Source organism: Berghia stephanieae, chromosome 3, assembly GCF_034508935.2.
Source record: "Berghia stephanieae isolate SIO BIC M18660-M18661 chromosome 3, UCSD_Bste_1.3, whole genome shotgun sequence".
Taxonomy (NCBI): Eukaryota; Metazoa; Mollusca; class Gastropoda; order Nudibranchia; family Aeolidiidae; genus Berghia; species Berghia stephanieae.
Genome location: NC_088362.1, coordinates 101,731,800 through 101,799,919, shown reverse-complemented (window position 1 = coordinate 101,799,919; position 68,120 = coordinate 101,731,800). Strand labels below are relative to the sequence as shown.

Sequence of the window (68,120 nt, the reverse complement as noted above, 5' to 3'; positions counted from 1 at the left end):
ATCGATATCATGTAAATTGGTGACTTACTAATTTAAATATTCCACCAATAACTTACCTTTATGCTTTTTCTTTTGTCGTCCACGTCTGCTTGGACAGAGGAACGCCATTTTGGATTAAATATGTTGGTATTCTAGTATATGTAGCATTAGGTGTTAGTGGTGGTAGTGGTCGTGTTGTGAAAGTGGTAGGCTTAAGTTGGTTGTGATCATAGTAATGGTTGCGTATTATTGTTATAATTCCAGTGCTAAAAGGATTACGCACCACGCGACACGCCCGCACCCATTGTTATTTATTATCTAGTACTTTGACAAAATACCTTTTTTTTATTTTTCATTTTGGCCAGGAAAAAAGAAAAAAGAAGAAACGTTTACTTTAAAATATAGATCCTCAACTTGTTATAAAGTCTCAACGCTGAGACTTATTTGGAAGTGAATATATGCCTTTTGTACAGATATGTGTGTGTGTGTGTGTGTGTGAGAGAGAGAGAGAGAGAGAGAGAGAGAGAGAGAGAGAGAGAGAGAAAACACATAAATATATGATGATGTAAACCGTCTAGAGGTTTTGACACAACGCGCTAAAGAAGAAATAGCATAGTGTTATTATTATGATTGTCATCATCATCATCATCATCATCATCATTGTCACAGTAAAGGTTGTTCACAATTATCTTATTAAATTTTATTTTATTAAGAACTGAATTCATCTCACTCCAGTTATATTTCGGTAGGCTTAGATAAACTTTACCTTCTAATATTAGATCGTCTTTCCTTTTATAGCCTTCCTCGAATTAATTTCTAATTAGTGAATACTTTTCGTTCTACATTCTGTCACGTAGCCACTTATTATAAAAGCTGATAGGTCTAACATTTGACACTCACTTTCTCTCCACAATCTATGCCGGACGACCAGTCGTTCTATTCCTATATATATACTGGAAGATTTTTATCTTTTGGGACTTTGTAGATATTATATCTACATCATTAAGACGCCGGAGCTTTTAACTTTGATTGTATAAACTTCAAGGATCAAACCCGAGCCCGCTGTCAAAGGATTACATATTAACCCATTACCAATTGCCTGGAAGTGGAATTTTACGAGTCCGATCCTGTTATCAGAGGAATAGATCATCCAAGCCCATCAACTGCCTGGAAACGTAAACTTACGAACCTGACATATTATCATAAGTTACGTAAAATATTCATATCTCTATTTGTAACTGCCACGATCACTGTTTATCTCTTTTAATTAAATTTCATCATTATTTTTATTTCATTGTAAACAAATCGTTAATTGTTTTTCATTTATAGTAACTAGTAAATTCTGGGGCCTCATTCTACATATATCTTTATGCATAGTCGAGTAGCTCTTTACTCACTTGAGACCATGACATTTTGGAGGGGACACATATAAAGAATTGAATTTATTTAGTTACTTATATCTATTTCATCTAACTTTAAAGTTTAAATTGTAAAACTCTTAATTGCCCCACTTGATCATATTTTAATTGAACTCCCTATTTACAGGATTAATTTTTTTTTCTTTTTCATTTCTTCATTTAAATGGAATAGCAATTTATCCATTCATTCTTTCATTCAAATTGAATAGCATTTTATTGATTCATTCCTTCATTCATTTATTCATTTATAAATTATTCATTCATTCATCCATTCATTCGTTTATTCACTCATTTATCCAATCATTCATACATTAATTCCTCCCTTCATTCTTTCATTCACTCAGTTTTTCATTCATTCATTCATTCCTTGTCCACTTTGTTATTACATCACTCATTTCATTTTGTTGTTTGCCTCATTCATGAATTGTTTTCAATATGTTTACATTCCATAACGATTCATTCACCTGTCATCCAATCACTCAGTGTTGTGAACACATTTTGTAACTATTGTAAATCTTACGATATTTTATTGTTTTGTATTTCAGACATCACTGTTAAACACTCTTCAATGCCTAATTACAATTGTTGAACAACCATTGAACAAGAGAGAGGTCCCAGCCACGAACTGAGTTGGTAAATATATCCTTCATTATCCTCTTTTACATGAGTTGGGCATCACATAGTAACTATAGACATCGTGATTTGTTTTGCATAGTGATTTGTTTTAAATGCATTTTTGGCATATTACTGTTACCGAAAACCACTTATATATTATGTTCTGAAAAGTGAGTCTTTAAAAACTAAATAATAATAAAAGGAGTCTACTAGCCGTCGTGTTATATTTAGTGATAGATAACTTGGGATTATTTTGGCATCCTATTATTGTTATCACACTCTAGTATATTAGCGTCATTGCGAATAATTGTACACAAACTAACGACGAGTCACACACATTGGTGATACATTTTTCGTAGTAACATAGTTTAGAGTACACGCGATTGACACATTGTTATTGACACAAGTCATAATAACTCCGCATTGTATTGACACATTGCTTTATAAGATATAACGATAAAAGGCATCAAATTCAACATACATAATAAGTTGAAATAAGAGAGAGAGATTTCTAAAAATAGAACAGTTCATTCCAGTAAGTGTAAATAAATAAAACAGTCAGTAACAGTATCCTGTCAATATAATATATATAAAATATCGTAACTAATTTATTGCAAAAATGGAAGCATATAAAAGATACTTAAGTCTCGCAAAGGACTTAGAAATACCCCAGGAAAGAATATTTTCATGGTGCGAAGAGAAAATAAAAGAAGAAAAAGAAGAAAGAATTCGTTGAGAAGAAAATGAAGAAAGAATTCGTAGAGAAGAAAAAGAACACGAAGAAAGAATTCGTAGAGAAGAAAAAGAACACGAAGAAAGAATACGTAGAGAAGAACGAGAAGAAAGAGTCCAAGAAAGGGAACTAAAAAGACAAATAGCTTTAGCAGAAGAAGAAACCAAAAGGACCCAAATGATGCTGGAAATTGAAAAAACAAAAACCGGTCATGTAAGAAATACACAGCATTTCAATCACCATTAGGATTGTTAGAATTTAACTATATGCCATTTGGATTATCGACAGCCGCATCGACATTCCAAAGAATGATGCGTATGTTATTAAAAGACATCCCGTCTACACTCTCATACTTCGACGACGCATGTATTTTCTCAAACTCATGGACTGATCACATGACAACCTTAGAATTAGTGCTTAAAGCATTAAAACGTAATTCTTTAACAACAAAACCGTCAAAAACAAGCATTGCATTTTACAAAATTGATTTTCTCGGTCATACCGTTGGTCATGGGACACAGACACCCGAGACAGAAAAACAAACAAAAATCGCACAATTGCAACCACCTAAGACAAAAAAAAGAAGTACGCAAAGTACTTGAGCTCCTAAATTTTTACAGGAAATACATTTACAACTTCGCGCACATCGCGACACCGCTAACAAATCTGACAAAGAATGGGTCACCGAACAAAATTGTTTGGACAGAAGCGTGTCAGAATAGCTTTAACCAATTAAAGGCATTACTCTGTTCAGAACCAATGCTTAAATTACCCGACATGTCAAAAGAATTTGTTGTAAGAACTGACGCGTCTGATAAGGGCATCGCAGGTGTACTATTACAGGAGCATGAGGGAACTCTAATGCCTTGCTTATATGCAAGCAGAAAATTATTGGACAGAGAATCACCATACTCTGTAATAGAGCGTGAAGGACTGGCCATCGTCTTTGCTTTAAAGACATTCAGCAGATATCTACTGCTAAAAGAGTTTGTGGTCGAAACGGACCATAAACCACTCACGTACATAAGAAATAACAAAATGAATAATAGTAGAGTACTAAGGTGGAGTCTATTTTTGCAAAATTACTCTTTCAGTATCTCTCACATACCAGGCTGTGAAAATATTCACGCCGACCTACTTTCTCGATTAGTGTAAACACGTGAGAAGGGTATAACTTAACCTCCCATGCATACTGTTAGTTACCTCGCAAATTATGCCAAATCAGAACGCACAATTTCGATAATTTTATTTGTAAACATGATGACCCAACTTAATGTAACATTGAGTATTGTTTGGATATATATACCATACCCATTCATGATTTGGGAAATCCTCTCTCTATCTATTATTGTTATGAATTTTCACTCATTTATGATTAATAATTGAAATGTCAATATTTCATTTACATTTTCATTCATTTCATTTAGTAAATTACCTTCATATCATCGACTTAAATCATGCTTCATTGCCATCACTATTGTTTATCACAATGATTTGTAATCACATTGCCATCATGTTGTTTATCACAATGATTTGTAATCACATTGCCATCATGTTGTTCATCACAATGATTTGTAATCACAATCTTTCATTGTTATTGTCACCCATTCATATACCTACGTTAATATAAACATTTCCATGTCTAGTTAATAAATAATTTAATTGTAGCACAAATCATAACAATGGATTAATGCTAGAGTATCATGATAGTAAATTTACTTCCGTTTGTAAAATCTATCTTTCCCATAATGGTTAAAGAGTATATTTTAAACGTGGGTGGGGGGTGTCACAGTAAAGGTTGTTCACAATTATCTTATTAAATTTTATTTTATTAAGAACTGAATTCATCTCACTCCAGTTATATTTCGGTAGGCTTAGATAAACTTTACCTTCTAATATTAGATCGTCTTTCCTTTTATAGCCTTCCCTCGAATTAATTTCTAATTAGTGAATACTTTTCGTTCTACATTCTGTCACGTAGCCACTTATTATAAAAGCTGATAGGTCTAACATTTGACACTCACTTTCTCTCCACAATCTATGCCGGACGACCAGTCGTTCTATTCCTATATATATACTGGAAGATTTTTATCTTTTGGGACTTTGTAGATATTATATCTACACCATTAAGACGCCGGAGCTTTTAACTTTGATTGTATAAACTTCAAGGATCAAACCCGAGCCCGCTGTCAAAGGATTACATATTAACCCATTACCAATTGCCTGGAAGTGGAATTTTACGAGTCCGATCCTGTTATCAGAGGAATAGATCATCCAAGCCCATCAACTGCCTGGAAACGTAAACTTACGAACCTGACATATTATCATAAGTTACGTAAAATATTCATATCTCTATTTGTAACTGCCACGATCACTGTTTATCTCTTTTAATTAAATTTCATCATTATTTTTATTTCATTGTAAACAAATCGTTAATTGTTTTTCATTTATAGTAACTAGTAAATTCTGGGGCCTCATTCTACATATATCTTTATGCATAGTCGAGTAGCTCTTTACTCACTTGAGACTTTGACAATCATCATCATCATCATCATCATCATCATCATCATCATCATCATCATCATTTTAAAGTCTCAGGTTTAAGATTTCCCAACAAGTTGAACGTCATTTTAATGATCCATATTTGAAATACAAGATATTCTGACGTGACCACAATGAAAAAAAAAGTGTCTTGTCGTATGAATACGGATTAGTACCTGCCATTGGAATTGCGTGGAAGTATTGCAGGACAGTAGACCTTTTTATTTACTTACAGGGACCAATGCGGAACCACGCCATGCTTCACCGATCTCATATTATTATTTTATGACCTACCACCTCAGAACGGTTTTTTTTTTCCCCTTTTCTTTTGGTGGGGTAACTCTAGTGAAAAAAAAAAAAATAAATAAAAAAAAAAAATATAAAAAAAATATTAAAAAAAAAAAAATAAATACATGAAGCGAGGGCGGGTGGTTGGATGGGAGCATCACCCTTGAATCATATACCTATGATGTTCGCATGGGTGTACGATCCGATAGTGGCGGGTGGTTGGATAGGAGCATCACCCTTGAATCATATACCTATGATGTTCGCATGGGTGTACGATCCGATAGTGATGTCGTTTCTTCTTCTCTTTACTAGCCTATCCTGCTTCTTTGGTTTGTGATTGTATTTTTGACAGGGATATTTTTTTTTTTTCTGTAAATCTTCTGCCTGTTTGTTCTTGGTTATTTATAATTTAGCTTATGATATCTTTAGGTTATGATTTTGATTTACATTTGTACTATTTTTGTTAGATTGCTTGTTTTTTTGTTTCAGCGGTCTCTCATATAACCTCAATTGTGTTGGAAGAGACCTAAAGCAACAAACAAAAAAAAACATGAAGCGAGGACGAGAGACGCATGCGCACAACCAACATGACGTTCTCTCTCTAATAACTTTTCAGCCGGTGACGTCACAGCCTATAGGTGACGTCCAATCAAGGGACGCTACTCTTCCGCTTATCTCATTCCCTATTGAGGACAATAATAGACAGTTTCGTTTGGAGAGAAAAAGTAAAATCTCACATTTCAGATTGCGTTAGCCAGTTAAGTGTCGTAATCTGGAAAGATATGCTTTTAAGAATTTGGTTAGAAAACTCGTATATATATATATATATATATATATATATATATATATATATATATATATATATATATATATATATATATATATATATATACATATATATTATATAGATAGTTCGAAGATGACGTCACTCAGGTCTTTGTTATTGTTTTTGCCATCCGCGTTTATTAGTACTTCTCACTAAACTGTATTAACCCGACAATAAACGATCATGGTTACACACAGTTTTGTGTGTTGGTCCGTTATACTTCCGGATGGCAATGTTATGAGCTTCTTAGCCAAGCGCATACCATCTATACACGAGTTTTCTGACCAAATTTTTTAATGCATATATATATATATATATATATATATATATATAGAATGCGCTTGGCCAAGGAGTTCACAACATTGCCATCCGGAAGTATAACGGACCAACACACAAACTCTGTGTAACCATGAACTCTTATAGTCTGGTTAATACAGTTTAGTGAGAACAACTCACAAACGCGGATGGCAAAAAACAATAACAAAGGCCTGAGTGACGTCATCCGCATACTATATATATATATATATATATATATATATATATATATATATATATATATATATATATATATAAACAATTTGCCTTCCTTTCTGTAATATTAGGGGAAAAGTTCTCGTGCCACACATCCAGGTAGGAAATAAGCCTCACAGTTAAGTTATGTCTTAATCATGGCTCACTCGGTCACGCAAAAAGATCCCCACACACACACCCAAAAAAAAAAAAAAAAAAAAAAAAAAAAAAAAAAATATATATATATATATATATATATATATATATATATATATATATATATATATATATATATATATATATATATATATATATATATATATAATGATATAATGAATGATTTATGTGTTTGTGTTGGAATGTGTGGTGGAAAATGAAATGGAAAAGTGGAGAGGAGGGGCAGTTTTGCAAATGAGTTGATTACCACGTTGCACGACGCGCAAGCGGGTAGAATAGCTGCCTTTGCGACTCTGCGATTTGTACGAGTCTGTGTGACGTATCCCGCGCATTGACACATTTCTCAATTTGACTAGGAAATGTTTACATCCTATATTGATGCTATTCGTTTAGATAAAATACAACATGCGCCAGCTAAAGTAAACACAACAACACACAAAACTGCGTAACCTTTAACGTGTGTAGTCGGATGGATATAATTTTATCACTCACTTCACTCATTGATAATGGTATCTAACAGACTAAAACACAATAACAAAGAGCAGCGTGACGTCAAACTTCGTTCTTTCTATATCGATGGATTGAGATGACTCCATACTTGTCACACAACCTTGTGCTGCCGTGTGGCCCTGAAGTAGGTAAGTCCTTCGTTCCATTGCCGCTCAGGGCGCCGCAATAATATTATAGAAAGAGAAAAAAATACCATAAGATCCCGTCGCCTAGGCATTCCGTGAAAGAATATAGGTACATAATCCATCAAACAATGTCTGATGTCAACAGGAATCACCTATGTCGACCAAGTGAGCAAATTTGCGGTTAAGAATCTTGCTCAAGGAAAAAAAAAACGAAAGTGCCTGAAGCGGGGCTCGAATCCGGGACCTTCCGGATCACTCGGCCACTTCCCCCCCCCCCCCCCCCCCCCAATAATATTATAGAGTTCGTTGAAAAGACTCCTTACTCACATTATCTCACCGCACTCAAGTGCAAAATGAGTAGCCTACCAGGCGGAAAACAGCGTTGTTTATATTATGTATTACTAATACAAATATGCCAATACTATTAGCAGGCCTGGTCACCGGACACATAGTTGTAATGGACGATTTGGTTTGAGAATATATCTACTACAGCAATGAGCCCATTACATTATGTAAAGTGGGCGTATCTTCGCAGAAAACGGGAGAGGGGGGGGGGGGAATACTCTTTTCAACTGCTACTGAGAGTTCTTGTTCTTACCGGAACCGGATACAATTTATTTCTATCGCATAGTTTACCTTGGATATGAGGACTAGAAAGTGGTTTCATTTTGAGAGCATTTTGTCAACAACTCATTTTATTGAGAAATAAATATTGCAAAGAGTGGCAAAAAAATATAGAGGGAGATGAATTTCTATTGTCATCGAGCAATGGCATGAATAGATGCAGTTGAGAAACAATTCAAAAGATAGAGTAAGGAGAGAAAGGCCACTCTTTCTTCACATCAGCAGTCAGTTGAGTTCATCAGTCACAGGTCTTCAGGCGGCACCAATCACAGTCTCAGTTTTATTTATTATTAGCTATCTAGCATATTAGTCTGAATTCATTAGGCCAATGGACGTGATGAGTTGAAATCTCTGTTGTTTATTTCTCGATAAATAAAGAAAAGTGAGCAACATATTAAATTGGTTATATTTTTTTTACAAATATTTTAGTTTCTTAATCTAGGCACTTTGATAACTCCAGTCCAGTGGCCGCCGATAGGCTCACTGTAAGGTGAAACTCGTTTTTTGGAACTTTATTTTTGACCCTTTACCGTGTTGGTCACCATGGCGTTATTTGTGAACCTATGTGACTAATTTTGGTATCATTATAAAGGGCACAAAACAAGCTTTCTAACGGTGTATTTCATTCTCAATTCCTGATTGTATTTCTCAGAAAACTTATGTAATAAAAATTTATACATTTTTGAATTATAAGAACTTTTTAAATTATGGATACATTTTAATTATACTTCATACATCGATAGACAATTAATTGAAGAGCATCTCTGCCAAATTTCATCAAAATTGATACACTCGCTCATTATTTTATTTTTCCCGCCACCAACCCCACTTTTTAGGACAAAAACCTCATATTTTTTCCCCATTTTCATTTATCATTAATTTTTTCCATACTTTCCATACATGAAAATGATTTATATGAAAATAAAGCTTATTTTCTGACCTTTAAAATGATATCTAACACTTGCCATTTATTTTTTAATTGAAACAAAATTACTGAAAACAATAAGTGGGCCATGTTGACTGCAAGACTCAAAATTTCCCGATCGCCGCGAGATGCTGGTTTTGAGGCAGCAGTGAGATCACAGATTCTCTCTGTAAAGTTGACAACAAATTTCAGTAGAAAAATATAAATAACTCTGGAACCGTAGGTCGTAGAGAAACAAATAAGGTATCAAATTTTATGTTTTTTCAAGTCCCATCCCCCTGACTGAGTCAAATCAAGATATTTTGAGTTTGAAAATTTTATCAAAGTGCCTACTTAATCTTAACGGACTTGACTTAACGCCCGGTCTTTCGAAAATCGAAGTGGCAATTCAGAATCAAGTCTGAATAGTCTCCAGTGGATATACGGACTCAACTCCAGTAGGTGTGCGCAAACACAGACGGATACAGTAGGGGTAGTGGGCAAAGTGTGTGACTGATAGAAGCAGAATCAGAAGTAAGTCAGAAGTCAGAAGAAGAGTTCAGAAAAAAATTCTGCTTTGCCCATTTCAGACTGACTCAGCTGATTGATATCCTTACCTCAGATTTTAGACTTTAGAAGGAATGTTGTCTCTAATTCCTGATTTTATTTGGACATCGTGTAAAGTTGTTAGAAAGGCTTTTCCTTTAAACCAGTTACTTTGACTGACTTTTGCTCCTTTTGAAGTGTATTATAAATTATAACTCATATATCTAGCTGGTTTAAACTAGATACCTGTTGATAGCACAGTCCACTCCAGATAATTGCAACTCAGTTTATTGCAACTTTTGGTTAATCGCAACATTTCCCAAGAAAGGGAATTGATTCTATACAAAAGTCATTAGTTAATTGCAACAATCTTCAGTTAATCGCAACAAATTTTCGACCTCAAAAAGTTGCAAATTCAAAAATTCAAACAAACAACATCTCATGATTTATTTTCATCATCGGTGAAATCATGGCAGTTGAAGAATAGAGAGAGGATGGTGTTTAATGCTACAGTAGTGTATCACTATCCTAATAGAGACAAGAGAGGGCTGGGCTTCGTAGGATGGGTTTGTGGGGTCATCTGTGACTAATCTTTTCCAGTAAATCGATGCATTATTGTGTTACTCTTCTTATCATTTCAGTAAAAAAAAAGAAAAAAGAGCTATTGGAAAACAAAGACAAAATGGAATTTGGCGTGACAGGGAAGGCAACTCCCAGAGCTTACAACAGACACATCCCAGGCAGCAGTGCTAGAGGCAGGCCTCAAAGTGGGAAACAGTCATTTAATCCTATCACGGTATAGTTTTCAAAATATTTTCAAATTTTTTGATAAATAGTATTGGAATGTTGAAAAAATGTATACACACAATGCTGTATTAAAAAAGGATGCAGCATATAGTCTATACATCTTAAGTTGTTCTAATGGGATTTTCTCTTGAATGAAAATCAATTTGTTCATAGTTAGTCTTGAAATTTTTCATTATTATAACCAGTTAGTTCAAAGTTTGATGTATTTAGCTACAATCAGTGATAATATAAAAACATATATTTACATGGCTTAATGCATAAATGATATAAATATCCAATTTCAAATAACCATAGGAATAATGTGTAAAAGCAATTCATGTGTGTGTGTGTGTGTGTGTGTGTGTGTGTGTGTGTGTGTTATAATATGTGATATGATAAACTTGGACGCAATACGAAATTGAAGTCATGTTGTTTGTCTCAAACCACCGAATAGATAGCAAGACACGTCTGCAGGTGGTGGAGTGTGCTTGGGACCCATAATACTCAATTTCAGCTGTTGTTTTTTTTTAAAAAAACAAATTATCTCCAGACACAGACCTTTTTCGGCTCTTTTGGTTTATGACCAGTTTATGGTAGAAAAGATTCACACATTCAACTACAAACTTGGAATCGAGGGATACTTATATCGACCTAGAGTCAAGCAATACTGATATTTTCAGGATGATTTTCTTCTGTTGTCAAGACAATTCTCTGTTAGATGATTTCAGAGATCAAGATTTACCAAGTGTTTTATTATCTTGTTTATTTCGGTCAGCTTGATGCGACAAAACTTTTCATCTCACTTAAAAGTTTGATGCTACCTACTACCAACTAGCTGATTGATTATTGTTTGTTGTGATTCAGATTTGGTATCATTTGGTGTTTGATTATAATTCCATTAATGACATGTAGCCAAATCTGTCAGCCTCTCAGTTAATAAATACTTATCACAATATTTTGACTCATTGAATTGCATTGGATTGACGGCACTATGCATTTTTTCAATCTCTGTTGAAATTGTGAGTGATGCTTAGGATATGTGGGGTTGATTTCTTTAAATGATAGACGAATACAAAGTGGCTATATGCTTGAATGTTGGGTTAAAAAAAACAAAACAAAAATTTATAATTGAGAGCCTTTTCGATAGATGCATTGATATTATAATTGTGTTGTACACTTTGACTTATTTTATAGCTTTTTGTCCAATGTTTCAGCTCACAGAGGTTTCAGTCATATTCATTTCCTTATTATTTTATTAGATTTCTTTATTTTCCTATATGCTATGATTTTAGAAAAAGAAGCAACTTCAAATATATTATTTTTTGTCCTAAGGGTGAGGAAATGAGAACACCGACACCAGTACAACAGTATACAAAAGTGGAACCATCACAGAATGGAAAAAACAAGTGAGATTTATCCATTGATAGTAGCTTAGAAATTTTGTCTTTCCATCTGATTAGAGATTTATGACCTATGAGATTAGAATGGATAAGATAGACAGGATTTGAAGTAAAGATTTGAAATACTTGGTCACGATCCTAAATGCAATTGAAAGTAACACCAGCTGTTTTATAGTCAATTAACGTTTTCCCTTGCCTGCCAAAATTGTTCTTACACATTACAGGATTCATTCACTGGTATGAGATTGGTAAATTGTTTAACTGCATGTATGTATATTTAGTGTGTACGTGTATACGATATGTTTGTGTGTATATATGTATGTGTATTGTGTATATGTATGCGTCTATATATATATATATATATATGTGTGTGTGTGTGTGTGTGTAATTGGATGCGTGTGAGCTTTTGTTCGTATGTCCGAATCTGCAGTGTGTAATGTTTTTTACTGATGGTCAATGTGAAGTGCTTCGAAGCTTCGGCATAAGCGCTATATAAATGTACATTTACTATTATTATTATTATTATTATTTATTATTATTATTATTATTATTATTATTATTATTATTATTATTATTATTATTATTATTATTATCATTATTATTATTATTATTATTAACTAATAAACAGACATATAATACAATTTAATTACAAGTCATTTAATCGTTAATTCTCACTTTTATTCTTTTTAACAAATAGTCTGAGGTAGCAATCACTTGTCTCATTTCATTTCATAATAATTTTTTTTTTATGTATATTGTTTCAGGAGTGATAATATACCCTCTTTAAATCTCAACTACCTCAAGGATGATGATTTAGCAACAGGACCGGCCTTTGATATTGACCTCAATGACTACTCTTTAGACTCCCCTGGCTCAGTCAGCACTGTCAGGTATGAATTATCATAGAGATTTTTGTAAAATAAAGCAACGAAAATGATTAAGGATTAGAATATCATAAGACTCTAAAGCAAATTTAGTTTTTGGTTAAGTTGAGCTTTTTTTTTTAGCGCAATATCCACTAAACGTGCTCAAAGCACTTTACAAGGGGCTTTACAGGGGATCCCTGGCTAACAGCAACACTTAACATGTTGGATGAGACACGATGCCTGTTATGCAATATTACAATTTTTTTTTCCGACAGGAATAAAGCTGTTAACAGCCAGGTACTCATTTTAAACCTGAGTACAATGAGAGAATGTGAGTAAAGAGCCTTTTCCAAGGATTCAACTATGCGCCGAGTGAAGCTGGAACCCAGGTTCTTCAGATCCGAAAGCGAGTGTTATACCACTAGACCACATAGCCACACAAATAGGTTATATTCACTCATTATATGATTGGAATTTATTTTGTTGCTTTACCCAAGTGTGTCTTTGTGGTCTTGTGGTATAACACTCACCTTTGGACTGGCCAGTGCAAAGTTGAGTTCTTGGATAATGATTTTTACTCTCATTCTCTCACCATACTGAAGTGTAAAATGAGTAACTGGCTGGGAATTACATTGTCTCTGCCAAAAAGTTAAAAAATCATTTTTCCATACAGGCGTGATAAATGAATGATTGTCAGATATTTGAAGAATCATAACATTGAATTCAAAGTTTAATCAACAAAGGCATTTTATAGAGGCTGGGTATTTTAAGTTTCCCTTTCATCAAGTGTGGACAAACAATGAATTTTGATTGAATATTTAATGATGAATCCTAGCTGATAGATATCTTAGTGTCATTTTGTTTTCTTGGCTGACTGTCACTGATTTTGTAAAACTTGTCATTCTTTTCTTTTTATGAAAGAGAAATGTTATCACTGAAGCATCATAATTGTCCACAAATATAAGAATGACAACTCTTTCTTTTTCCTCAATGCTTGGTTCGAATATTCATCTTTTTCTTTCCCTCAATTTGACTTTTTTTTCAGCATTATTTTCATTTCCTTTTAACCGGGTCTGACATGAATGTAATGTGTATCTTACGGTCTCAATTCGGAACTGTATCAGAGTTATCAAATTCCTTTAACGGAAGTTAAAGTTTAAACAGTTCTGTTTTCAACATTTTGTGACATGGGTAGTTTTTCAAGCTGCATTCATTCTTCTCAGTATTGCTATTTGTATCTGATGTACCTCTATATAATGCTTCATTTCAGTAAAATTGATTTTATAAAATGCTAGTAGTACAGGTAATTCTCCTTTTGAGTAGTCCTTCAGAATGATACGGCCCATGGAGTCTGAGTTTATTCTAGTTTCTCTAGAGTTAAATAAGACATTTGTCACACTTTGACAGAGCATTCGTCTTTTTCATAAAGTACTTTCCACCCAATCTAACACTCAGCTACCCAATTACTACTGACTCGGTATAGAGGTTTTTAAAAATCTCAACAGCATCCCGTTTTCTTGTGAGGTGAGTTATCAGGATCCCTAGATTATTCTCCTTAGATGATTCAAATTAGATTGTTTCTATAGTTACTTTGCCTTCCCAAATTTTTCAATGTTTGTACTTTTTTAAATTCCAGTTGGGGAACAGCCAGAAGTACTTATGGGATGAAACCTCAGGTAGTTATGTTTAATCAAATATTTATTTTTTATTTTTAATGTTAGCAGCAAATCAAAATGGAATTGTAATCATGTTATCACTTCCAAACAGAGAAGATCTTTTGAAGTGCACTACTCTGTAATAAAAGCAATGTTGCATTCAGAATCTCTTATGACATCATAAATTGTTTTGTTTTGGACAGATCTGGCATTAAAATACATGACTTTGGGTTTGTTTTGTGTTCTATTTACAAGACTTGGTGTTATTTTTGTCATTTCATTAATTAAAGTTGTTAGAAGACAGTGACATTTAGTGAGCTGTTGTGATCATTGTTTAGGACTAGGCCTGTGACTGATGATGGTTTCAATGGTGTGTCATTTCCGACAACCACTGCGGTGTTGTTATAAACATACGTTAATATATCACAGTGGGGTGATGTAAAAATGACAATAAGTAGGACACCTAAAATAACTGACAATGGAACAAACAGTTCTCAATGGTAAAATGGTGTAAAACGAATGGTATCCATTTCGTTCTAAACTTAAAAAGTCAAAAGTTTCTCACAAATTAGATTTAAAAAATCGTTGATATTACACAAGTAGATTCTGGAGACTATCACACATAAGTAGATATAAAATTCCAGTGATAAAAAAACAAATAATAAAGACGTAAAAGTCCAAAATAATCCAGAGCACAAGACACACAGATCAGCGTGCAAGGCGTGTTACAATAACAATGATTGTGCAGTTTTGCAGCAGTGTTGTAGGTTTGTTGACAGATTCTATAATTTTATAATATATTTGAACTCATTTCAGACTCCTGTAAAACCCAATAGACAGCAAACTGGAGTGCCTGGTCTTGAACTTGGCCTTGGCACTAAACCTCCTTCTGCACGTAAACCAACAGTTAAGGTCAGGGACGTATAATATATACGCTGGCTGTATTATGTTGCAATCATTTGTAATTTAAAATTTTTAAAAAATAAATAAGATTCCCTTTATTCATCTTATAGGGAAAATTTGTCTCTAGGGTCTAGTCCAAGAGAAGACTGGAATAACCCAGGCATCAGCCGCAGTGCAGCGAGTAAATTGAGCTTGGGCGAGGTGACTTTCTCAAGGTCACACAACACAGCAGCAGGTAATCGAACCCGGTACCTTTCGGGTATGAAGCAAAGACCGTATCACTGATCCATGTTGCCCCCATTAGCAAAAAAGGCCTTCATTTTGTTTTTTCTTTTTTTTTTTTTTTGTTGAGTTGTAGTATTAAAGCTTCCTGCTTGTTTAAATCTTGAAACCAAGCTCTAGAATTTGAACCGTTGTCTAGGCACATGGTAGCAGCTTCTAATGGCATCACACCACTATGTTTTTGATGTTCTATCCAGGCCGCAAATTCCTTGCTGCATTCATGTACAGTCACAAACCTGCCCGTAAGATTCATCATAGCATTACGCTTGACTAGATGCTCTGCAGTCTCGGGCTCTTTGCCACAATACCTGGTAACTTCTCTCCCAGTTTCGAGGAGTCTACAATCCCCGCACCCTTCGAGGGATTGAATTAGTCGAAAACGACTTCCATTTCATAAGCGCAACCCTGTCCGAAGTCCATGACGCCAACTACAAGGGTTTTTTTTTTACTTATTTCAGCTCAAGGGCACCATCTATTATGGTCTTGAGAGGTGTTTCCCCACTTCCCCTCTTTATTTTGTTAAACCAGCCAGGTATAAATAGGGAATGAGATTAGCGGAAGAGTAGCATCCCTTGATTGGACGCTACCCATAGTCTGTGACGTCACCGGCGGAAAAGTTATTAGAGACAATGTCATGTTGGTTGTGCGCATGGTCTCTCGTCCTCGCGATCCGCGAGGACAAGAGACCATGCGCACAACCAACACGACGTTCTCTCTCTAATAACTTTTCCGCCGGTGACGTCACAGACTATGGGTGACGTCCAATCAAGGGACGCTACTCTTCCGCTAATCTCATTCCCTATAGGCACATGGTTGAAAGCCCTTGGTAGCAGCATTGCACATGGGTGTGTTTTCTACTTCATAATCATGTACTTTTTTTTTGGGGGGGGGGGGGAGCTCATTCGTTTATACTTTCATTTATTATTTCAATCGTTCATTTGTTCAATCCTTTTACTCCCATCATTTGCCAAATTGTCAATAGGATTTTTTATTCATTATTCATATTTACCCTTTTTTTTTTTCCCATCTCTCTCCCTCTATATATATAGATGTTTGCGTTTGTGTCTTTTTGTGCCTATGTATGCACGTCTGTATGAAAATTGATGTTTTACATCTGTGAATTTTTTTTGTGCCTAGAACTGTTTTGACTATGGAATTAGGGTGCTATATTAATAAACTTTATTATTATTATTATAAGGATTCATTTTTTAAAAAGTTTTATTCATGTCATTCGTTTATATCACATACCTGCCTATTATTACGGACCGTCCGTAATAGTTACGCAAGTGTAAGGATAATTACGGACTTACGGAAATAGAAGAAATATTACTGATACAACGTTAAATTAAAAAATAATTTAAAAATTTTCATTATTTACCGCATGCTACAATAAAAAATCCCAATGCCTTGTTGGCTGGTGATGCGTGACGTCATCGACTCGACACGGAAACTTCACCCTCATCGGTAGACACAGTGCAGTGTCGAAAGTATGTCATCAATAAGCATATTATTATCACGGGTGTCATTGGCTATAGTAGGCCTATATAACATGGTAAGTTATTTTACATATAATATAAAAGGGTGTATCTATCATTATTTTTGTTTGCTTTAGTATACTGAAATTTGACCATTAATTACTGATGAATTTTGTATTTCTTACTGAATTTGAAATTTTCAAGTAGGCAGATATGATATCATATGTAAATATATATATATATATATATATATATATATTTTACCATTTCTATCTTCTCTAGCCGATAAGTGCATGGGATAATGAAGCTGTTCCAGAAAATTTACCTGCCCCGTCCGCCAGACACCAACAAATGTATCAACAATATGCTCAGGAGATGAAGGAATCGTATCGTGCACACGCAGACCAAAATCAAAAGGCAAAACCAAAACAGGTAAAAGTTCCTGATTGAAGTGGTCTCCCCTTATTTGCCCTTGGCATTCAAGCTAAATATATAAGTATAAGTGTCCACCCACCGTTCAAACAACAGGAGATGTTGGATGTTTTTTTTTTTTACAAAGAGTGTGAGATATCGACAGTCTTGTCTGCATCAGGGTCAATAATTTAATCTGTAATAAATGTGAGCTTTTATATAGCGCAATATCCACTAAAAATGCTCAAAGTGCTTTACAAAGGGTCCCTGACCAACTGAAACACGTAACATATAGAACGACACATGACGCCTGAAAGCGACAATTTGTTTTCGGACTAAGACAATGCTGTTAATGGCCAGGTACTCATTTTACAACTGAGTACAGTGAGAGAATGTGAGTAAAGAATCTTTTCCAAGGACTCAAGTATGCGTCGAGTGAGGCTCAAACCCAGGACCTTCCAATCCAAAAGCGAGTGTCATACCACAAGACCATATCGCCGCACAATAAATAAGAAATAAACCTTTTGTAGTCTTTTAAGGATAATAAAGCAATTTTGAGATGATAACCTTTATTATTTATAGTATTTTTTAAAAAGATAAATCTTATTGTCTTATTTACAACAAAGTTATTTTTGTTTAGACTTCTTGCAATATCTTATACCGCATTAATTCTGGTGCAAAGTGGCCAAGTGGTGAAGGAATTGCATTGTGACCTGGAGGGTCACTTCAGATACTTTTGTTTGTTTTTTTCATGGGCAAGATTATCAGTCCCGAATTTGCTAACTTTGGACAACACGGGTGATTCCCGTTGACATCAGACATTAGGTTGAGTGATTATCAATATTTCTTCATGTAATACTTAGGCGATGTCATCTCGTGATGCTGTGTGGAAGGGTGTAATTTTTTTTTTAATTTGCATTAATACTTCAGATTTGCTTTTAATATTTGTATTTCTATTCAAAAATGATATTGTATAACTTATATTTATTCATTCCTAACTGTTACAATTACATTTGTAACCCTGATTCCCGTATAGAGGAATAATGCCTATTTTCATTTATATAATTTTAACTTTGTAATGTAACTTCAATAATTTCAGACTCTTTCCACGGCTCATGTCTGTCTCCCTAAAAATTTTGGTATGAAAAATTCAAGTTTGTTTCTGTACCAAATTGTTGAGTATAACTTGCGCGTCTTTATGGTAGTATGTTATGACACTTACCTTTGGACCAGTAGTACCCTAGTTTGAGTCTTGCTTTGTGCAGAGCAAAGTTAAGTCCTTGGAAAAGCCTCTTTGCCCACATTCTCTCATCATATACAGATGTAAAATGAGTACCTGACAAGTAATGTCAAGTGCTGTGTCTTCGTTTTTAAAGAAAATAGTATTACCATCTTGCAGGCATGAAGTCTTGCTCAACTTGTTAAGTGATGATGTTGACATGAGACCCATGTAAAGTGCTTTGAGAACATTTCGTGGATATTACGCTATTTTAATGCTCAAGTTTGAAGCTAATGGTTGACTACTAATACATTTTAAAAATTAAATCCCCGTTGCTAATTTAGAGAGAAGTGAATGAAAGGTTGGATGAATCTACACAAGACACAGTCAAAGACAGCTGGACCAGACAGAAATATACAGGAAAACAACTTATCAAGAAATTAGATGCTGTGAGTATTCGTATGAAGACAATAGATAGAAGAAATTAGATGCTGTGAGTATTCGTATGAAGACAATAGATAGAAGAAATTAGATGCTGTGAGTATTCGTATGAAGACAATAGATAGAAGAAATTAGATGCTGTGAGTATTCATATGAAGACAATAGATAGAAGAAATTAGATGCTGTGAGTATTCGTATGAAGACAATAGATAGAAGAAATTAGATGCTGTGAGTATTCGTATGAAGACAATCGATAGAAGAAATTAGACGCTGTGAGTATTCGTATGAAGACAATAGATAGAAAATTAGATGCTGTGAGTATTCGTATGAAGACAATAGATAGAAAATTAGAGAATTGCTATTTTGCCATAGACTCATAAAATACAATTTTTCATTTTTGTCACTAAAATTCTACAAGTCACCAATAGTCTCAAAAGGTTATTATTACGGGAAAATTACCGACATTGGATTTGAAGCTTAACTTATAAAATATGAGCGAAAATAAGTAACATCATTGAATTAAATATATTTTAATTTGTAACCTTCATCTGTGGATGAAAAAGATGATCTCCTAACTTGTCAAAAATTCTTGAACCAGGAGTTAAAAGAATCCAGACCAAAATGAGAAAAACTGTTGTTTTTTTTTTTTAATGTACAGCAGTATTTTTATGTCAAAAGATGTCCATGATCAAAGATGAGGGTGTCGATTATTGCTATCTGAAAACAATAAACTCTATCATTGAATTATACAGGGTTGCCAGAAGTTTGGACTAATAAGAAAATAGTTTACGGAGAAACAGATGGAAATAAAGAGAAATAATTCAAGTTTTGTTTAACGCAAACCAGAACTCGAATAAAGACTTAACAAATTTTTAAAACAATTTTTAAAAATACATACATCTTTAATGTCCACCATTCTGTGTGATCAGTACTTTGATGCTACACCCAAATTCTCTCCAAGTGTTTTTAAGCTTTTCTTTGCTGACTGATTCAACTGCCATGAATAAACGTGGCAACAACTAAAACTTGAATGATTTCTTTATGTGATAAAATTTGAACTCTTTATCTCCTTATGAATGATGTTAAGGCGGAATAATTCTTTTTCTTTTCCAATATTATATAATAATAGTTGGGTTTTTTAAATTTCTCGGTAAACAGGAAGATTTGCTTGAATACAACAAGAAGCAAAAGATGGTTGAAACAGTGATGGTCGATCAGTTATCAAGGTGAGATCGCCAATTCTACTTTGAGTTTCACTTTACTATAGAGGCATATTTTTGGACTCACAAATTCTGTAGATTCGAGCCAGTGAATAAACACCGCTATGGCATGCTCCTAGGAAAGGACATTTGCAGTTTCCTCTCTTCATTCTCATGTCCTATCGTAAAGGGAACAAAATTTATTATTGCTCAATTTTTGTTGCAGAAATGAGGATAAACCCTGGCTCCTTGGGGCTTGATGGTTCTGAAAGACTTCTACTTCTATTAACAATAGTTCACTCTTGTTTACCATTCTTCTCAGTTCATTTCCAACTCTACAACTAATCTGAATGCAAAAGAAATTATCATATCATTTCTCTCTCTCTCTCTCTCTCTCTCTCTCTCTCTCTCTCTCTCTCTCTCTCTCTCTCTCTCTCTATATATATATATATATATATATATATATATATATATATATATATATATATATATATATATATATTGTACAAACACAAAATAAAAAGTGATAACAGTAATCAGGAAACCAATCGATTTCCTTGTTGGTTGCAAAGTTTTTTTGTATCGGAAATTTCACCTCTTTTTATTGTGTTTGAACAGAGCTGTTATCAGTGACCCTCAACAGAATGTCAGGTCAACTTATCGTGATCACAGCAGTTCCACCAGACGGGAAAGGGGAAGTAATCGATACTTACATGACTCAAGGTAAGAGAAAAATTTGAGAGCTCAAGTGTTTCAGTGTAGCATACCTAGCACTAGAGTCAATTTTCTGAAGCTAAAATAAGTTGTTGGCACTTGTTCTGTTAAAAGTAGATAAATTTATTTCGGATATTAAACGTTTTGATTTTTAAGTTGCATATTTTTAATGTAAAGTTCTTTTTCTAAGGCGTAATATCGTATTGAATTAGGAATGTCAATTGGTTGTATAATTATCCCACTGCTCAAATATTTGTCTGGACATGATGATCAATCTACGATGGATAAAAATTCTCCTATTGCGACAAGACTAGCATTTTATTACTAGAAAATTGTGACTTTTTATGTTTAAAAAAAATGAAAAAGAAGATGTTGAAGCTATCGAAATGCTTAGTATGTCTTATGATTGTAAATGGTTGTGAAGGATTGGCCCAGGGAAAGCGATGAATTCATTATTGAGCCATAAAGTCTATGGAGCTAGAGTTTATCCCAGTTTCTGCTACCCTTGAATAGGATGCTAGTCTATCTTAGCACTTTCCACTGAATTTAAGAGACCCAGCCACTCAATCACTGCTTGTTGGATAGAGAAGTCAAAGAAAAATCTTGACTGATACCGGTCCCTTTAGATGTAAGTTCTCTGATATTGAGATGGGGCAGAATGGAGGAAGAAGAATTATGGCTTTATATAAGACTAGCATGTCAAAAGAAATGAACGAAGGCCCATGGTTTGATTCCTAAACAACTAAGGACACTGATTATCATTAATTCAAGGAAACTGAATAATATTGGTCTTGCTTGAATTAAGAAAATTGATTCAATGATAGTACCGTAGCATATCATTGCAAAGATGAAGGGGAACTAATTCAATGATAGTAGCATATCATTGCAAAGATGAAGAGGAAAGAAACAAATGTTGTCTCAGAAATAATTGATCTTCAAAGTATAAAATTAAATTCCTGGTTCTGAAATTAAAGCACAATTGGGTATGTTTTAGGGTATCAACAAATGCAGCAGCTAACGCTGATTGGTAAGAATTTCAAGAATTTTATCCTAGATGTAGTCTTAGGACAGGGAATTTATAAAATATTAACATTTCAACTTCCAAGGCTTGGCATTTTCCATGTTCTTTTTAAAATTCTCTTATATCTTTTGCTTATTTGACATTGACAGAATCAACACAAGTTCATCAGCTACTGAAAACCTTTTATCCAGACGTGTTCGATTTGGTGCTAGAATTCTAACCCGGTGAGTGTTATTTTATTTTCAATGGAATTATTTTTTGAAATTTCTATGCAAATATTAGGTGGACTGAAACAGTGCTGAACTTTGACAACATGGATCTTTTCAAATTATGATCAATATCTCGTAAACGATATGTCCATGAACATGTAAATAATTTAACAATTGGATAAAAAAAAAAACTTTGATATCGTAAGGTCACACCAATGTAATGCAGGTTTTTACATGTTATTTGCAGTTAACGATTCATAGCGCTTTGTTTTTGTTTTTGTTTTGTTTGTTTTGGGGTTTTGTTTGTTTTTTTTTTTGTTCTTTAGCCTGGAGGAAAACAGGCAATACAAATTAACTACACAGAGAACTTGCAAATAATCAAAATTTCCCTTCTTAACTTATTATCTCGACATAATATTGTTTAAAATTTTCTTTTTAGGTATCAAACATCAATGCTTATTTCATTATCTTCTCAGATTTTTCATCGTAACAGTTTTCCACTAGATATATGACTTGTATATATTTGTGTAATTGATAATAGTAATAGACATTGGGGACAGTCTTCTGCTTTAATGACAGTTATAATAGAAATATTGTTAAGATAGAAATTTTGGGAATCATAGCCTAGATACTGTTTGGGGACAGATCAATAAGATAATTTTGACATTATAAAAAAGTTATTCCCGAAAAATGAATGTAATTTTGATGTTTTGTTTTTTGTTGGTTTTTTTTGTTTTTTTTTTTTTTGGGGGGGGGGGGGGGGGCATTTTTAGTTTTAAATATTCAGAAATTAATATATATCTATCAAGAAATATTTTTACTTCTTGCCCGCAAAAATGTGATTTTCTTTTGTTTTCTTTAAATATTTCAACTATAATATTTTTTAAATATATTTTTTTCTTTCCAGTAATGCTCAAGACGCTATGAGAGAATTAACAGGATTTTATTTTGACTATGACAAGACAATGACAGTTTATGAATTCAGAAAGTTTGGGAAGAGGTGAGATTGTCCCTTTCCTCTTGCCATTATACAAGTCAGTGATAGAATGTTCTTTGCAATTATGATTGTGGGAATTTTGTCATCATGAGGCACGAAAACCTCATGTTGTCACAGAATTGCCCTCATGAGAGACATTTTTACAATGACCAAAGGGGATATAAGAAATGTGATCTTCTATTAAACATATCCACAAAATGTGCTGAAAACATTTCACATGGGGTCCCAAGCCTACAGTAAGACAACTGGACAACCACTCATTTTTTTTTTTAGTATATTGAGAGAACGTGAGTAAAGACTCCTGTTCGAAGATTTTTCTTTGCAACACTACAGCTGGACTCAAACAAAGGACCTACAAGTCTGAAACTGAGTGTCATAACCTAAAAGCCGCACAAAAAATGAATGTATGATTTGACCAAAGAGATTGTTTTCCCTGCACTCCTCGTACTGCTGTTTCATGACAATTTCAATTACCTACTGTGATTATTTTTATCATGCCAACAGGTCTGTCCCCTCTGGGTGGGGTTCCTGACCTCCCATAGTGGGCAGGGAGGTTCTAATTGTGTCTTCTATCCCCCTATATCTGTTTTCCAACTAGCTTTCTGTCTTTGTCTTGGAATGAGATTATTTTGTTTTGTCCTGGCCCTGACCGGATACCCTTGGTGAGAGGGAAACAGTAAAACGTATAGTCTGTTTTGGGAGATAATATAATAATAATAATATAATGAACTTATATAGCGCCTAGTTCCAATTTAGAATTGCTCACTGGCGCTTTACATCAACACATCATGTATGATATACAAATAAAGAACTGGCATGTTAAAACCACACAAATTCGGTGATAACATAATATATTATAATAAAATACATACTAAGAGTCCAAATTATATGCCCTACAGAAAAGCTCAGTTTTTAACCGTTTTCTAAAGATAAGTGGATTTTCACTATTTTTAGTTTCAATATTGATGGAGTTCCACAGTCGGGGGGCATGGTGGTCAAAGGATTTCTCATGAAAAACTAACGATTTTGGGGTTTCCCTTAGGATATTTAAATTAGCAGATCTTAAATTTCGACTGGGTTCATAAAGGTGGATAAGTTCCTGAAGGTAAACAGGAGCAGAATTGTTTAAGCAATTGAAAACATGGGTGAGTATTTTAAATTCAATTCTAAACTTTACTGGTAGCCAGTGTAGGTCCTCCAAAATCGGTGTTATATGCTCGCGCTTTTTAGATAACGTTACCAATCGAGCTGCTTTGTTCTGTATCTTTTGGAGTCGATTAATGACATTATTATCACAACCATAGAGCAAGCTATTGCAATAATCAAGGCGGGTAAGAATCAAAGAGACCACAAGAAGTTTAGTAGTATCAATATCAAGAAGCCTTCTAATAGCACCAATAGATCTAAGATAAAGATTGCAGGATCTAGTTACATTAGTGACATGGGCAGACATGTTTAATTTGGTATCGAATAAAACTCCTAAGTTTCTCACAGGTTCTTTAGTGATGGGAATTAAACAATCAGAAAGATTCAGGTTAAGCGTGGAAAGGTCCACGAGGCCCCGTCTTGTAATTTGCAACACCTCTGTTTTGTTTTCATTTAACCTGAGTTTATTGCAACACATCCAGTCACTACTCTCAGAGATACAATTTTCTATGTCCGTTATAACATTGAGATGATTGTCGATATTAATGGGAAACAGTAATGGGGTGTCGTCTGCATAAAAATGGTACTTAATAAAGTATTTTGAGATGATGTCACCTAATGGTCTGATATAGAGGGTGAATAAAGAGGGTCCCAGAACTGAACCCTGTGGTACACCAAAAGATAGGGGACAAGGAGAAGAGAAGTCATGTCGATTTACAGACTCTGATTGAATTCTGTCAGAGAGGTAAGAAGAAAACCAGTCAAGAACAGTACCCCCAAATCCGTATAGTGTCTTAAGTCTGTCAATTAAAAGAGTAAAATCTATTGTATCAAAAGCAGCACTAAGGTCGAGTAGTATGATAATAACATCATCATTTTTCCGACATAAATGATTTATGATATCATTATGGATTTTAATAGAGCAGTTTCAGTGCTGTGAAAGGGGCGATAAGCAGACTGAAATTTAGAGAACAAATTGTGTTCATTCAAAAACGTGTTAAGCCTGAAAGCAACAATTTTCTCAATTAGTTTAGAAATGAGGGTGAGATATTCCCCAATGTTAAAACCATTTATTTCCATTTATTTTAGCGCCAAAGCAATGCCATTCATCTACAGAGGCCAGTATGTCCATTTATCTGGCCCCAAGCAAGGGAAGGCCTACAGCCTGTCAGATATTTACTCTGTGAGTCATAGTTCTTATGAATCCTATTTCATCCATAGTTATAGTTATAGAATTAGAATGAAAAATAATAAAGTGGATGATTTTATTTCCTGCTCCCCCCCTTCCCCCCCCCCCCCCCCCCCCCCCCCCCTCCCAATCATTTTGTGATCTCTACTTAGAATCCGTTAATTGGTTTTCTTTTAGGAATCATTATTTTCTTTTTCTTTTGTCAGTAAATTTCCCCTGCTGATTCTTCTTTGATATTTTTAATCTAATTATATTTCAGCAACTATATTTTGTTATAACAATATCAGCAGTTGATTTAATTTATTCAAATCAACCTTTTTATACCCCAAAAACAAAACGTTGCAATAGATTGAAATATAGAATTAATTTTTGTCTTCTATCCAGGGTGCAAATCTTAAAATTCCAACCAAAGGCCAACTGGCACTGACGGACAGCCTAGCTGAGAACGACATGATTGTCCTGAGAGTCATTGATGTGGATGAATCAGAGAAGGATTGCCTTATGTAAGTATCAACAAATTTATTCCATGGTAAATCATTGGACAAGACGCCTGAGGGAAAAAAACATTTCAGATTGTGTGACACATAAGCTCGAACATTGTTTTATTAATTAGATTCAAGGATGAAGGGTGGGGGGGGGGGGATGCTGAGTCACATCCTTTGCTGCTCTCAACAAGACTGATGAGACCAAAGTCATACAGGGCGCGAACCATCATTTCTTGAGACTGAAGGATGCCTACTACTACTACACTGCCTTAGATTTCTTTGTTTGTACAACACAACGTGTGATACCATAGATTTACTAGAATTTAATTGCGATAATGGAATTCATTGATGCTTTACAGAAATCCTTTTTGCTCTTTTTTTAAACCTTATTTGACAGATTACTAGACATCTGCATTTTCCTCTCAAAAATAACCATCTTCAGTTGATTATAGAATTTAGCAATATATTTGCGGTTAAAGAAAGAAAAGATAGTACTTTTCCAACAGAGTTTTACCCATACAAAAAACATACTGTCCACAAAAATATGCTCCCGATTATCAATGTTCAGTTTTTTACTTTATGGCTTTTCGTCCTAGTGGCATGACACCACTAAACCTGTAGGTCTCTGGCTCAGTTCCCGCTTTGCTGGATCCTTGGAAAGGACTCTTCATTCACATTTTTTACATCATCATACTCAGGTGCAAATAAGTTACCTAGCTGGTAAAAGTTTTGTCTTTGTTGAAAACCAATATCTCTCCCAACATGTTAAGTGCTGCTGTTGGTTTGGGACCCCTTTTAAAGTGATTTTAGCACATTTAGTGGAACTTGCCGTATATAAAATCACATGTTTTTATCTCTCACAATCTTCCAACCTAGTATATCGTGAACATTAATATTACAAGGCTATTCTCCATGTTAGAATTAGAAAAAGAATGAAAATAAATTAAATGATCCTTGAGTTATTGTGAAATAAACTTTTATGCCTTCATCAACTCATTACAAATATACGTATTGTGTTTCATTAAAGGGAATATGACGATGAGGAGAGAGATCACGCACCAAGTAAACTTGACATTGAGAATAGAGATTTCCTCTCAAGGGTACAAGGTAGATGACCTCCCCCCCCCCTCCTCTTTCTCTCTCTCTCTCTCTCTCTCTCTCTCTCTCTCTCTCTCTCTCTCTCTCTCTCTCTTTCTTTCTCTCTTTCCAATCAGTCTACTTTATTGTATTTTCTTATATTTTTCTTTCTTACTTTGTCTGGCACTGTTCATCCACAGTTTTTCAGATTTTTATCTAACACCACTACCTGCTCCCTAATTTGTCTCTTTGTCACTTTATTTGCCATCAAAATAATAAAACAATCTCACCTGCGAGAGTTGTATAATAACTACTAGTGTGGAAAAAAAAGAATTACATGGATTAGACTAGTGTAAAGGTTAAAAAAAAGTGGAGAAAATAGGAAATTTTTATTGACAAAACAGGCATAGAGCAAATCGGTAAATTTAAGATATAAAAGTTATGTGATCTAAAAAATAAAGAACAAAGTTTTAACTGCAAAAAATAAAATGATATGAACGCCTTTTCATAAAGTTACTTGAATAACTGAATATATGACATTTGCCACCATATTTTTCCCCATATTGTTGTAGTCAAAAATTGAACCAGGATTGAACTTGATAAAACGAAAGCTTACATTCAATTCCTGAATTGTTTTTTGTTTTGTTTTTTTTTTTTAATTGTATTCCTGTTTAACCTGTTTCCATGACAAGTTTTCTGTTGCGATTCTATTTTTTTTACCAGAGGATGTAGCTGGACAGGTGTGTAAACGTGGTATTAAGGTGGTGACGGGCCTTGGTCGATTCTACAGACGATTGGACCAGTACAACACGGGTATTTTGGATCAGTTTGATTTGGAAAAGGGAATCAAGACATTTAGAATAAAATTAGATCAAGATGTTAGTATTTCTCTTTATAAATTTTATTTTTGGTTTTAATCATTATCATCATCATCATTGATATTATCTATATTATCATTATTAATTTTTATTATAATTCATGCTCTTTTATTGATTTAACTAACAGTACTATCGTATTATCAAATGGCTTAAAGCTGATCAAGTGCTGCTTTTGACTTAAATGTAACTATTTGTTTTTAACGCCCATCATGCACTGGATTTTACAGTAATTAAAGAATTGAAAATAGCGGATTTATCTAGAAGACATTAGATGCTTGATTATTTGCTAAGATTATAGTTGGTTGGATTGTTTTGTTTGTGTTTTTTAAATTTTTGGTCACAAAAACTCTACCACAGTGGCTGGTAGTTACGTGTCAGAATGTAAATATAATGTGTTACATTAATTTCATGCCAATACAACACACAATGTTGCATATATTTTTATGGGCTAAAGGAACCATTGTTATGCCATTTACTTTTTAAAAATCAATCAAAATTGACCAAATCACTTCCGACTGATATCTACCCAAGCTACTCCAATTCACTATAGTCCCTGCACCTTGCAATGCTTTATTAAATTGACCCACTGGCCATATGGAATCTGCAATGCTTTATTAAATTGACCCGCTGGCCATATGGAATCTGCAATGCTTTATTAAATTGACCCGCCGGCCATATGGAATCTGCAATGCTTTATTAAATTGACCCGCTGGCCATATGGAATCTGCAATGCTTTATTAAATTGACCCGCTGACCATATGGAATCTGCAATGCTTTATTAAATTGACCCGCTGACCATATGGAATCTGCAATGCTTTATTAAATTGACCCGCCGGCCATATGGAATCTGCAATGCTTTATTAAATTGACCCGCTGGCCATATGGAATCTGCAATGCTTTATTAAATTGACCCGCTGGCCATATGGAATCTGCAATGCTTTATTAAATTGACCCGCTGGCCATATGGAATCTGCAATGCTTTATTAAAGTGCCCCAAAGGCCATAATATGGAATCGAATTCTCAGTTCCTACTCTTCAAATCGTCTGTTGGGTTGCTTGTTTTGTATTGGCTTTCTTATAACACCCATCACTGCCTACAGTCAGGTTCTCATTCACACCTGAGTCAGTGTTGAGGAATTGCCGAGGTCAGAAATTCCTCAACCATTGTCACCCATTTGTTCAATGATTATGCATACTATCGGTTGACTTTTGTACAGTGGACCTATTTATACAATTTTTTTTTGGTAATTTTATGGGTAAAAAGCTGTTTCAGTATTCTTTCCATCTTCTGAGAAGTCCAAAAAAAATTTATTGAGACAAGTTTGAGGTCATCTGGTCTATTGATATTTTACGTATAATTTTCCAACCAAAATGAATAAAATGGGATTTATCATCTCATAGCAGACGGCGACATTCGCTTTTCTTATCTCTATTTGAAATAAATCATTCTTCCATATTAATGTCAAATGAAGTGCCTTGTATGTGGTCTTTTGTCTGAGATAACCTTTTCACCAAGGTATTATAAGATAAATGTTAACTCACTCAACCCTAACACCGACTATATCCGTAGTTTACCCGGGTTACTTGTACCCCATGCCTATTTATTACATTTTTCTGAGACAAATTATAGGTGTAGTATCAAAGCTAATGTTTTTCGTTTTACATGTTTAATGGTAGTTGAATAAAACTATCTATTTTGTCCAATTTTGAAAAGTAGCAAAAATCTCTAGGATTGAGTGAGTTAATATTTTAATTTAACCTTGCCTTTTACTTCTAGACCCTTGAGGAAGTTTTTGAGATTCTGGATCCCAGTGGTATGAAACTATTGGACTATGTGGAGTACATGCATGGCATCCTGGGAGAAATGAGTGAATACCGTAAAGCTCTTGTCAGAAAAGTAAGTACACGACGTAGCAGTCTGTTTGTGAAAGGTTTATTTTTGAAAAGGTATATTTATGATTTAGACTATCATGGAATTTGGGGGTCCCAAAAGTTCAGTTGGCAGAGCACTGGCATTGGCATCCAACACAAAAGGTTCAAGATCGATCCTGGATAAAGTCAAGATTATTTTTCCTGACTTTTCCCTCCTGTCAACCCAGCAATGAGCTGGGTCTGTTAGATCTGGTGGAAAGTTCTTTGAGATAGATTAGCATCCAATCCAAAGGGTAGCAATCATTTGCTATTGTCTGTTTCACACAACAGAAACTGGGATAAACTCCAGCTCCATGGGCCTAATGGCTCTGAATGACTACTTTCGTGGAATTGCTCCATTTTATTGTTCACAATAGTGCATAAACTTTCAAACATGTCGAGAAAAATTAATAATATTTATTGCTATAATGTATGAACGTGATTAATAATCATTATCGTTTTATTTTGCTTGCCTCAGGCATTCAAGAAATTGAGTAGCGGCAACAAAGGAGTCATTCATGTCAGTGATGTCAAGAAATTTTTCAACGGGAACATTCGAGGTAACTCAAATAAAAATAATTGTCTCTTTTATGAGCTTATTGGAAATGATAATAATAATAATAATAATAATAATAATAATAATAATAATAATAATAATGATAAGTACAATAATAATAATAATAATAATAATAATAATAATAATAATAATAATAATAATAATAATAATAATAATAATAATAATAATAATTACAATAATAATAATTACAATAATTACAATAATAATAATAATAATAATAATTACAATAATAATAATAATAATAATTACAATAATAATAATAATAATAATAATAACAATAATAATAATAATAATAATAATAATAATAATAATAATTGCAATAATAATAATAATTGCAATAATAATAATAATAATAATAATAATAATAATAATAATAATAATAATAATAATAATAATAATAATATAATATGACATGTGTTTTATAAAATACCCATCTGGCACTCCATCATCAAAACCATCACTGACTGGAACCATCTTAAAAACTTTATCATAAATTCGGCATCATTACAAGAATTCTGCAACTGACTATATTCAGACTGCCTTGTCAAAAAATAGACCGCTGCATCAAGCCAAATTGGTATCTCCAGGGCTTGGCACAGATACAGATAATAATAATAATAAAAATTGAGCTTTATATAGCGCAAAATCCACTAAATGTGCTCAAAACGTTTTACAAGGGGTCCCTGGTCCACAGCAACATTTAACATGTAGGACGGGACATGACGCCTATTAGGCGAGGTTACAATTTTTCGGACAAAGACAACGCTGTTAACAGCCAGGTACTCATTTTACACCTAAGTACGGTGAGAGAATGTGAGTAAAGAGCCTTATCCAAGGACTCAACTATGCGCCAAGCGCGAGGCTCGAACCCAGGACCTTCCGATCCGAAAGCGAGTGTCATACCACTAGACCACATAGCCGCACAAGAACAAGAAGAAAAAGAAGAAGAAGAGAGAAGAAGGATGAAGAGGTGGAGGAAAAAAAGAAGAATTTTTTTTTAAATGCTCAGTGCTTAGCAATTTTTCTTGTATTATTTATAGAATTGAATAAGCTAACCACAACATGTTTTATTCCTTCCTCTCAGGGTCAGACCCATGTGTAAGTGCACTGCAAGCATTTTTAGAGGCTGTCAGGGAGGATGACAAGAACGAGTACATTTCTTTTATTGAATTTGAGGAATACTACGAGGGACTGAGCCTTGGATTGGAAACTGATGAGGATTTTGCCAATGTTCTTCGCAACACATGGAATGTTTAACTTTAATCAATATAGCGCTAGCCTTTGATTGGAGCAATAATAACGGCAAAAGCTTTAACTCTATTGCATTCAACATGAAGGAAATAAAACCAATTTGCTTAATTGCCCACTCAAGGGAAAACGGTCATGTTGATTGAAACAGTGTTGGTGTGTCAGCACAGCTCCATTACGAAGCTTGCACGATAATGTCCTTTGTTTTTATTTAAAACAAAATTAATTGGTGATTTATTTGTTTAAAAATGTGGTTCACGATGTGTCATTCAATGAGAACATAAATTAATTTATGTCATGTTACAAGTGCTTATACTTATATCAGGCCTCACCAATTGAAAGTTGCCATACAGTGCAGCATGAAAATCTTGAACATATAAATCTGGAAATCATGGAAATCTTGAACACATGTAAATTCTGTTTTATTCCCTCTATTTTCATTGTCCGCGAAAATATTGAACAAAATGGACCTTAACTTTCACATTTGTTGATAAAATTCTTTTGCCTTATGATTGTATTGAACGGAAATGAAAACTGTCATTGCGGTCTATGTGGCCTTAAATGTATTAGTGTTTGTGAAGTATGTGTGTGTGTGTATGTGTAGAGGGGGGGGGGGAGGGCTGGGCTGTATGAAGCATGTTTGAGCAGTTTATGATGTACCCGATTGCACCAGTAGCTAGGGGACTAGTGAGTTAATGATGACCTGAGACGGTTACTGTTATTGTATTAAAATCAAAGAAGTAATTAGGGGTGGGGAAGATGGGGTGAGAAGAAAGGTGTGGGAGAGATAAGTGAGGACTGGAGTGATTAGGTACTGGATTCATAGGCTAAAGACGTAGCATGCTGAGTGTGTAATCAACAATGGGACGTGCTGTCTTTGTCATCTTATTATAGTACACGTAAAGGGGAACATTATTCCACCTGTTCTTGAATGAAACGAGATGCACTCAATGCTACACCCCATTATAAATGAGACCTCACCAAAACTTCTTCATATTTTTTGTAAAATATCCATCACAGAAATCTTGAACAAACAACTGGTCGGTCTCAACTTATTCGAGATTTCCGTGCTGCACTGTATTTATATTTTAGAGGGAGGTTGAGCAACTCATGTATTATTAAAGTAGTTATTAAGTTATTAAATTTTGTGGTCTGTAAAAAGTTATTTGACAGAAATGAATATCACAGCTCCAAAAAACAAAAAAAAAAAGAGCTAAATACACAAGGGTGGTTTCAGTCTCAAATTTCTTAACCATCAACTGACAAAAACAGTAAGAATGGTAATATTATAATACCAACAAGAAGGGTTAACAGTAAGAATGGTAATATTATAATACCAACAAGAAGGGTTAACAGTAAGAATGGTAATATTATAATACCAACAAGAAGGGTTAACAGTAAGAATGGTAATATTATAATACCAACAAGAAGGGTTAACAGTAAGAATGGTAATATTATAATACCAACAAGAAGGGTTAACAGTAAGAATGGTAATATTATAATACCAACAAGAAGGGTTAACAGTAAGAATGGTAATATTATAATACCAACAAGAAGGGTTAACAGTAAGAATGGTAATATTATAATACCAACAAGAAGGGTTAACAGTAAGAATGGTAATATTATAATACCAACAAGAAGGGTTAACAGTAAGAATGGTAATATTATAATACCAACAAGAAGGGTTAACAGTAAGAATGGTAATATTATAATACCAACAAGAAGGGTTAACAGTAAGAATGGTAATATTATAATACCAACAAGAAGGGTTAACAGTAAGAATGGTAATATTATAATACCAACAAGAAGGGTTAACAGTAAGAATGGTAATATTATAATACCAACAAGAAGGGTTAACAGTAAGAATGGTAATATTATAATACCAACAAGAAGGGTTAACAGTAAGAATGGTAATATTATAATACCAACAAGAAGGGTTAACAGTAAGAATGGTAATATTATAATACCAACAAGAAGGGTTAACAGTAAGAATGGTAATATTATAATACCAACAAGAAGGGTTAACAGTAAGAATGGTAATATTATAATACCAACAAGAAGGGTTAACAGTAAGAATGGTAATATTATAATACCAATCAAGAAGGATTAAACAGTAAGTAGAATGGTAATATTATAATACCAACAAGAAGGGTTAACAGTAAGAATGGTAATATTATAATACCAACAAGACAGGGGTTTATACAGTTAAGTAATGGTAATATTATAATACCAACAAGAAGGGTTAACAGTAAGAATGGTAATATTATAATACCAACAAGAAGGGTTAACAGTAAGAATGGTAATATTATAATACCAACAAGAAGGGTTAACAGTAAGAATGGTAATATTATAATACCAACAAGAAGGGTTAACAGTAAGAATGGTAATATTATAATACCAACAAGAAGGGTTAACAGTAAGAATGGTAATATTATAATACCAACAAGAAGGGTTAACAGTAAGAATGGTAATATTATAATACCAACAAGAAGGGTTAACAGTAAGAATGGTAATATTATAATACCAACAAGAAGGGTTAACAGTAAGAATGGTAATATTATAATACCAACAAGAAGGGTTAACAGTAGAAGAATGGTTAATAATTATAATACCAACAAGAAGGGTTAACAGTAAGAATGGTAATATTATAATACCAACAAGAAGGGTTAACAGTAAGAATGGTAATATTATAATACCAACAAGAAGGGTTTAACAGTAAGAATGTATATTTTATAATTACAACAGAGTTTTCAGTAAGAATGTAATATTGTAATCAACAAAAGGTTACAGTAGATTATATTGTAATACACAACATAAGATGTTTAACACAGGGGTTAAGTATGGTATTTTTAATACCAACAAAAGGGTTAACAGTAATGGTATATTTTAAACAATGAAGGTTAACAGTAATGGTAATATTTTAATACAACAGAAGGGTTGACAGTAAAAGTAATAAGTATTCAACAAGGACTGTGGTGAAGTGTTTCAAGTGCTACTATTTATAGTTACCAACTGAAGGGTAACAGTAGATGGTATTTATAATACACAAGAAGGTTAACGTCAAGATGTATTATAATACAAATGGTAACATAAATTATATTTTATAATTTCAAGAAGGTTAACAGTAAGATGGTATATGTATATACCAACAAGAAGGGTTAACAGTAAGAATGGTAATATTATAATACCAACAAGAAGGGTTAACAGTAAGAATGGTAATATTATAATACCAACAAGAAGGGTTAACAGTAAGAATGGTAATATTATAATACCAACAAGAAGGGTTAACAGTAAGAATGGTAATATTATAATACCAACAAGAAGGGTTAACAGTAAGAATGGTAATATTATAATACCAACAAGAAGGGTTAACAGTAAGAATGGTAATATTATAATACCAACAAGAAGGGTTAACAGTAAGAATGGTAATATTATAATACCAACAAGAAGGGTTAACAGTAAGAATGGTAATATTATAATACCAACAAGAAGGGTTAACAGTAAGAATGGTAATATTATAATACCAACAAGAAGGGTTAACAGTAAGAATGGTAATATTATAATACCAACAAGAAGGGTTAACAGTAAGAATGGTAATATTATAATACCAACAAGAAGGGTTTTCAGCCTTAAACATTGCTTATTATTTTTTATTTTTTTAAAAGCTTTTCTATCCATTTTTTGTTCAAAATTCGTTTTATTGTTGACAAATGATTTTAAAATGTTTATTGCTGTTATTTTTTTTACCTTTGCCTTAAACTTTACCACTTTTATTTAAACATGGAATCCATCATTATCTTTTTCTCAAACGTGCTGGGAAAGAAAAGTAGTTTTTGTGCTGTTGGGCAGTGTTTCAAGTGCAGCTTTTACTTTAGTTCCTGAAACCAACGATATGGTGCGTTTCATCAATATCACTAGATTGCTGAAGGTTCCTCTCTCATTTTCGTAACAATGCATCAATTATTATTTTTGTGATTTCGACAATTTCACTAAGTTGATGTAATTGTTTAGCTTAGCTGCATTTGGAAGAGACATTTCAATAGGCTGTTACTTTTGACTCAATAATACTAAGTCAGGATGTTGTTGTAAGCCAGATTGTCAATTTTTATGTCGTTTTATCAGATATTTCCTATCTAATGATATACATCAAATAGAAATGGATTTTGATATAGAAACTGGTTGTCATTGTCAGATGTCGTTATTAGGGTTTGTACTGTATTTCATTTCGTAAATTAGATACAATTCATTTTTATTGTCCATATATGTATTATCACCATCAACAGTCTATATGAATTAATCCTTAGTACAACACATATTATTTCAAATTCGTTTTATTTGCTTACATTATTTATTTTTATATTGTGTTCATTTCACAACAAGTATGTTGTGTAGGAAAGAATCTGTGATAACCAAACATTCCCAGTGTGAGAGAGAGAGAGAGAGAGAGAGAGAGAGAGAGAGAGAGAGAGAGAGAGAGAGAGAGAGAGAGAGAGAGAGAGAGAGAGAGAGAGAGAGAGAGAGAGAGAGAGAGAGAGAGAGAGAGAGAGGAGAGAGAGAGAGAGGAGAGAGAAGAGAGAGGAGAGAGAGAGAGAGGAGAGAGAGAGAGAGAGAGAGAGAGAGAGAGAGAGAGGAGAGAGAGAGAGAGAGAGAGAGAGAGAGAGAGAGAGAGAGAGAGAGAGAGAGGAGAGGAGAGAGAGAGAGGAGAGAGAGAGAGAGAGAGAGAGAGAGAGAGAGAGAGAGAGAGAGAGAGAGAGAGAGGAGAGAGAGGAGAGAGAGAGAGAGAGAGAGGAGAGGAGAGAGAGAGAGAGAGAGAGAGGAGAGAGAGAGAGAGAGAGAGAGGAGAGAGAGAGAGAGAGAGAGAGAGAGAGAGAGAGAGAGAGAGAGAGGAGAGGAGAGGAGAGAGAGAGAGAGAGAGAGAGAGAGAGAGAGAGAGAGAGAGAGAGAGAGAGGAGGAGGAGAGAGAGAGAGAGAGAGGAGAGGAGAGAGGAGAGAGAGAGAGAGAGGAGAGAGAGAGAGAGAGAGAGAGAGAGAGAGAGAGAGAGAGAGAAGAGAGAGGAGAGAGAGAGAGGAGAGAGAGAGAGAGAAGGGAGAGAGAGAGGAGAGAGAGAGAGAGAGGAGAGAGAGAGGAGAGAGAGGAGAGAGGAGAGAGAGAGAGAGAGAGAGGAGAGAGAGAGAGAGAGAGAGAGAGAGAGAGAGAGAGAGAGAGAGAAGTGGTAGGGAGGAGAAAGGCATTGATGCTATGAAGTCTTCAAGTATGTGTCTCACCAGCTATTTTGTTTCTAGCTAAATTTGTAGTGTTGAATGAAAAAGCATGAGCAATGTTATGTTTGTGTACTCCATCACACTAACTGCTTTTAGCAGACTTCAGACGATTTGACTTGAATGTATTTTTCTTTTTGTGTTTGTTTTTTAATCAAAATCAGTCACACCTGTATCAACTTGTGTTTTTTTGTTGTTTTTTTGTTGAGATTTTGTCAGAATCTGGTTTCTTATCACAGTTATGCACCGCTTTTTGGTGAAAATTGTACCATGGGATTTGATTTGATCTCAGATTAAAGAATATTAAACATTCCACTTGAATCAGCTTGAACAATACTCAGTCTGATTGAATCAATAGGAAGAAGCGGAATATGCAGAAAATAATATGGTATGGGAGTCCAGGTTTTGACAGAGGCTTCTCCGCAGTAATTCACTGTGCTTGTGTAAAATATCATCACCTTGTTCTTTCTTTCGAAATGCCTACAGCAATTAAATAATTTCAAATCCCAAAATGTGTTTGTAAATTATTTATATGACAATGTATTATTTAAATTAAATTGATAAGTGCTGCTAGCCATAATAGTATCAAGACCATTGTTAGATAGGCAGGCTCCTAAACAATAACAAATTATTTTTTAATAAACGCATGGTTCCATTTTGTTTTTGGGAACTTGCACACTCTCAAGTCGTTCTAACACCAATATTAACCCTAATCGTACGTCGTGTTTTTACCCCTTAATCGTACCTCAGGGAGCCTTTTGTTACTACCGTACATGACAATATATAGTAAAATAAAGAACTATCCCTATTCGTACATCCTTTTGTTATCCCATGACAATATACTATTAAGGTAAAAGAATATTACGATTAATAAAATGGGAAGATTTGACAGAAGTTTTGACTTATCCCAGAGGTTGTATACAGATCACTGATCTCTTGATTCTAAGCAAGGAGTTAAGTCACAATATGAATAATTAGTAACATCATATGGCTACACTTCCAGTTGAAATTTGTCGACCCATTCATTGAATTCATCTCCAATGGTGGGCAGGAGGTCACTTGCTGTGTCTTCTATCCCCTTATATCTGTTTTATGAGTTGCTGTCTGTCTTCGTCTTAGAATGGGATTGCTTGGTTTTGTCCTGGCCCTTGCCGGAGTCCTTGGTTGGGAGGGAAACAGTATATTGTTAGTTTTGGGAGGTGATATTTTTTTCCTCGTAAATCATCTCGCTGTATGTATTGTTCATTACATTTTTGTTTTTAATATGTTTTGTAAACATTTTAGTGTATTCCTTTAAATGAGATCCCGTGTTGGTGTCTGGATGAGACTTTTAGGTGATCTCAAACTCAGTACATTGATAGTGTGCTCTTGGAATCTACATCTGTTCCCTATTTTAACCAATTCCCCTTCGTCTTACTTTTTCTTGGGTGCTTTATTTGTAATTCTATATTTTTTTAACTACCCCATTTTCTTCCTTTTTACTGGTGCTGATATGATTTAAATGTGACGCAAGCACTGTAAAACTCTTAAAAACAAACAAAACAAGCAAACATTGAATTTACTGACCCCGCAGAGTTTTGCAAAAAATGTTTCAAATTTTTGCAAAGAAAATGATGAATTTCGTAGAAGAAAATAAATAAATTTTGCAGGTTTCTAAATATGTTGTATGACACCTAACAACTAACCACATGCAACCCATGTAATAAAATGTCCCCGTGGAATTACGCAATTTCAAACTCAAAATTATGGGGCAAAATCAAAAAATGGCAAATTTTGCCTGAAATTATGCTGATTTGGAAATAGGCACAAAGTTGGAAAAACAGAACTACAATAAAAAATTGCTGTCAATGAAATTGTTATAATAAATCAAAATCAAAGCTTTCAGGCTTGCAAATTTCGCAAAAATAAAAAATAAAAATCAAAGAATTTGTCAAAAATTTGAAAAACGTGCAGATATTGCGGTTGCAATGCAAATCAGAAAATTTTCACTAATTTTGCGGCTGCAAGCTGTGCAAAAAACAGCGGGGCCAGAATTCATCCCCTGCTCTCAGGATTGTCTCACAATACAAGTAAGCCAATCTTCCACATTTGTCACACATTTGCTCCCAATGTTGCCTGAGATAAAATCATCCAAAAATCCCTTCATGATTTGGACTTGGCAAGAAAAAGAAATGATAGAAGCATTTAATGAACACACATCCAATGTGAAAGACAGGTATTTGTAACAAAATCTTTCAATTACCATCAACTGAAACTACTTAGGCAGACCCAGGGTATTTGAGGCCACTTACTGTAATAAAGATTGCTTATTTTAAAAGTTAAAGTAATGGGTGCTTATTAGGTATATTGGGTGTTTGATTATTTAAAAAATAAAAGCTACATGTAATTCAACTTTTAAAATATACAATCTTTTTTTGGGTAAGTGATTTAAGTAGCCCCGGTTGGTGGTAAAGTTTAAGTGCAAGCCACCTTAAGACAGTCACCAGGAGATTCTTTCAGATGAAGCATGCATTTAAGCAAAGTGCTCAATGTGTGGACATTTAACTAACCGATCACCAACAAACAACGATACTATACAGAATATTATTGTTATATCATACACGCTTATGAAGCACAAATCCCCTTTGTCACACTTAATGTATATGTGTATTGCTTTTGTTTTTAAGGGTTTCGCAGTGCTTGCAACACATTAAGGTCATATCAGCGCCAGTAAAAAGAAAGAAAATGAGATAGTAAAAAGTTCTAGAATTACATTTAAAGCACCCAAGAAAAGGTAAGACAAAGGGGAATTGGTTCAAATAGGAAACATGTGGATTCCAAGAGCACACTATCAAAGTACTTAGTTTAAAATCACCTAAAAGTCTCATCCAGACACAAGCACTAAAGGTTCCCAGAATTTATTGTCAGCCTCTGAGATGACTAGTCCTATCATGATGTAATTGAAGGCCAAAGTGATGCTTGAAGAGATGCAAACGTGAAAACATTGAAATATTTAGGGTACAGGTTGGTGCGATGATCTTTTGGAAGTTGGTTTATTCTGTGAAGGGGTTTTTATCACTTAAGCAAAATGCATCTGGACGAAGTAAAAGTGAACATGCATTTATTATAGGAAAAATAGCCTGTCATATAAGTGACACAAACATTTAGTAGCAATGACTATGAAAAATGTTTTTTTCTCTTTTTGAGGAAAATCTTTGTCTAAAATCAAAGCCCTATCTCCACTGAGTAAAAATGTTTTTGAATTTTGAAAATCCATTCATAAATAAACAAGTTATGCAGTTTCAAAGGTGTGATTTATTTGGATGACCCGCAAAGAGGAAAAAAACGCGAAAATATGGGACACTTTTTCGGCATTTTTTTTCGACCTTTGGTTGTATCTTGCGTAATAAATGGATTAAAAGATTGAAACTTGAAGAGCAAATTAGGATGGTGTTTTGTAAAATACGGGAAAAGTACTCGTCATATTCATATGAAATTTTACAACCAAAAAGAAGAAATGTTCATGTATTACCTTGTCAGCGACAAAACCTCCAAGCCCGGTAGTTTTAGAAATATTTTACTCCAAAGAGTAAAAATCTATTTTTAACGGTCTTCTGGTAATTGCACGAGTTTTGTCGCTTAACATAATCGAAAATGGCCTTTTTTCTCACTGTGTGCCAACTTTCAGTCATATTCATCGATAAACAGCGTCGTAATTAATTTTTTTAAAATAGCATATACGAAACGGCTTCGTCCCATATTTTGACGCGAATTCGGGCACTTCGTGAGCAAAAAAGAGGCCCAAAGATTTGTGCAGGATAGTCATTGCTACATTTAGGCTAAATCATATTTTTAGGAAGTGTATGTTTGAACAGTGTGCACTGATTTATTATGACCCATTGGCTTGTGTTGCGGAAAGACTTAGACCCTCTTGCGTATTAATTGCAATAAATTATGTACTAATCATCTGCCAATTCATTCCAAATGTCACAGAGTTACAAACCAAATGTCTGTTGAATCAATCTCATCTGAGAACCATTTATCCAATGTCCAAGGGACACTATCCAACACTGATGTCACATTTTGAAATGGTGCTAAATGTCTCGAAACAAAAATAATAACTGATGAAAATTATTGTAAGATTTCCTCATTGAAAAAAGTCTTAATTTTAAGTATAATTTTCATGGGTGTTTTTATTATATTTGCTCTTGTTTGTTTTTAAGGGTTTTAAGGTGCTTGCGACACATTTAGGTCATATCAGCGCCAGTAAAAAAGAAAATTGAATAGTTAAAAGATTATAGATTTACAATTAAAGCAGCCAAGAAAAAGTATGACAAAGGGGAATGGTACAAATAGGGAACAAATGTAGATTCCAAAAGCACACTATCAAAGTACTTAGTTTGAGATCACTAAAAGTCTCATCCAGACACAAGCACATGTCCCCACTAAGAGGAATACACTCAAATGTTTTACAAATCATCCATAATATAAAGAAACATAATGCAGTGCATAACAGAGAGATGATTTACAAGGGAAAAAATATCATCTCCCAAAACTCTAACTAAACATTTGACTGTTTCCCTCCCAGCCAGGGCCTGGACAAAACCAAAAAGCATGGTGGAAAACAGATATAGGTGGGTAGAAGACACAGTATGTACCTCCCTGCCCACTATAGGAGGTAAGGAACCCCACCCAGTTTGTTGAATCAATGTCATCTGAGAACCATTTATCCAATGTCCAGAGGACACTATCCAACACTGACGTCACATTTTGAAATGGCTCTAAATGTCTCGAAACAAAAATAATAACTGATGAAAATTATTGTAAGATTTCCTCATTGAAAAAAAATCTTGATTTTAAGTATAATTTTCATGGGTGTTTTTATTATGTGTGTTTGTGTTTGTTTTTTAGAGTTTTACGGCGCTTGCGACACATTTAGGTCATATCAGCGCCAGTAAAAAAAAATAAGAAAATGGAATAGTTAAAAGATTATAGATTTACAATTAAAGCAGCCAAGAAAAAGTATGACAAAGGGGAATGGTACAAATGGTACAGATGTAGATTCCAAGAGCATGCTAACAGTGTACTTAGTTTGAGATCACCTATAAGTCTCAACCAGACACCAACACAAGTCCCCACTAAGAGGAACACACTCAAATGTTTACAAATCATATGTTAAGAATAAAAAAAATAACATTACAACATTACTTGAGAGAGATGATTTACAAGGAAAAAAATATCATCTCCAAAAACTATAATTATACATTCGACTGTTTCCCTCCCAGCCAAGGACTCTGGCCAGGATCAAGACAAAACTAGTTATCTCATTCCAAGACAAATACAGGAAGCAATTGGAAAACAGATAGAGGGGGATAGAAGACACAGCAAGTACCTCCCTGCCCACTATGGGAGGTCGGAAACCCCACCCAGGTGTTTTTATTACACTAACTCTCATACATACATTTTATTTAAAACGAGCAAACTTGAAATCACATGAAAGTTTATTTAGATGTAGAATGAAATATTGCATGCAGATAGTAAAAATAATTATAGATTGAAAATGCATTTTATTTACATTTCTTTTGGACTTTACTGTAAAAAGTATTTCTAATTTTTTAAAAATCACACATCTTTCCTTCTTGGTAAAGAATCCTTGCGAGGGCTAGGACAAAACAAGACAGAAAACAATGCGGATATTTAAAAAATAGGGATGGGAGGCTAGAAAACACAGAAAAGCCACAAGAGGTAGTCAAACAAGACCCCACCCAAAGCAAAAATGTCATTCCAATGAATTGCATCATTTAAGCATTGCAATGCAAAACGTTTTATACAAAAGACAGATAGACTGTTATTTTTGTCTTTAAAGGTTTTATGGCGCTTGCGACACATTTAGATCATTTCAACGCCAGTAAAAAAGAAGGAAATGGGATTGTCAAAAAATCCTAGATATACAATTAAAGGATAGAGAAAAAGTAAGACAAAGGGAATTGTTTGTTTTGTTTTGTTTTTAAGGATTTTACGGCGCTTGCAACACATTAAGGTCATATCAGCGCCAGTAAAAAGGAAGAAAATGGGATAGTACAAAGTTCTAGAATTACAATTAAAGCACCCAAGAAAAAGTAAGACACAGGGGAACTGGGAACAAATAGGGATCAGATGTAGATTCCAAGAGCATACTACCAATGTACTTAGTTTGAGATCACCTATAAGTCTCATCCGGACACTCCAGCACAAAATCCAACAAAGAGGAATACACTCAAATGCTACATTATAAATTCAAAATAACAAATATAATAATACATAACAGAGAGATGATTTACAAGGAAAAAAATATCATCTCCCAAAACAATAACTATGCATTTGACTGTTTCCCTCTCAGCTAGGACTCCGGCCAGGGCCAGGACAAAACCAAGAAATCTCATTCCAAGACAAAGACAGAAAGCATGTTGGAAAACAGATATAAGGGGATAGAAGACAGTATGTACCCCCCTGCCCACTATGGGAGGTCAGGAACCCCACCCAGACAAAGGGAATTGATTCAAATTATAGAGAACAGATGTAGATCCTACTAAGAGGAATACACTCAAAGGCTTGTAAATCATTATTCAACCATATACATAAAGCAGGTTTGTAACCATAACCTCTCAATTTTAAACAGTATATATCATTAAATCAAATTTAAGTTTTTTAATCCCTCAAAACCATGGAAGCCACATTTTGCACCTGCAACCTTGCATCCAAACGTGACAACATTCTGTAAACTCTCACCTTTGGAGAGTGCTCGAATAACAGCAGCATTGAATGTATCCCCTGCACCGCAAGAGTCAACAATATTTTCTGGTGGAAATGCAGGAGAGACAACTAAACCTGCTTTATCTGATATTGCTGCTGCACCTTCATCTCCCCATGCACAAACCACAATTGCTCCTTTTTTAACTTTCTTAAAATAAGCTTGGACGGCTGATCTCATATCATTATAGCCTTGGCTACGAGCAAAGTCCTTACTAACAAATAAAACATCTGGAAGATTCCATAAATGAAATGAGTCCATATAGGCAGCAAAACGTAACTTTTCTGCTTCCAAAGATGTCACAATTGAACGGTCTTCTTTGTCATGTAAAAGCTGTTGATTGAAATCATTGATGTGCGATAATATTTTTGCAATTTCACAGGCATTGTCCCTTCCTTCAAAGTGAATCCAGCCAATATTATCCCTACTAAGATCAAAGCTGTTTATAAAATCTTTAAGGTTAATTTCTCTCAATTTTTTATTGGTGTGGAGAACAGTCCGAGTGCCAGAACTTCGGTTTAAGATGACAACTGATGTAGGACAAGAGGAGTCTTCAACCTTAATGCACCTGTCAAAATACACGTTATATCTGTGTAGTTCATCTGTCAAAAAAGTAGAATGTTGAGTTGAAGAAAGAGTACCAAACAATTCAGATTTCCCATGAAGAATGGAAAATACGGTGGAAGAATTGCCAGCATTGCCTCCTCGTTGCCATAAGCAATCCTCACAACGCTGTCCAATATCTTCTGTTGGAAAAGTATCCATCACCTTAACAATGTCTAAACAAACAAGACCAACAAAAAGTGTTGTTTTGTTTCCATCAATGGTGGAGAATTCACCTTCCATGATTTGGCCAATTAATTTATGATCATAAATAGTCAGGGGTTTTTAAAAAATTCCTCTACCTAGCTGAATCTGAAAAAGAGAAGAAGAAAACAAATGTTCAAAATTAATGATGAAAGAAAATAAATTTTGCATCCAAGAGGAAGTTTAATCTTTCATTTCATTTGTTTCATGATTGGAAAAGAAAAATAAGGTAGTTGCTAGTCAGACTTGAGTCTGAATAGTCTCCTGTGGCTATTCAGACTCAAATTCTAATGCGCGTGTGCAATCAACAGGTTATTTGGACTCAGTCTGAATAGCCTAACATGGCAGCACAGTTTTAAGTTCTTTTTTTTTTTTTTTTTTTTTTTTTTTAAATTATTTTAAATATTGATAATTACATAGAATTGATGCAAATTAATATAACAATTATCAGTACGTAGTCTAAACCCATTTTATTTGACGAGAAAGACAAAAGCATCAGGCAATCGGAAGTCCAGTTAGAAATTAAAAAGAAAAGAGTTAAAACTCTTCAAAAGTAACAAAGTCAGTTAAAGTAATTGTGGTCTTAAGGAAAACCTTTGAAAAGGCTCTTTACTCACATTATTTCACAATACTCAGGTGTAAAATGAGTACTTGGCCATTAACAGCATTAATAGCATTGTCATTGTCTCTGTCTGAAAGAAAATGTAATATAACTTACAGGCGTCATGTTTCATCCTACATGTTACGTGTTGCTGTTGACCAGGGATCCTTGTAAAACACTTTGAGCGTATTTAATGGATATCATGCCATATAAAAATAGCTCAAGTTTAAACTACCTGTTGATAGTTATCGAAATACCATTACTGTTATTTTAATTTGCATCAACTTTATGTAATTGTCAATAATCAAAATAAACTGAAATTTAAAAAAAACTGCCACAGACTCGAACCCGATGAACCTGTTGATTATATATAAATAAATAAATGTACATTTATATAGCGCTTATGCCGAAGCTTCGAAGCACTTCACATTGACCATCAGTAAAAAAACATTACACACTGCAGATTCGGACATATGAACAAAGCTCACACGCATACAATTACACACACACACTCACACACACACACACACACACACATCCATATACACATTGTACATAAATATATTACTCACACACACACGATTCCGAATAGCTGCAGCCTTAAGACATTCTGATTTTTAGTTTTGGAGAGAGAGCGAAATAAAAAAATTGTATGTTTTATCCAGACTTTGCGCCATTTAAGTTTCCATTCTGATTAATGCATTTCAAGTGGTTAAGTTTTACCAAAAGAGGGTCTCCTATTCTGATTAATGCATTTCAAGTGGTTAAGTTTTACCAAAAGAGGGTCTCCTATTCTGATTAATGCATTTCAAGTGGTTAAGTTTTACCAAAAGAGGGTCTCCTATTCTGATTAATGCATTTCAAGTGGTTAAGTTTTACCAAAAGAGGGTCTCCTATTTTGATTAATGCATTTCAAATGGTTAAGTTTTACCAAAAGAGGGTCTCCTATTCTATTCATGTTGGTGCCTCATCTGGCCATCAGTTTTCTCTGTTCAAAGATTTTAACTCCAATATATTTTTCATTAAAATTAATATATAGAAGCTATGAAAAGTGTAGTGAGTTGTCTCAAACTGAAATATTTCATGGATTTGATCTCGAGGTTAAGTTGGTTCCAGATCAACGTCTCGCCCCAGGTTGAAAATATCTTGACTCAGAGGTGTGCCTCAAAAAGACAGTCCCCCAAGAAGGCAATGAACTGTTTTTATCAGCTCAGATCTGTGTCAGATTATTATCAGTGTGATATTTGGAAAGGGGATATGAAATCAATAACTTTGCTTGATTTGGACTGCTTTATCTGTATCTGTGAAGTATTGCATAAACATCCGAGTGAAGTATCACAGCAGGTGGTGGGCACATCCAGCTGATTCCAGTCCTTAATTGTACGAACTATCTAGAAACGAGTGTTTGCACTGGTTTGTTGTTACTGGTATAATTTTGATGTTGCAACGGTTATTATTCCTTTTGTGACTTATGTTTATGGTAAGATGTTCAAATTCAACTGTGGTCAGGCTCTTGACAATCTTGAATAAGAGGATGAGTCTCAATTCTCTTCTTCGTCTTAACAGCTCGCCCCATCCCAGTTGGTACAGCATCTCTGTAAAACTGCTAATTTGCCGGTAGTCCTTCGTCATGAATCGAGCTGCTCTACTTCTCGTGTTTGGCAGGTCGTTGATACAGAAGATAAACAGGATGGGCACTCCTGACCCTGAGTCGACTGCGGTTGTTCCTGAAGCCTCTCCACCATCGACCACAACTGCTAAAAAAATAAGTTGGAACAATGTCTCTTTTCAAATAAATATCGACGAGCACAACAGGCAGTTTGCGTTAAAATTCATCAAGCTGCAAAACACACCGATCAACGATTAATTAACAACATCATTGAATGGAATGAAAGTGAAAGAGGTTATTTGAAAAAAAAAAAAAAAAAAAAAAGAAAAGAAATAACGGGTAAAGACGCAGGATTAATATGTATTTACCTGAGTACCTGAGTTTCAGTAATGTTAATGACAAGATCAATATAATATTTTCCTTGCCAAGATGAAGATGGACTGTATTAAAAATTAGAGGAATCAAAATAAATAGTTTAATTTTCGCCTCCTCCCATCCTAACTTCTGACCCGATGGCCGGTGACCTTACGTGACCTAAAACCTTTCGTGACCAAAGAAGAGGAAGTTGACGCGCTAAGGTTTTATCTCAACTTTTTCTCCCGACTTTTGTTCCAACCTTGATTTTGAAACATTTTTTCGCCGTTTTAAAAGTGCTCTTGATTTAATTGAGATAATTTAAAAGATTTGGAGATCGTCAATCATTTTTAATTGTCTCGATCACAAATTTATATCATATTACTGGTTTATAGACATCGGTCTCAATCTCAACAAACTTGAGTTTCACGAACTGAATATGATTAGAAAAATACGAAAATTATATTTCAAGCATCGTTGCTAATGACTCAATATGGCGGAACTCTGAGCCTTCATCTTTCAAATTAACTCCAACACAAAGGCATAATTTAAAGGCGAGTCTTCAGGGTTGTCTCTGGAATGATTTTTTCTCTCATTCTCATCATAAGTTTTGTCTGCCTATCGATTATGCTATAGTATAGTTTATAATCACATCAGCACAACCACATCAATTCTCAACAAATTTCTGATCACCAGTCTTCAGCCAGAATAAAAATAAAAATAAAACTTTATAAGAAACTAAGATATGAATGATTACACTACACGATGTGATTGAGAAAAGGATTTTATCACAATTCAAAGTCAACTCGAATCTAAAGAAGTCAAGTCATACGGGTATTCTGATTAAAACAATTGCTGAAGTGTCTTTTCCCACTGAGATTTGTAATTTGTTATTGATGATGATGATAAATGTACTTATGATAGACGTCTAATGATGATATCTAGTATTGACACATAATGGTGATATCACATCTATAAGCCATGCATCTTGACCGGTATGAATCACCAAACATTATATTATTCATTAATTTTTTAACACCCATGTTAATTTTGCTTTTGATAACATCGACATTGTTGTTTTATTATAATTTTAGCTACTCATATTTTTCCGTGTCTTTCTTGACTTGAAACCAGGAGGACAATTTGAGGACAGCCGACACAATGGTAGACTTCCAATCTCACTATAGAGTTTATGCGCATGGATTCACGTCCGATCCACCGAGAGTAGGTGTAAAAAGCAACAGAGAAATATATCATGAGGAAGGAAGAAAAGTGTTTAGAAAGAGACATGACCGCCCAGGTAGTACTTGTGAAATAGAGGGAAAGCATTAGATATAAACAGCACTATGATGCGTGGCCAATTTTCTTTCAGGTTATAATTGTCCATTTTATTTATCTGATAATAACCGCAAACTCCACTGCTTTCACCAAGAGTTACATCTAAACCTGCCTTTAAGGGGTTGATATGCCTTTTCTATTTTGATGAGACTTTATGCACATGAAATTTATTTCCAAAGAATTTATAATTGGGAAATATATTAAATTCTGAGTCGATGTTTAAATGTCATGAATATGTATGATTAATATACCCAACTATTACTCTTAATCGGGTGGGGTGTTCCAATCGGACTCCCAAAATGGCTCTTCAGCTCAATGACTTCTATTGGCCACACACTGAGAGTAATTATGAAAATATCTGTTACATATACTGCAAACACCATTAATCTAAAGTTTTAGATAAAATAACTTACAAATATTTTTATTTGTGTGTTTGGCATTGATTTATGGGCCCTAGTCACTTGTCCCAATCCAGATACCCTGTGTTCCAATTGTGATACCCGTTGTGCCAATTCAGACACCCCTTTGACAATTGAGACAAATGCAATTAACTTTTCTTAGTTTGAGTTAGGATGGATGTCAAACGAGCTTACCTTCACTATTAGAGTGAATTGATTTGATAAAAATCAATTGTAAAGCCGGTTTCTTTATGAATTTAAGCATAAAAAAGAATAGAAAATTATTAATGATTATGCAAAAATATTGATTAGACGATCTTACGAATCAATGAGGTCATTATTAATTTATTTTTGTAACAGTCTATGATAGTGGGTGCTGTACTGTGAGAGGAGAAACCCAATATTTTATTCCGAAGAATCTTCAAATTAATCTATAAAAACTTTTAGAATTAGAATTGAAAACAAATGAAGAACAACAAACAGAGCAAATCAAAAAAGTCATGATTGAAGTGCAAAAACTGGATGTTAGAATTGGAACAACCATGTTTCTGAATTGGAACAACTGGGTGATTTGGTGGAAACGTTTTCAAGATCTATTTTAATTTTTTTTTTTTTTAATGTTTTAATACATATATACCATACTTACTTATTGATTCCAGATGATGCTCGACCACAAATATTTCAAAACAAAATGTGAAAAACTATTTTCAATTGTACGAATATATATATTGCAAATGCCTTTTATATTGCTACTTCCACTGTAAGATGCCTTGAATTCATGAAAAAGTGATGGGAGAAGCTTGTTCCCGATCTTCTGAGTGAAACAAGGATTTTAAGAGAAGATTTATTTAATCAGATAACACGGAAAAGCTCTTAAATTGGCTTAAGTATATCATGCATTTATTTCTGGCTGTGTTAAATCGGAGCTCAGCTCTATGTCATAATTCTTATTAAAATTAGTATAGGCTTTAAAATAGAAGATGAATACAGAAGGGTGTCCGAATTGGAACTCTGCATTGGAACACCCTGCCTTAATTGATTTAAAATTTCCATGTCTCTTCCCAAATGTCCCTCACAATTTTTTAGTCCACGACTGTAGACATGAGATAATGAAGGAACACACGAACAGGCAGGACTTTGACACTTGGATTCTTTCTCATGGACTTGTGAAAACCTACCAGGCTGTTGAAGAATTACGTGAGAAATCAGATGAGTCTACCCCTGACTCCAAAAGGTATGATTCAGAATACAAGAGAATTTTATTTTCAACATGTTATGTCCTCATAGATATTTGAATCACCAGCCTTTCAAAAAATTGATTTATGTTTTAAAAATTGAGCTTTTATATAGCGCAATATCCACTAAATGTGCTCAAAGCGCTTTACAAGGGGTCCCTGGTCAACAGCAACATTTAACATGTAGGACGGGACATGACGCCTGTTAGGCGATATTACAATTTTTTGGACAAAGACAACGCTGTTAACAGCCAGGTACTCATTTTACACCTGAGTACAGTGAGAGAATGTGAGTAAAGAGCCTTTTCCAAGGACTCAACTATGTGCCGAGCGTGAGGCTCGAACCCAGGACCTTCCGATCCGAAAGCGAGTGTCATACCACTAGACCACATGGTTTTCTGTATTTGAACATTTTTTACAATGGCTCAGCTACAACAAGAGCTTGAAGGAATTATTACCTTCTCTAAGATGATGCAGCATTTTTCATCACATTGCTACCTTTGGTGTGAAGCAAGTGTTACCTACATGAGCAAAACATCACCGTCAGTTACAATGAAAATAAAAGGGATGGGGATCATGTAAATTCGGTGGAAGCATTAACATAAGAATTGAAACTTACAAATAGCCTATGTGACTTATTATAGCTAATGAAAGTGATTAAATAATGCATAGTTTTTGTATGGCGCTATACCATTTACCAATCATGGTTGGAGTGTGGTGATAAAATGACTACCTGGCTGATAAAAGCATTGTCTCTGCCAACAAAGAAAAAAAAATTGATATCGTCTTGCAGTGTCTTGTCTCGTCTTACATGTTAAGTAGTTCTGGTGGCTTGGGGCCTACTTTTAAATTGCTTTGAGCATATTTAGTGAATATTGCCCGATATAAAAGCCCAAATTTAATACTTCTTCTTCTTACTACAGGCAGAGAGGGAGAAAAAAAACCTGGGGATTTTTTTTTTAAAACATGTTATAACTGGGTTCCTGTTATATATCATGTTATACATGGGTTCCAGTGATATATGATAATGATAATAATAATAATAATAATAATAATAATAAATAAGAAGAAGAAGAAGAAGAAGAAGAAGAAGAAGAAGAAGAAGAAGAGAAGAAGAAGAAGAAGAAGAAGAAGAAGAAGAAGAAGAAGAAGAAGAAGAAGAAGAAGAAGAAGAGGAGAAGAAGAAGAAGAAGAAGAAGAAGAAGAAGAAGAAGAAGAAGAAGAAGAAGAAGAAGAAGAAGAAGAAGAAGAAGAAGAAGAAGAAGAACAGGGAGAAGAACAAGAAGAAGAACAAGAAGAAGAACAAAAGAAGAACAAGAACAAGAAGAAGAAGAAGAAGAAGTAGAATGATAGTGATGATGGTATGAGTCGTAAGTCTATGAAATGGGATCGTTATATATTTAAGAACTTGATAAAATGGATACAACATATTTAGAAATATAAAGCACTTGACCAGATTTTTAAAGATATTACCTACTCTTTTACTGCTAACCATTGAAAGTCTCTCAACAGAGGTACGCATTATGAGATTCTTCTTGCTGTCAAATTTTAACGTCTGAGCCCAACTGTATATCACCTCAATCATGACATTATGCAGATGGAAGAAACTAAACGTCGTTCAAATCTGATCTTTTTTATTGTTTGCTCAAATTCTCAGACCTGACAAACTCCTGTACCAAATAGGAACAACTGGCAAGAATGAAGGCGATTTTTGTTATCCTAGAGGCATTTGCACTACCATGGACTGTGACATTCTTGTAGCCGACTCGATGAATCACAGGGTTCAGCATTTGAATCAGTTTGGAGTTTTTAAGAAAATGGCGGGGAAGAAAGGAAGTGGTGACTTTGAATTTAATGAACCAACTGATGTCATAGAATTGCCGAATGGGGATATTGCTGTGGCTGATAAAAAGAATCGACGTCTTCAGGTATTTAATAATAATAATAATAATAATAATAATAATAATAATAATGATAATGATAATAATAATAATAATAATAATAATAATAATAATGATAATATAATAATAATAATAATAATAATAATAATAATAATAATAATAATAATAATAATATTAATAATAATAATAATGATAATAATGATGATGATAATAATAATAATAATAATAAGCTTACACCGAAGTCTCAAAATGCTGTACATAGATAAGTTATGCACAATTTAGTAACGCATGAACATAACAAGCATAATCTTGCATAATCAACCTCACACGAACACTACTTCACCTCAGACACACGACATACACACAGCAACGTGTATCATCATCATCATCATCATCATTGCCTTTTTCACCCTGGGTCAGGGTATAGGACACAGACAAACAGTTTCCATCCCTCTCTATCTTGAGCTAACTTTTTTTTTATCTCATTCCATGTCTTAGCACTTCCCTGTATATTAGCTTTTTTAATTCTTCTCCATGTTCCCCGTTGGTTTCCCCTTTATCTTCTGCCCTGAGGCTTCCAGTCCAATACTTTCTTTGTTATAGTGGAGTCATTCTTTCTAAAGGTGTGTCCAATCCACCTCCATCGTCTTCTTCCTATCTCATCTCCCACTGGTTTCTGCTGTGTTCTTTTCCATACTTTTAATCCTGTCCATCCATTTTATTCTGAGTAGCTTACACATGCATCCGTTTACGAATATCCGTACCCTTCTTATACATGCCTGTGATGCATTCCAAGTTTCACATCCATACAGTAAGACTGACTTCACGTTTTAGTTGAAAAGTCTTAGCTTTAGTTGAAGAGATATATCTGTAGTTCTCCAAACTCTGTTCAAAGATGTGAATACAGCCTGTGGCATTCCTATCCGTGCTTTCACCTCTGCTTCCGTGCTTCCATCCTTGTCAATTATACTCCCGAGATAGCAGAAAGTGTCTATATCTTCAAGTTCCTGATCTTTTACTTTGATCTGCTCCCTTTGATGCGTACCTATCCTTAAGACCTTTGACTTTGCAGGGTTAATTCTCAAACCAATGGATTCCAAGAGGCTGTTTATAATTGTGGTTTTTGCTCACATTTGGTCCTGGGTGTGAGACAAGAGCCAGATCATCCAGCTGGGTGAGAGTGTTAGTAAAGAGCCTTTTCCAAAGACTCAACTATAGAGCTGGACTCAAACCAGGACCTTCCGATCCGAGACCAAATAGTGCCCATGAAATGATTCATTTCTATTTTTTTTCTTTTTATTTTACAGGTTTTATCAGATGATCTTGAGTTCAAATACAATATTGAGATAGCCGGAGAACCCTACAGTCTGTCTTGTGACAGAGATATGAATGTTGCTATAGCAACAAATAGTAAACAAGTCTTTGTCTACAATTGTTATGACGCTGAACTGACCCATTGCTTTCAGGTTGGGTCAAAGGTTAAATCTAAAGGGATTCCCATCCAGATTTCCATGTCAAATGAGTCTGAGGTATGAAATGGAATATTTAATGTTCTATTTTAACAACATTTTTAATCATCTTAATAGCAATCACAAGTTTCCTTTCATCAGATTGATTTCCAAGGTTGCTTGGAAGGGTGATTGATTTGCCTATTGTACTTCACAATGCTCCGCTCTTTGCATCAACATTCTGCATAGAGCCAAATACCATTTCCTACATTCTGCATAGAGCCAAATACCATTTCCTACATTCTGCATAGAGCCAAATACCATTTCCTACATTCTACATAGAGCCAAATACCATTTCCTACATTCTGCATAGAGCCAAATACCAATTCCTACTGACGAGTCATATTTTAGGCAACTTTTTGTACAGTCAGTCTTATAATCTTCATTATTACCAAAATAAAATAGAAGAGACGCACAGCTTCCAACATCTTTTAAATCTAATATTTTATTTATCTCCAGCTTTACGTGTGTGATCCTGAGGATGGCTGTATCTATTGTTATTATCTGGATGGCCAATTATTTCACCGATTCAAGCCAGAGGCGCACGCTCCAGGATTGACGATGGTGGCAGGTGATGTCTGTGTAACACCACTAGGACAACTCCTTATAGTAGACATTCTTAACCACCTAGTCAATCTGTATACAGAAAAGGGCGAGTTTCTTCAACAGGTAAATAGTCCCATTCTAAGTTAGCAGAAAATGATGATGTTGAAAATGGATTAAATTGATAGATTCCTACTACAAGATATACAAGGGACATTTTTTCCCCATTGAGTACTGCTTTCTGGCATAATGATGCATCATCACATAAATAAATAATATGAAATTGAATGTAAGCTTCGACTTTATTACAAGAACAGATCAAATGAATGTTTCGGGTTTCCCCTTTATCAACAAAACAGGATGAATGAAACACTACAGATGAATGAGATAATGTGGTAGTGGGTGGACAAACTCACCTACCCAATAAGCATTGGGTGGACAAACAAGCTGACCTACCCAATAAGCATTGGGTGGACAAACAAACTCACCTACCCAATAAGCACTGGGTGGACAAACAAACTCAACTACCTAATAAGCACTGGGTGGACAAACAAGCTCACATACCCAATAAGCACTGGGTGTACAAACAAACTCAACTACCTAATAAGCACTGGGTGGACAAACAAACTCAACTACCTAATAAGCACTGGGTGGACAAACAAGCTCACCTACCCAATAAGCACTGGGTGGACAAACAAGCTCACCTACCCAATAAGCACTGGGTGGACAAACAAACTCATCTACCCAATAAGCACTGGGTGGACAAACAAACTCACATACCCAATAAGCACTGGGTGGACAAACAAACTCACATACCCAATAAGCACTGGGTGGACAAACAAGCTGACCTACTCAATACGCGCTGGGTGGAAAAATGAAAACATGATTAAAATGCCTTTCCTAAGGAGATAACGCCAAATCAAGATGTTTAATCGTTATCTCAAACCCATCGACCCAACGCAAGGTAGTGATATAAGTTTGCCAATCCACATTGAGGCAATAATTACATTTAAGCAAAACTTAGCGTAGTAGAATACACGAAGACGACATCAATCAGCTCTTTGTTATTTATTGTCTTAGACCACCAGTTGGGTGATGAGTTCTTACCAAATTCTCTCAAATTAGACTATTGAGGTTAAAGGTTACCTACAGTTTTGTGGATTGTAACAATTGATCTGGCAGGTAGAATTGATGAGTATTTTATTTAAAAGTATATCAATATCATCAATATCTTGCCAAAGGGTACCTAACTGACCAAGCTGTCCCTCCAGGAAATCGCAGAGCTTGCGGCCGCAACTTGCCGCGATTTTTCACCGTTACCGCAAAGGGACCACAATTTTGACAATTGCCGCAATTTTTTGCAATTTTCTATGTTCTGGAGTCACATATAATCATATAATGCTAATCCTGGTGGCATCCCCCGTATATACCTGGCATATTATTTCTTTTCTGTGTATGCAATGTCAATATCAATGTAATTTAATGTAATTTATGGAAACAATACTGTATAATACATACCGACTAAAATTGGTGGACTGTGCTTGTCATAGAATTAAAGCAAGAATAAATTAATGTGCGATGTTTGTTGAAAACAATGTCTTAAATTTGCAATTTTTCCTTGCAATTTTTGAATTTTTTGCATGTATTTTTTGGAATTTTGGGTGCAATTTTTGGGGTTTTCATTCGCAATTTTCCACGGGGACAGACCAAGTATCAAGAAAAGCTTATAAAGCAACAACAGAATTATGATCTTTAAAAATATATATATATAAATAAGTATTAATTCAAACAATTACTCTTTTTATGTTTGTGGGTACAACAGGTACTAACTCCTCCAGACGATGCTGGGTCGATCAACTCCATTGCCTTGGGGCTAGAAGGTCATCTGGTAGCAACTGAAAGCAGCGTTGGGGGAGATCACTGTGTCAAGATATTCCGATACCGCCAATGTCCCTGTCATGAAAACAAACTGCCTGGTAGTAAACGAAGGACTCCTCTGGTGTCCCCAAACTAATGTTTTTTCAACCCTTTAACTCACTCAACCCTAACGCCGACTATATCCGTAATTTACCAGGGTTAATTTTACCCCATGCCTTTTTATTACATTTCTCTGAGACAAATTATAGGCGTAGTATCAAAGCTAATGTTTTTACATGTTAATGGTAGTTGAATAATACTATCTATCTATTTACATGCTCATTTTTAATACATTTTTTCCAATTTTGAAAAGTGGCAAAAATCTCTAGGGTTGAGTGAGTTAATGGCATGTCTTGATTTCTTTTTCAACCAATAACTTCTCCAACTATTTATCGGAATATAACAATAGACACAATGAAAAAGAGATAAATAACGGGAAAAGAATTATTGTTTGGTCAGTTTAGGATAAACTCGAACCCTGTCTATCATGGCTTAATCATGAAATCCATGTCATTTTTTTATTCAAACATCTCAAAGTATGCTGTGTGCTACTACTACTTATAACTATTGCGATTACCACTACTGCTACTACTACTACTGCTACTACTACTACCAATACTACTACTACTACTACTACTACTACTACTACTACTACTACTACTACTACTACTACTACTACTACTACTACTACCAATACTACTACTACTGCTACTACTACTACCAATACTACTACTACTACTACTACTACTACTACTACTACTACTACTACTACTACTACTACTACAGCTACTACTACTACCAATACTACTACTACTGCTACTACTACTACCACTACTACTACTACTACTACTACCAATACTACTACTACTACTACTACTACCTACTACTACTACTACTACTACAACTACTACTACTACTACTACTACTACTACTACTACACTACCATACTACTACTACTACTACTACATACTACTACTACTACTACCATACTACTACTACTACTACTACAACACTACTACTACTACTACTACTACTACTACTACTACATACATACTACTACTACTACTACTACTACTACTACTACTACTACTACTACTACTACTACTACAGCTACTACTACTACTACTACTACTACTACTACATACACTACTACTACTACTACTACTACTACTACTACTACTACTACTACTACACTACTACTACTACTACTACTACTACTACTACTACTACAGCTACTACTACTACTGCTATACTACTACTACTATACACATACTACTACTAAGCTACTACTACTACTACTACTACTACTACTACTACTACTACTACTAACACTGATTTCAAAATATTTGATACAAGGATATTGTTCTGCTTTATCAAATTTCCACTGATTACATTTTTGATATGACATATTGATGTAATCATTACAACCAGAGAGTACTAGGCTAACTGAAGCTTTATATTTGAAAAAAAATATTGAACAAAAAGGAAAATGTATCAGCTTCAAAAAAAAAAAGAAAATTAAAAAAATTGATTTACCCCGGCATTTTGGAATGATAATTATGCACCAATTATGCATATGTAACATTTCAAATTTTATATTGTTAATTTTTTTTGTGTGTGTTTGTGTGTGTGTGTGTGGGGGGGGGGGGGCTGAAGAAGGGATTGTGCATAAAATGGTTTTTTTTTTTACGTAGTATTTATTTGGTTTTATTTTTTAAGTTGCTATTTGCCAACATATATTTTTTAATGTGTTTACTCAGTGTTGTTCACTGCTTAATCTTTACTTACCTTCTATTTGTATGCAATAAAATGCAATATGGTGAAACATATTTTATCAAAACCGTTTTTGATGCTTATCATCATTGCAATAAATAGCTTTTTTTTTAAAATATAAAGAACCCTATTAACTGTGATATCTTCTTCAAAAAGAAAACTCATTAGACTGAGAATTACTGTTGATGTACATATCCGAGGGAGGAAAAACATTATGTTGTGCATTTTGTGATATGTGAATTCATTTAAGTATTTCATGCTGTACAATTAATTATTAATAATTCGTCCTGTGATTACATTTGAATGAAAATGTTATTTTGTTAGTTGTGATGTGTGTTATTGAAATCTTGAATAAAAACAAAGTATTTTGTAAAGTGAGCCTTAAATAAAATGCTATTTTGAGACAATCATAATGGGTATTCATTCAAATGGGTCCTTGTTTTTGTTATTAGACTTATTTATATTAATAACCTTCCTGTTGTCAACCTCAGATAGTCTCATGTTCACTCTCCACTAGGTGTCATCTTCCTTAACCTTGGGTTCAACCTCTATTGGTTTCCACCTTCCGTAGTCCCGAGTTCAGCACCCCCCTCCCCCCCTGGTTCATTCCCCAATTGTGTCCACCTCCCATAATTCCGGGTTCACTACCCATTTGTGTCCACCTCCTATAGTCCCAGGTTCATTCCACACTGATATCAACCTCCCATAGTCCCAGGTTCACTCCCAAATTGTGTCCATCTCCCATACTCCCAAATTGTGTCCACCTCCCATACTCCTGGGTTTACACCCCAATTGTGTCCACCTCCCATAGTTTTAGGCTCATTCCCCACCTCTTACAAACTCCCAATGTCCTTGGTTTCTCTCTCCAATGGTATCCACCTCCATTGTCTCAGGTTCATTCCCCACCTCCCATTGTCCAAGCTGGACTCCCAACTGGTGCCCACCTCACACATTTCCGGGTTCACTCCCCACTGGTGCCCACAGTCTCTGATTTACTCTCCACTGGTGCCCACCTCGCATAGTTCTGGGTTCACTTCCCAATGGTAACCCCCCCCCCCCCCCATAGTCTCCAGTTCAATCCCCACTGGTGTGTCCTGATCCCTGCTCTAGTTCACTCCCCACTGGTGCCCACCTCCCATAGTCACTGATTCAATCTCCAATGGTGCCCTCATTCCATAGTCTCTGGTTCAATCCCCACCCGAGTGGATATCGGTAGATTTCGGTATTCACCAGTACCGGTCTTGGAATGTTTGTGTGTGTGTGTGTGTGTGTGTTATGGCGCTTGCAACACACTTAGGTTGTATCAGCGCCAGTAAAAAAGGAAGAAAATGGGATAGTAAAAAGTTCTAGAATTACAATTAAAGCACCCAAGTAAAAGCAAGTCTCTGGTCAATCCTCACTGGTGCCCACCTCCCATAGTCTCTGGTTTACTCCCCCACTGATGCCCACCTCCCATAGCCTCACAATGCCAAATACAATCCCAAAGTTTTCTTACTTCAAACGAAGTAAAGCTACAAAACCTAACGGTAGTGATTGATACCAAATAATCATATTCCAAGACAAAGACAGCAAGCAACTCTGAAGCCAAATATAGTTATTCATGAATGAAGGACATCTCAACAGAAATTGTTATATAAAAATTTCAAGAACCAACAGGTTGGACGAGGTTCAGGTAAGCATCAAGAAAGTGGAATGCATTTGCGTTTGGGTGTGGTTCTGCTGATTTTTCTGCTCAATGGCATCAAGAAAATGGAATCTGAGGAAATCGAGATATGGAGGATTTCAATTGGAGAAAACCATGGGAAATGGAAAAGGCCGAAAATGTGGATTTCTGTCATCACTGAAAATATATAATGGAGAGAAGCTTTTCAAGGAAAAAATATAACCTCTTACAAAAATAAATCCACACAAAGCAGCATGGAAAAGACAAATGATATATATGGGGATAGAAGAGATAGTCGATGAAGAATCTACCAGCTCCATCCATCCCTCTTCTAAGGAAAAGACGCCATGGGTAATCCACTCACCACAGAGATAGAAAATCAGCAAAGGTGTGGACCGATTGCGCACAACTGCTACAGTCTGCCAATGTTACCCTGTACATAATGTAAATGGTGCTGCTCGAAGCTCAAAGAAATAAATAACAATGTGAAATTGAATGTAATATACGAAAACAGATCAAATGGACGTTTCAGGTTTCCCCTTTATCAAAATGTTTCATCTTAACAACACCACTACATTATCTCATTCGTCTGTAGTGTTTCATTCATCCTGTTTTGTTGATAAAGGGGAAACCCGAAATGTCCATTTTACCTGTTTTCGTATATTAAATTGAAGCTTACATTCAATTTCACATTGTTATGTATCCAGGTACAGAGAGAAATGTCATCAAGTTAGGACTGAAGTATCCAACATCAATACTTCTGATTATGCAAATTTTCTTTATTCGTAAATATACATAACCATTTCTGGTAATTCAATGACATTACATACTATAACACAACAGTGTACAGATTTTTTCATAACAAAATATCTATTAGTGTCTAAAATACAAACAAGAAACAATACAAGAATTATATATATAAAATGATGAATGATCCCAGTCCTGTGTTTAGGGACATAACAAAGTCCGATTATGTAACTATCAGTGTATCAGGAGTGAACAAGAGAGATATTTAGGGTCAGAATTGGATTCAGTAGTCTGATGTCACGCCGCCCGGCAACGGCGGCCATCTTGGTTCTAAACAAAGAAAATCATTACTTTTTATTCCTCATGCTGGCTAGAACTTTTCATGTCTTGTGATTAGAATGTGTGAAAGTCAAAACTTGATCAAATTTATGGGGTTTTTTTTCCTCTGGATATGCTTTTATGCTCGCCAGGGAAATATTTCATACGGCGTCCGCCATTGTTCCTATAGTTTAGAGCCAGTGTTACTAAGTTACCATGCGTCATTAGGAAGGAAGTGACGTTACGACTATTGAATCCTATTAGGCCTACACAAAGTTGAAATAAAACATGCATAAATCTTTTACTACATACATCTATATATATATTGAAATAATTCCCACTATGTCAAAATGTTTGAGACCTCTTATGTTTTTGTTTGTGTTTAAGGGTTCTACGGCGCTTGCCATATATTTATGTCATTTCAGTGCCAGTAAAAAAGGAAGATAATGGGATAGTAAAATATACTGGATTTACAATTGAAACCACACAAGAAAAAGTAAGACAAAGGGGAATGGCTCTCAAATCGGGAACATGTGTAGATTCCAAGAGGACACTGTCAGTGTTCTTATTTTGAGATCACCTAAAAGTCTTATCCAGACACCAGCACAGGATCTGACCAAGAAGAATAGAGTCATATGTTTATAGCCATTATTTATTCAAAACAAAACAAAATATATCAGTACATAGCAGAGAGTTGATTTACAAGGGAAAAAATACAATCTCCCTAAAACTATAATATACATCTGACTGTTTCCCTCCCAGCCAAGGACTCTGGCCAGGGGAAGAACAAACCAAGTAATCTCATTTCAAGACAAAGACAGAAAGCAACTCGGAAAAACGATAGAGGGGGGGGGGGAGAAGACAAAGCAAGTGACCTGCTGCCCATCATGGGAGGTCAGATGACCCCACCTAGTGAGAACTCTTAACTCACTCAACCCTTGCACCGACTATATCCGAAGTTTACCCGGGGTTACTTTTACATTTTTCTGAAACAAATTATATGCGTAGAATCAAATCTAATGTTTGTTTTTTTTAGTTTTTGCATGTTAATGGTAGTTGAATAAAATTATCTATGTACATGCTTATTTTTAATATATATTTTTGTTCCAATTTTGAAAAGCAGCAAATATCTCTAGGATTGAGTGCGTTAAGTGGGCTCAAGTTTATAACATTTTGACAAGGGGGCTGTCTGAAGTAAAAGATTTCTGGCCAAAGTCTTCTTGTGGATCAAGAGACTAACAATGATTAAACATGAAAAAGTAAGAGAGGGATACTACTTTTTGTATCATGAAGCACCTTTGAGGGAATGCAACTGTATGTATGAGATTGTGTATGTATGTGTGTGTGAGAGAGAGAGAGAGAGAGAGAGAGAGAGAGAGAGAGAGAGAGAGAGAGAGAGATTTAAATCAAAGAATAAGATTTCAATTCATGAGAGCCAAGCCTGACTTCCATTACAGCTAGTAGCTGTGGACGGCCATTAGTGTGGATGACTATGGCAAGTGAGGAACATCTAAAATTAAAATTCACGATGTATATCAATATTATTTTCTATTTAACAAATGCTGTAACTGTAATATTAACAATCACTTTTCATAGGTACGTAGGTAAACCAAAATACTGACCAGAAAAATTTACTAACATAAAATGTAAGCAGTTTTCTAAGGGGAGAAAAACATAAACAAAACAATAATAATAATATTAATAATAATAATAATAATAATAATAATAATAATTATAATTATATTAATAATAACAACAACAACATTAATAATAACAATAACAATATTAATAATAATAATAATAATAATAATAATAATAATAATAATAATAATAATATGCATGCAGCTGTACAATATGATATTACAAGTCAACAAATAAACTAATATTATGTGAATCAATGTCTTTGATACGATGTATAATTGATATGAACATTTTGTCATGGATTATTATTATAATGCAATTAATTTGTTTACAAATGTTGAAGATAAATGTTAAAAACATCAAAATTATGATAAGAGTCATTGATCTCGAGGGAAATTAAAAGCAAGGGTTGAGAACAAAAATTACCAAACTATACAATTTAAAATCATAGCAACTATATCCGTTAATGGATTTACTATCTCTCCCATTTTCTTCCTTTCTCAGAAACACACACACATACACACGCATTCCACACAACATACACACACCTTCAATACAGATAAGTATGATAATATGAGATATGATTGTTTGACAACATTCTTGAAAGAGTTGAACTAACTCTCTTTACATATTGCCTTGTCAAACGGTTATGTTCACTTTAAGATTTAGTGTAAACTGTAGAGCATTTACATGTCATGTCACATTTAACAAACCATAAATCCATTACTCGTTTTCACCTGATTCACGTCACTTAATTTTGTATTAAACATAGTCAGCATGGGCTATCATCTGGGCAGAGGCTGAAAGGCCTTTAACTGTCTTAAATCAATAAAATAAATGTCAAATTTCAATCAATAACAAACCACGATAAAATACAAAGTAAAGTGGCAAAGTGGCAAGACGATGTAATTTTGCTTGGAACCATCCTTCACTGAGACTTCTCTGTGTGGTTTGATGTAATAGCAATCCTCCGTGCAATAAATAATGTGGCGCCTTATAGTTTTATAGGCTATTTAATACAGCTGTGTTTCTTTTTCTAGCTTGTTTTTGTTTTGTTTTTTGTTTGTTTCTAAAGCTTCATTAGCAATAAGCTTCATTAACAATACTCGCTGGAATTTGAGGCTTCTCTCTCTCACTGTGATGATATAACAACGCGAATGACAGAGTGAGAGGCATATGGCATTGTGATGTTTTGTATGTCGAGTGAGTATTTATGTTGGGTTTTTTTTAATATCAGAAGAGAAGGAGGTGTCTTTCTATCTAGAGTAAATCCTGTCAAGACATCCCTGTAATCATGAGTAAAAATGTACTTTTTAAAGTGTGTGACAAACCTCATATCCAGACAGCATTCGTGATGCAGCAGGAAATAGTAAATTTTATGTGATTTGTCACTTTACCCAAGATTTATTTAACTGTTCGTGAATCATCTATTTTTTAAAGAAATTCTGTGTACTATTTAAGCTCATAGGAAGGTGTAATAATTAATATCATTGTGCCTTGTCAATGAGTAATCAGCCTGTGAATTCTATATATTATTATACTTATTGAGTTACAAGCACTAGAGAGAGGTAAGAATTTTAATGGGAAGGAAAAAGATGTTACGGGGGTTGGGGGGTGGGAGATAATTTCTCATGCAATTAAAAACATACAACGATGTAATGAAGAAAAAATATACTCACAAAATTTAGGACAAAAAAAAAAAGAGAAATATATAAAAATAAGTAAATAGCATTGCTCATTCCTTGAAAATAATGAATTAATATACAATTATTTTGAACACAGTTGAGATTTCTGCGTGGAGTGTGCAGTAAGTAATGCTGATTAATATCAGAGATTAAAAGGTCAGGAATGCAAAACAGTGGCTAGCACTTGGTACATTCATTTGTAAAGCTTTCTTCATTTCTTTTATAGGAAGATTAAAAGTAGTCCCAAATTAAAAAACAAAAAAAAAAAAAACAACCAAAAACAAACAAACAAACAAACAAAATGATTCAAGGAGTTGTTATATACTTGATGCAATTACTTCACAACTTTTCAGCGTTATTGACACATTTTAATCCCATGATATGCAGGTATTTGAAATTTGTACAGTAACATTAATAACTACTACTTACTGGAGTCAACAATTCTAAATCATTGAATGGCATAGCAGAAAAGCAAAATCACAATCAAAAGCACAACCTATGAAACAAAATCTGGAGGGACGAGTAAAGAAATATAAATAGTTTGATATTTAATGATAACATCATGAGCAAAGGTGGTTCGTCGTTTGCATTTAAAAAAAAAAAAATTCTGCATCAACTAACGATAATCAATGCATATGACTATTTACAATGGGGATGGAATATGATCTTCATTTTTAAAAATTAAATAGCTAACAGATCTTTCTCATAATTTCAAATCCAAGCTAGTTAGGAAAAAATGTTGTCATTATTTACAAGTAAGTTAAGCAATATATAGCTGTAAACCTATTATCCTTTTACACACTTCAAAATACTAAATCTTGGATTTTTATGACACTTTAAAACTGATAAAGTTGTGGTTGTCGATGTTGTTCATTTATTTGTTCAAAATAAAAAGCATGAACTTGTCAACTCATGTGGTTTTGACTGGTTCAGGTGAGTGGGGTCGGGTGGGATTAAAATTACATCTGAAGGAAAATCCAAAGATAAAAGAGAAGATATTTTGAATATATAACACATTACAGACTTCTACTACTGACAGTCAGACGTCAACTCAGATCTTTATATACAGGGTGTCCATAAAGTCTGGGTACATGCAGTATTTCACTATATACTTATTTTTAATTTTACATTAATGCTATAGATTGTGGAGATTTGGCTGAAAAATACTTTCAGAGGTCACGTGTTGTACGATTCATTGACATCCCAATTGAATAAGAGGAATTTGTACTCTTACCATGTACCATGTACTTTATGGACAGCCTGTATTTATCATATATCCCCCGTTGTTCATTGAGACAGGGATCTTTTTTTTCAATCCTTATCCACATCTTTCAGTTGATTGTGGCAAAGATATTCTATTTCATCCAAATTCTTAGTTGCTTGTGGCATTTGCTTTTAGATTTATCCACATCTTTTAATCGACTGTTGTAAGATCTTTAATTTTATCCATATCTTCAAGTTGGTTATAGCATAGATCTTAAGTTTTTTCCATAATGTTTTTGTGGCAAGACCTTTACTTTTATCCATATCTTTAAGTTGGTTATAGCATAGATCTTAAGTTTTATCCATAGTGTTTGAATGACCTTGGATAAATCTTTATTTTCATCCCTATCTTTTATCGGGTTGTGGTTTGTGTAAAAATATGAATTATCATAACATTCAACAACATTCAAAAACATCTTACTTTTTAATTTTGTAGTTTGTAAAGATAGGTTTGAAAAGTCTTTCGTGAATTGCATGTAAGGTTATGAGTCCATAATAAATCAGTTATAAAACTTAATTAAAGTCGTTGAGATGTGATGAGAAAACCTCACATGTTACTGATTATGATTCATGAATTATGCTTCACTGTTTGCAGGTAATGGAGTATTTTCATCATTTTAAAAAGTGCTAGGCACTCCATTCCCACTAATAACATATTGTGTCATAAAACAGGTATGTGTCAAATGAACGAGCAAGTCCGAACAGCAGACAAAAATTTTTTTTAATTTTAAAATAGCACCTGATCGACACTTTTATCTTTGTCATTGGAATTTTCATTACTCTCCCTATTACATATAGATTTGTTCGTTATTATTGGGTGTGAACATTTATTTTAAAAATGTATTGTAAAACTTAATTTTTTTAAAATTATACATGTGTGATCTATGCCTGTGATCAATTTTCAGGATTAAATGTTTACAAAAAGAACAAAAAGCTGATGTTATATTATATTTAGAGAAAAGGATGAGAATCATTGTCTTTGATCTACTGACAGGGAGAGACTCGCATAAGATTTTTTTTTTTAATGGATTTTAAGCTCCAATTGAAAATTGAATGGTTTTAACAGTCTGAAAATGAATAACAGACAAAAATTAGGGAGGTGCATGATACGAAAATGGCACAAGTTTTTGATCTGATGAATTGAGAAAATAAGCTTCTTCTTCTTCTTCCTCTTCTTCTTCTTCTTCTTCTTCTTCTTCTTCTTCTTCTTCTTCTTCTTCTTCTTCTTCTTCTTCTTCTTCTTCTTCTTCTTCTTCTTCTTCTTCTTCTTCTTCTTCATCATCATCATCATCATCATCATCATCATCATCATCATCATCATCATCATCATCATCATCATCATCATCATCATCTTCCTCAATTGACCCAAACATAACGGGTATATCTTTTCAGCCGTTAAACGTTTTCCATTTGAGTCACAGGGATGAAAACTAATCAAATAATAAGGTGTTTTGGAAGGAGATGTGGGTGATAAATCAGTCTACTGTATCAAAAATCATCAGTCTACTGTATCAAAAATCAAAGTGTATATTCAACACATGATGATGGTAAGGGACAATTTTTCTTTGAATTAACTTTTAGAAGCATGACAGAATCAAACGCCAAGGTTCTCTCTTATGAATTCGTCTTGGGAGATTAGTCCAGTCTGTTTGGTCAAAAGCTGAGGTATTTATTCAATATCTGGCTATAGGTTTCGGCCCTGTGCAGATTCTGTACGGCAATGTGCCTCCTGAACAAGATTGGGCAATCCACAGATATACATGTCTCATCTTCAACTCGAGTTCCTTGACATTTGGTGCATACCTAAATGGATAGAAAATTTAACAGAAGACAGTTGACAAATCTGGCATGAGATGATGACTGGTGATTCAAAGGGGGGAGGAGGGCGAGGACGGGAGAAGGAAGAGAAAAAGAGGAGGGGGAGAAGAAAGAGTTGTCAAAGATTTTCCCACATTTCAGTTATTTGGGATTTTGTGGTTTTATAGTATGACACTCGCCTTCAGACCGGAAGGTCCCTGGTCCAAATCCAACTTAAAGCAATGCAGAGTTGAGTGTCTGAAAAAGACTCTTTACTCACACTCTCTCACTGGAATCAGCTGTAAAATAATTGGTGACAGCTTGTCTCTATTGAGAAAAAAATTGTAATAGCGGCTTACAGGCATAACACCACCAAACATAATAAGTGTTGTTGTTGGCTCAGGATCCTTTGTAAAGTGATTTGAGCATATAAAGTGGATTTATACTATATAAAAAGCTCAAATTTAAAATGATGTTGCCTAAAATTAAGGCAAACTGACCTGAGCCAGTCTAGTGAAGGTGTCCTCCCATTGTCCAATCTTGGCATTCAGAGTAGTGACCACTAGTTGAGGATCCTTCCTACACTCTCCACACACGGGTGTCTTGGTCTGGGCATCACACACAGGACAGTTGCTGGTGGCAAAGAACTGGGAAATTGTGCCCTAAAAGAAGAAAAGTTTAAATATAGTGTCCTTTCCAAATCTTTTAATACATTTGTTACCAACCTTGACAATTTCTAGTTGAGTTTTGATAGGGTTCCTACAGCAATTCCATTGTAAAATTAAAGGAGTCATCAAGATCAATTTTTTTTAATTCAAGGGCTAGAACAACGAGAGAGAGAGAGAGAGAGAGAGAGAGAGAGAGAGAGAGAGAGAGAGAGAGAGAGAGAGAGAGAGAGAGAGAGAGAGAGAGAGAGAGAGAGACAGAGAGAGAGAGAGAGAGACAGAGAGAGAGAGAGAGCGAGAGAGACAGAGAGAGAGAGAGAGAGAGAGAGAGCTCACAGTGAATGTTACTGGCAGGTACAGGGTGAAACTGAAAAACTGATTGAGGCTAAAGAACTTTTTTCAAAATATTTAACGTTTTAAAATAATAGTGAAATCTTTTTATTA

The 68,120-nt window shown here is 34.5% G+C and overlaps 5 protein-coding genes across 8 annotated transcripts in view; 2 read left to right on the top strand and 3 right to left on the bottom strand.

Moving 5' to 3' along the window:
• The window catches only part of LOC144969000 (SH3 domain-containing protein Dlish-like), a 12,415-nt gene extending 12,301 nt beyond the window's left edge, over nucleotides 1–114 (bottom strand). The window contains exon 1 of the mRNA XM_078907934.1: nucleotides 57–114. Within this exon, the coding sequence (XP_078764060.1) occupies nucleotides 57–108 (52 nt within the window). The 5' untranslated portion in view covers nucleotides 109–114. The remainder of the gene's footprint in view (nucleotides 1–56) is intronic.
• A 7,323-nt stretch (nucleotides 115–7,437) lies between these two features.
• Nucleotides 7,438–36,429, top strand: LOC144969014 (calcyphosin-2-like). 2 transcript variants are annotated; one of them, XM_078907963.1, is made up of 19 exons: nucleotides 7,438–7,725; nucleotides 10,438–10,592; nucleotides 11,915–11,988; nucleotides 12,747–12,872; nucleotides 14,485–14,524; nucleotides 15,320–15,415; nucleotides 17,446–17,595; nucleotides 19,138–19,242; nucleotides 20,393–20,460; nucleotides 21,052–21,156; nucleotides 22,318–22,392; nucleotides 23,285–23,377; nucleotides 25,610–25,703; nucleotides 26,094–26,212; nucleotides 27,222–27,301; nucleotides 27,995–28,149; nucleotides 29,927–30,046; nucleotides 30,539–30,620; nucleotides 31,722–36,429. In XM_078907963.1, exons 1-19 carry the CDS (start codon nucleotides 7,674–7,676, stop codon nucleotides 31,892–31,894), a joined length of 1,962 nt encoding a protein of 653 aa, XP_078764089.1. In that variant the 5' UTR covers nucleotides 7,438–7,673; the 3' UTR covers nucleotides 31,895–36,429. The 2 variants fall into 2 exon arrangements, with proteins under 2 accessions (XP_078764089.1, XP_078764090.1); XM_078907964.1 differs by lacking the exon at nucleotides 7,438–7,725 and adding an exon at nucleotides 8,345–8,728.
• A 6,177-nt stretch (nucleotides 36,430–42,606) lies between these two features.
• On the bottom strand, nucleotides 42,607–47,466 carry LOC144969012 (ketohexokinase-like). Of its 2 annotated transcripts, none has more exons than XM_078907961.1 (2): nucleotides 47,299–47,466; nucleotides 42,607–44,828 (listed from the first exon to the last, which is right to left on the bottom strand). In XM_078907961.1, the coding sequence occupies exon 2, from the start codon at nucleotides 44,757–44,759 to the stop codon at nucleotides 43,791–43,793; it is 969 nt and encodes a 322-aa protein (XP_078764087.1). In that variant the 5' UTR covers nucleotides 44,760–44,828; nucleotides 47,299–47,466; the 3' UTR covers nucleotides 42,607–43,790. The 2 variants fall into 2 exon arrangements, with proteins under 2 accessions (XP_078764087.1, XP_078764088.1); XM_078907962.1 differs by having other exon boundaries at nucleotides 47,307–47,461.
• Nucleotides 47,467–47,476: 10 nt separating this feature from the next.
• LOC144969011 (protein meiotic P26-like) lies at nucleotides 47,477–56,841 on the top strand. Its single transcript, XM_078907960.1, has 7 exons — nucleotides 47,477–47,838; nucleotides 48,419–48,584; nucleotides 50,107–50,254; nucleotides 51,913–52,183; nucleotides 53,464–53,685; nucleotides 54,124–54,333; nucleotides 56,030–56,841. Exons 2-7 carry the CDS (start codon nucleotides 48,446–48,448, stop codon nucleotides 56,219–56,221), a joined length of 1,182 nt encoding a protein of 393 aa, XP_078764086.1. The 5' UTR covers nucleotides 47,477–47,838; nucleotides 48,419–48,445; the 3' UTR covers nucleotides 56,222–56,841.
• A 9,551-nt stretch (nucleotides 56,842–66,392) lies between these two features.
• LOC144968999 (uncharacterized) overlaps nucleotides 66,393–68,120 on the bottom strand; it is a 69,179-nt gene continuing 67,451 nt past the window's right edge. For both annotated transcript variants that reach the window (XM_078907932.1, XM_078907933.1), the window contains exons 34-35: nucleotides 67,512–67,673; nucleotides 66,393–67,017 (exon numbers count right to left, since the gene is read on the bottom strand). In XM_078907932.1, coding sequence (XP_078764058.1) covers nucleotides 66,868–67,017; nucleotides 67,512–67,673 — 312 coding nt within the window. In that variant the 3' untranslated portion in view covers nucleotides 66,393–66,867. The remainder of the gene's footprint in view (nucleotides 67,018–67,511; nucleotides 67,674–68,120) is intronic.

Excerpts from the sequence above, each read along its gene's own strand:
- LOC144969012 (XM_078907961.1), bottom strand. The coding sequence starts at position 44,759 with ATGGAAGGTGAATTCTCCACCATTGATGGAAACAAAACAACACTTTTT.
- LOC144969014 (XM_078907963.1), top strand. The coding sequence starts at position 7,674 with ATGACTCCATACTTGTCACACAACCTTGTGCTGCCGTGTGGCCCTGAA. Across the intron at positions 21,157-22,317 it reads CGATACTTACATGACTCAAG|AATCAACACAAGTTCATCAG; the intron begins GTAAGAGAAAAA and ends TGACATTGACAG. Across the intron at positions 30,047-30,538 it reads GTAAAGCTCTTGTCAGAAAA|GCATTCAAGAAATTGAGTAG; the intron begins GTAAGTACACGA and ends TGCTTGCCTCAG.
- LOC144969011 (XM_078907960.1), top strand. The coding sequence starts at position 48,446 with ATGGTAGACTTCCAATCTCACTATAGAGTTTATGCGCATGGATTCACG. Across the intron at positions 48,585-50,106 it reads AAAGAGACATGACCGCCCAG|TCCACGACTGTAGACATGAG; the intron begins GTAGTACTTGTG and ends ACAATTTTTTAG. Across the intron at positions 50,255-51,912 it reads TCTACCCCTGACTCCAAAAG|ACCTGACAAACTCCTGTACC; the intron begins GTATGATTCAGA and ends TCAAATTCTCAG.